We start from the raw sequence: 70,571 nt of genomic DNA on the forward strand, positions 1-70,571 counted from the left end.
AAATGTGTCCACTTGTATGTCAAAAAGTAAACAAATATCGCCATTTCAAACGTAACATTCCTCTCACCTTAAAGCAAAAGATGACAAAATACGTCCTCCCTGTTCTTAGGATAATATATTAACAGTTAGGCTACTTCGAATTTGTTTGCATAACGCAATATCAAATTAGCCACAGTGTTGTTGTTAATGTAGCTATTGTCGTTTTAAGCATAATACATCAGCAGTGTTACAACTCTTGTATTCATAGTAAACTGTACAAATAAAATTCAGGATTTTTAGTCCCCTACCCGTAACACTAGGTGGGGGGAATGCCCAGTAAGAAAGCCGTCCGTTCGTCCGTCTGCCGGTCTGTCCGGAAATCTGGATCCTACTATTAGTCAAAAAGTGTTCAAGCTAGATTCATAAATCTTGATATGTGAATAGAGGGTAATATGTAGATTATGCGCGTACATGATCAATGCGGGTAGGTCAAAAGTTAAGGTCACTATTGAAGGTTAAGTAAAAAATTATTCCTGCTCCATAACATTTATATGACTAGATCGATTATTTTGGTGCATTACAGAAATTTTCTTCATGATGAGACAATGTGTCATCACATTACCTATTCTTGTCAGTCAAATGTCAATGTTACTATTGAAAGTGTTCCACCGGTAGGGGATTTCTGTATTGCCACTGCAATTCTTTGTCACTTGTTTATAATTCTATAGACATACAACATGGCGACGGGTGGAAAACTTGGAAGGTCACAAATCGATGCATCTGACACTTTACATGATTTCTCATGTACTCCGTGTTCAGAAGACGGCAAAAATACGGAAGCATTGTTTCAGTGTACTGATTGCCAGATCTTCTATTGTCAAAGATGTGTGTCGGGCCACAACAAATTCACCAGAAACCATAACGTTCTTGAGAAATCGTCGAAACTATTTGGACAAAGTCAAATACAACAAAGGTCATCTTCTACAAGTGAGCTACCGACGGATTTGTGCGAGGAACATCACGGAGAAATAATCAAGATGTTCTGTGGACAACATGACGTAGTTTGCTGCACTGTCTGTATTGCTGTGAAACATAGGTAATTGTTTGCTTTATATACAAAATATTTTCGCGCTTATAAAATACATTTTAAAATTTCACGTTCTCTTTTGAATAGTTATTCTCTGAAAAGTCTATGGCAATGTTTTAGGCATTTAAATGACACGTCAGGAGTTTTAAATATACTTTAAAATGTCACATAGCAGTAATTTGGTGAAAGAAATGCTTCCGTGGTGTAGTCAAAACAGATCCTAATTATGTCTCCCACACCACTGTGGTGGGAGACATATTGATTTACTCCTGTCTGTGTGTCAATCAGTCAGTCTATCCCAAATCTTGTGCGCACTCTAAGTCGAACATTTATCATCCGATCTTCACCAAACATAATGTGTTTGCCAATGAGTCATCGGCCAAGTTCGATAACTAGCCAGATCGGCCCATGCACTTCGGAAATATGGCCCTTGAATTACCGAAAATACTGATGCCAGTGATACAGGTCTTACTGCGTGTCTCCGTCACAAATCTTGTCCGCGCTCTAAGTCAAACAGTCCTCATCCGATCTTCACCAAAATTGAACACAATGTGTTTGCCAATAAGTCCTCGGCCAGCTTTGATAACTAGTCAAATCGGCCTAGGCACTTCGGAATTATGGCCCTTGAATTACCGATAGGCCGCTTACGCCAAAACCTAACGATGGGCCGCTTACTCCAAAACATACTCCAAAACTCTCAAAGGTATATTTTCTGTAAATAAACAGTATAAAGACAGACTTACTATTCAGACGATTAGGCAGTTGTTGGGGACATGCGCTTTTCTCAAAAGCAGCTCTATTTTTTTATCATTAGCATAAAAGGGCATGAATTAGGCAAACTTGAGGTCATCAAACAATCTACCGATTTTTGAAAATTATAATACTTGTAAGGCAACATAGCAATCATTCGGTGAAAAATATGCTTCCGTTGTGTAGTCAAAACAGTTCCTTACTTTTTATCATAAGCATAATAGAGCATGAATAGAGGTCGTCATACAATCTACCGATTGTTTAAAAGAATGCTACTTTTAAGGTCATATAGCAGTAATTCGGTGAAAAATATGATTGTGCGGATTTGCATTTAAACAGGGGGCTAAATGGGCATTATTTTACTCGTGGAATGTATTCTACATTAAATAACTTTAAACACACTTTTCTTGCTTATATTCACATCTTTTTAAGTTTACTTGAAAACGAAAATAGGTTGTTCATTATGTGGACATTGTTCTGAAATGCGGCAATATGAAGGTAACTGACTTCAACTGACTTGCATGTCACTGCATACTATTCACTTAATGGTAACTACGCCAGTAGACGTATATTTGGATCTGTCCAATACGACCTCACCCGAGCAAAAGAGACAAAAACGTCGCTAAAATAGAAAAGTGGAAACTCCACAGTTTTGCTGATTTGTACCATTTAACATAGCAGTTTTACGTTATACGGTTTTGTCTTATTGTTCTTAAGCCCCAAAATTTAAGTTATAAAATTAAGAAAGCATTTCAATTTAAATCACTGAGTAATAAGTCATTGAGTGATAAACACGTGAAGACCATAGCAAGCAAGAAGTGACACGAAACGTTTAAATGATGTAATCAAAATGTTTGCAATTGTATCATCAGGAAAAAGAAGAAGCATTTTTACATGTGTGGTCAGTGGTCTCTTAACTGAAATATTTATGTATTTTCGCAAGGAAACACAGCCTGAAGTTAACCATAGCTATTAAGAATGTAAAAGTTTGGATACAAGTAATCGAAAAACAAATAACGGTTCTGAGTTCGCATACAAAATGTATGTAACAGTTTGGATATCATCCAAGTTCACATGATCGGTATCAAGGTTGATAAAAAGCAAATACATCTACAGTTAACTACTTTACTAATTTCTGGAATATGAAGTGGCCTTGTTTATGGATGGCATAACATCAATGCCGTTGTGGAGATTACTTCTTTGAGCATAACCAGTATTACTGAACAGAGTTTGTTCACAGAATTTTAAAAAAGGCGTATGAAATATCTTTAAAAACATAGTACATGATGTTCCACTGATTTTTGTTTTGAGAAGACATATTGTAAAGATTCAAACACACGGCGACCATTGTAGTTACCTTAAAGTGCTATTGAACAACCCTTTTTGTGTTCGTTTTCTTCAAGCAAATGTAAAGATGTTTTACGGAAAATATGTCTATGACGGAATGAACATATAGACACTGTTTCAAACTGAATCTGAAGTGGTTGAATTTTATATGAAACAAAAAAAAATATATTATGTAAGTTTCTTGAAAACGAAAAGCACTTCTGCGCGAGCGTTACAGTAAATAAGCGTTTAGGGGTCGACCATGAGATAATAAGGAGAGAAAGGGTACACAACCAAATACTTCAAATTCAGATAAAATAAATTTCCAGGGATTACATCCAGAAATATTGACAGCAATCCTACATATTCCTCACTGAAGTCAGTTTAAAAGCAAATTTGACTATAATCAAGCTGTAACGGTTTGAATCCCGTCAGATAATGACTTCCCGGGTCATTGTTTGATGCCGAATAATAATTACCGTCCGTATAATTGTGACCCTGCTCATTAAATATTGAACCCGTTTTTATCACGTTTTGTTGAAAAATGATCATCTGCATAATCACCAACAGCTCATTCCCATTATCCATCTTACTTAAAGCTGAATACACAATGACTCGTCCGTCTATCTGACTGTTCTCTTGAACTCCACCTTCTAGATGAAAGAGTGATTGCACAATGACTGCACTCTTGAGCCTTTGAATGATGTGATATTTATTAAAAAAAGTTGTATTGACCGGGGCTCAAGAGCCAACAATTTTTTTTTATGTCAAAAAAACGTAAAGGTTTCCCACAATATGTGATGTAGTATGTTTCGGAATATGATCTAATTTCCTTAATACCTTTTACCACAAATCATGGATCGAGTAGAATCGTTACAAAGCGGATAAAAACTTCAGAAATACAATAAATATATAATATCAAAACATGACGAAGTACTGCATATACATGTTCTGCAACCAGAAAACCGTATAAAAGACTGACTATTATCTGAAAAAGAGAAATAATGGAGAACTCCTTTTTAAAATATATGTGTACTAAAAACTTAATAAAATACAGTCCAGCGGACACCTCCGATTAGCCCTTTTAACGGTCATTTTAATTCGCCAAGACAAATTTCCTTCTAGAATTATTGTGTTAAATGGTAACTTGCTTTGTGCGGTCAGCAGCCATTTTATTTCATTCCCAAATGGTTCTTCTGACTCCGTCTAATCATAAATGGTCTTTTTCCTACCCATCTTTGGTACTCCTGAAATAAATCAGTTAAGTGATCATCTACCTTAAAGCCCTGCTCCGCGGCTATTCAAATTCTATTGTATATATGCAACCCATGATTACAATAGGTAACAGTTAACGGCCACGCGCCACACTTTAGCACGCAAAACCACAGGTATTGTATATAGAATTTTATATAAAATAGACTCTATTTGACAAGCGTCACTGTTCATAGTCAGGATTTTCATGCTTTTTCAGTGAAAATTTAAGGTTAAAAGGTAGGACTGGAGCAGGTCCTTAAGCGGTAAAATTGGCTTTATTATCTGAATGGCTGCTTAACACAGGTTTGTCTTTAGCCCAGTAGCTTTTGGAATGAATAATGGAAAGGAAAACGTGCTCCAGACACCCTTTGATGGAAGTTAATTACATTTCCTTATGAAAAGTGATGCGGCTAGTCAAATCCATGGTCCACTAGGGTTAAGGTCACCATATTCCACAGTGTTTCGTAACTTTGGATTGGGTCTGTTGCCTATAATCTATTTAATATTTCAGCTGCTACACCATACATGCCTAATACAATGTAAAGAAGCACTGTGCTAAATTCACTTAATAATGATAAACGACGAATTTTCTCCATATAATGTGCAATGGCTTTGGTTGCTCTGTTGACAATATTTTTAATTTGACAGTATAAAAATTGTGAAGATATTTCCCGTAGATGTTGATTATACATATTTCGCGAAAGATTTTTCCAGTTGCTCAGTGCTGCATCTTTTTTTGAAAATAAGTTACATTTTGCACTGTGATTGGCCCGATAGTATTTCTTTGTAATAATCCTGGCTGTCATATCAAAGTTTTATCCATAAGTTGAACATTGCATCAAATTTCGGTGAAAATGACTTCTGGTTAAAGAATTATTCTTGACTGCTTAAATACTGCGACCAGTAACATGAACATAAATAAGTATTGTAGACATGCAATATCATGTAATAAAAAAGAAATTGCCCAAATGTATCATTAATATTCATATCATTTAAATGCGACGTCTTTGTTGACGTGTATCAGATTATCACATAATTTTGCAAATAAAATAACTACATTAAAAACAGGTTTCTATTTGTCTGCATTCTTCGTGCTATTTTACTTGTATTTGATCTGATATTTTCATAAATTTGGCTTGTTTACAGCGCCCGTATTTATCAACATTTTAAGTCTAAAAGTTACAAATCTCAAACAATTCACATCGCCGTAACTTTCGTTGTAATTAATGGACATTGCTGAAACTTTGCACAACTCTTTGTTGTAACATATGGCATAATCATGCTAAGATTCATAAAACTCCATACACAATGATTATGCAGGCCTTCAAATATAGTAAAAAATGTAATTTTAGCATTTAAAAGAAAAAGTGTCAAACATAAAATGATGGTATATTCGGGCCTAGCTATATGTTAAGTGTTGTTAAAAGATGAAAGGATAGGAAAAGGCTTCTATCATATACCGCTTATTTCAGGTCCTGTCAGGGTGTAGAATATATTCCAAACATTGCCAAAGGACTTTTGAAGAAAAAGGATAAAGACAAAACTAAAACATCTTTGGAGAAAGTTAAAGATGATTTGCAGAATCTGAAATCAAAAATGCAAAATGAACTGAAGATGCTGAATATGCAGCGAGATGATATACTGGATGACATACAGACTTTTAAGAAACGTCTTATAGCCAAAATTGAGGAATTGGAGAGAAAATCAATAAAAGAGGTACAAGACAAGCACAAAGAGATTGCAGACGAAATAACTTCCGGCAGCAAACTAGTCGATGACATGCTGAAAGATATTGAACAGCAACTCGACAAGCTTAAACATGTGAAAAGAAACAATGAAGCCCAGCTGTTTGTAGACATTAAGGTGGGTGAAGAGAAGAGTTCAGCAGGAAGTAATTGCGCCAGACAATCTGCTGCCAGAAAGATGAAAACTTTGGTATTTGAGGTGAACAGAAGCATAGAAACTTGTCTGAGTGAGGTACTCTCTATTGGTAAACTAACTCTTCGGACTGCAGATGACGATGTTGGTAATGAGTATATTTCATTATATTTATCTTAATTTGTTTCATTCATCGATTGTATTTTCCTACCGATTAGATTGTATGTAAATAAAATACCGGTAGTAAAAAAAAATTATTTATATCAAACCATATATTTAGGCGGTGATACAATAAAATTTATACTATGAATGGTAAGATGAATGACAGACATTTTCCATGAACTCACAACAACTTTTAGGAAAATTTGTATCGTAAAACAAGGAAAACCCACAAGGACATGTACAACTATGTTAATTTATATAAAATGTAACATTTGTTAGAAATTCCACAGCGTAGCATTTGATTATGTGTACTTTCTGTTAGATAGTAGCAAGATGTGACGTAGTCCCTATCGATACCAAATCATTTTAATTCATATTCTATGAAAATTGCATACAATTCAGATAGCGTATGAGATGAAAAGGTAAAACAGTTTATATGAAATAATTCTTTTTTAATTTTCAAACGTGATCAGTATTATTATCTACGTCACTACACATATTATTTTACTGCCAACAAAACTGCTATCAAATATCATTGTGAAAATGTCCCTAAACACTACTTTGTTGATAATATCGCACACAAAGTATATTCCATATTCCTACATTTCAGATCCTAAGCAAAGTTTATCATATAGAGGAACGAAACATAGTGACAGTTTGCCTATTAGTGGACAGACGAGACTTCAGGATAGAGATGAGCCATATAAATGTGGAAAATGTGGGAATACTTTCCGGGACGATGTTGCGCTCATCAGCCATTACATGCTTCCGTGCCAAAAATAGCCATGATATTTTAACAGACATTCACAATAACGTTTAAATGTTTAGACTATTTCTATCACTTGTCATTTGCTATTTCGGAGATTAGTAGATTGAACTTTGACGATAACAGTGTAAAAAGTTTCTGTTAATCGCTGCAGACCTGCATTTGGGAATATTGCCACAACAGTGATCCTTATATTGTTTTTAAAAATCTGAGTCCTATAGCTTTCCATGTGTTAAATTGTGCTGGTAATTAACGAAGAATACTGAACAAAAATATAGTCCACGTTTTATACAAACATTACTTCACGAATATTAACATCTCCGATGGTTTAATTCAAAGGAAAGTTGAAAAAATGATACATCAGGTATTTTATCAGCTGCATGCAAATACGACACCGCATTAATTTATTGTGTGTCATGTGAGTACATCTCACATTATTGATAAATGGATATGAGCCATGTGACAAGAAGAAATGTATGTATTTTATTATTTTGCTGGCGTTTTGACTGGTGCGCATGACAACAAGCACATAAACTCTGTAAACCTATCTAGCAGATTGTAACGGATAAAGGACGCGCTGAGACCGCCATTGTACAAAATACATTTTGTACTTCATTGACATTTGTTATTCAAATCATTGGGGATCATTACGAAAAGTAAATTGATAGGTTTTCAATGACACTAATCTAGATAGAAGCCTTTTAAAGTTTGCTTGACGTCAATTCTAAAAGTATATGAGTGCACTTTACTGAACATATCCATTCCCGGCAGATGCTTTATTCTTGACCTAAAATATAATTTTCAGATTTAAATAAAAATAATGTGTTGAAAAGGTAAATTGTTATGGTTTATACATAAGGAAATGTAATGCGTTCTTGCACTCGAGAGTGTTGCAATTGCAACCTGAACTTCGCCTTGATGTTTTTGACTGACAGGAAAATTGATATCTGACTCGATGATTAATAATGCAACTTTTAAACTAGATGATATTTAAAACTAACAGCCTAACAGTAATAAGCAGTTTTATCTTTCAGGTTTAAATAGTTTTTACCATAGTTCCAGTCTGAATATATGTTTTCAGTATGGAGAAATCCTTGCGTTCTTCGTTCTTTTCCTTTCAAGTACTTCGGTTCCTGCTTAGAATTTAGGCTTATGCAGCAGTGGAAACATTTTTGATATGTGTATGTATGTACGCTCATAGTCGCCACCGGTAATCAATATAGACGACTCTTCCAAAAGACTGCTAGTAATGTTAGTTGGAGGATAGTGCAAGATAAAGAAGACGCTCTAATTCCAGAAGCTTCCCTTTCGCGTGCCTGGCGTAAAGCACCCATACACGAGACTCTTATTCCAATGTCAGTTTTTAGCTCAACTATTCGGAGAATAGGGGGGGGGGGGGGGGGCTATACTACTCGCCCCGGCGTCGGCGTCGGTGTTGGCGTGACCCTTCTTGATTAAAGTTTTTCGACAACCTTTGTTTTTCTGTCATATCTTTGTTACTTTGCTTATATCTTACTGTAACTTCACATAAACATTGTCCAGTATACAAACAACGTACGTATAGGGGCTGAGCCCATTATACCCAAGGTCAAGGTCACCAAGGTGTTGTACTTAGGTTATTTTTTAGGTTAAAGTTTTTCGGCAACCTTTGTTTTTCTGTCATATCTTTGTTACTATTGTTTATATCTTACTGTAACTTCACATAAACATTGTCTAGTATACAAACAATTCATGTGTAGGGGCTGAGCCCATTATACTCAAGGTCCAGGTCACCAAGCTGTTATACTTAGGTTATTTTTAAGGTTAAAGTGTTTCGGCAACCTTTGTTTTTTCATAACTTTGTTACTTTTGCTTATACCTTACTGTAACTTCAAATAAACATTGTCTAGTATGCAAACAAAGTATATGTTTGGGTTGAGCCCTTTATACCCAAGGTCAAGGTCACCAAGGTGTTGCACTAAGGTTATTTTTAAGGTTAAACTTTTTCGGCAACCTTCGTTTTCCTGTCATATCTTTGTTACTATTGCTTATATCTTATTGTAACTTCACATAAACATTGTCCATTATGCGAACAAAGTATGTACAGGAACTGGGCCCATCTTAGCTAAGGTCAAGGTCACCAAGGTCTTATACTTAGGTTATTTTTGAGGTTAAAGTTTTTCGGCAACCTTTGTTTTTTTTTGTCATAACTTTGTTACTTTTGCTTATATCTTACTGTAAGTTCTCATAAACATTGTCCAGCTTACAAACATACTATATGCAGGGGCTGGACCCATTATACCCAAGGTCAAGGTCACCAAGGAGTTATACTTGGACTTTTTTTCATGTTAAATTATTTTTGAAAGCTTTATTAATAGACATATCTCTGGTACTTTAAAAGATAATGACTTGAAATTAAAAACATTTGTTTATAATCATCATCTGCATGTGTGGTTACATACCCCATAACTCTAATTGTATTTTTGACAGAATTATGCCCCTTTTGTACTTATATTTTTTGGCAATCTTTGCTTTCTGGATATTACTTTAATGCAATATAAGATAACGACTTGGAACTTAAAATGTACCTTTATCTCCATCATCTGCATTTGTGGTAACAATCCCCATAACTCTGATTTGTATTTTTGGCCAAATTATATCCCTTTTACACTTAGTCTTAATATTTTTTAACAAACTTCATTTTTTGGACATAACTTTGGTATTATATAAGACAATGACTTGAAACTCAAAATATATCTTTACCATCATCATCTGCATTTGTTGTAACAATCCTAATAACTCTAATTTGTGCATTTGATGGAATTATACCACTTGGTGTATCTTCCTTTTATAGAAGAGGTCTCTTATTCAGACATACATTCATTTTACTGTCAAATCCCCGAATAGGGAGCGCGCTGTCTTACGGACAGCTCTTGTTTTAGTTGGAGTAGCGGGGGAGTCAGACTCTGACTCACGTCTCTAGGTAACCACTGGGCCACTGCATCTGCTCAGTTTTGTGATATATTTCTTTATAATACTATAATGCTTTTGCTATTGAAAGCCCATCCCCTTGTTATGAATATGCTAGATAGCTAGACACTTGTCGAAAACGCCATGTTACATTAACTTAAAAACCATTCAACAACAATAAATGGTTTATCTGCCCGAACGTGTAGGCAATCAGATTAAAAGGACTTCGTTTTAAAAAGTGTGAAAAATTAAAACTAGTTAGTATTGCTTATTACGTGTCTACAAATTAAGATACAATTTATTTTATTTGTTTTTTACTTTGATGCACTTATGTTGAGAGTTCATTGTTTCAGAAAGCTAATAACTGGCAGATATCTGGCGTTACTAAACCTTTTGCCCAATTTGTGACCAATTGTCGTCACCTTCATACCTACACATATACTTCAAGACCTTACAAAATGCCCACTATGTGAGAAGACAGGAACCATGGAGCATTGGATGTTAGGGCTATCGGCTTGTTCAAATACCACGCTATTACTGTAAGCAGAACGACATAAAGCTTTAAGAAACCTCCGTGTTACAGCTGAGCTGAATGTGTGAAAATCATTTCTGAAATGATTACCCAACAGGCATTATATATATCAAGACATTGGACCGATTATGTTTGCAATGTCGGCCCATCATCAGAAATAGATATCGGCCCACCGTCAGATCTGCAAAGTTGGTGTAATATCGGACTAACATACTTTCCGACATCAATCCGATATTTGACCGATATCAAAAAGACATTGGGCCAATATCATTTTCCAATATTGGCTCATCATCAGATTTCTATACTTACCCAGCATCAGATTTCAATTTCTGACCGCCATCAGATGTCTGGTGATCAGCCGACTAAAAATCCCTTCAATATCATTCATAGGGAAAGGTGAAGTGAGGCAGTTCTTGTACACTGCACTTTCTCAGTCATCCTAGAGCTTCTTGCTCATACAGTGACACTGAAAATGTGTGAAGTTTCAACCTAATACCTCCAGTAGTATTGGACTCAAAACTTTCACCAAAGCGTTACGGGGACAACATTTCAGATGCGCGGGGAGTAGAATAGTCCTCCTTATACTTGAATAGTCAAACAAAAATGCATTTAATAGTACCCTTAGCATTGGATGTTAGGGCTATCGGCTTGTTAAAGTACCACTCTATTACTGGAAGCAGAGCGATATAAAGCTTTAAGAAACCTCCGTGTTACAGCTGAGCTGAATGTGTGAAAATCATGTCTGGAATGATAAATTAATCAGCCTGTCCTAAGTTAAAAGAGTCTAACCACTTGTTGATAGGCGGCTCCTTTCTGACTGGGAATTTTAATAGGTTTATATGATTCAACATGTGTCATAGCTTTAATAAATAGGAAAGTAACAGACAAGTTTGTTGTATGAAAATTAAGTTCAGAGATACTAACAAAATGTTAGATATCTAAATGAAACAATGGTTAAACCTCTAAATTTGCATGATGTATTTTCATATTTTTCATGAAGAATTAATGTTATTTAAAGCCTTAGCACGTTGTCATTTCGACGCCAGCTGTTTACATTGATGTGAGACTATAGTAGTTGTTTTTGGTACCGGCTATTCTTTGCTATAAGCAATGCCTAAGACAAGGTAGGTAAAACAATCGAGCTGTGATAATAGGTATGCTGTTCGAAAATAAGTAGAGCACTTAACATTTGAATGTCTTAACTATGTATTGTACTCTTTTTTTTATTATCAGCGATTTTGCTCGCAAACTTGATGAAATTAGTTGGTGGTACTCTGACATGGAACACTAGTCCGACCTTTTCCACAGTCTTCAACAAGATTTTGCTTTGATATCATGCATATCAAGCGCACTATTTGTTTCAGTTTTCAGTATTCTTCAAAACAATACTGACAAATAGAAATGTAAATGGAATTATGAAATGAAACAGTTACTTTCGGTTTTGTCTAGGCACAGGCAGTCTCCATGATAATTAATGACCATTTAGACATATTATAGCTTAATCAATTTGGAGTGTAGATCTGACTTTTTAGAACTGTCAACCACCACGCTTTAAGTATGTCAAAACGTTAAAATCCAAAATTCCTCCTCTACCATCTTGGACATTGCTTATAGTAAAGAATAGCAAGTACCGACGCATTAAAAAAAAAGAAAGAAAAAAAAAACGCGGATATATAGCAGATTTCGCTAAGAGTCCGCCGATATGGTTATGCAACGTGTATAATAATTCCATAACTCGCCAAATGATTTTAAATGACTACCATTTTCCCCATTTCTTTCTCAGTCATGTTACTGTTTACCGTATTTAATAACACATGGATTTGTAGCCTTTTGCGCCACGCACTGTACATATATATAGATAGCTGTACGTTTTAAAAAGTTACTCCCCTTTGATCTAAATTTCAGTTAGATATTGCATGTATTCGCATAGTTCCTCCCCTTCGTTAATTTTTCCACCGTTTGTTTACAAGTAATCCTTGTGACCTCAGTAACCTGTACATAGCGTTTTGACACAGGAGTCTGAAATTCTATCAATAAGACCATAGAAGTCTATCTTTACAAAAAAATACCCCCTATATATATAAAATAAACACCAGGAATGAAACGTCAAAAACCCAGGGTCCCCTGAAAATACGCACGGAACACAGGGTGATCGCAATTTAGCGAGCTTAGTTAAGAAATAACACTAAAATACACCTACCACACCCGACAGTATTCAAATCTGATACACTTTACAAGAGTAATCAGACATTTTCTGAGGTTTTCCGAGATTTTCAGCTGTCGCCGAAGCCATTCGCTGACGTCACAACAACAACAACAATTACAGCGCCGAGATAAAGATAAAATACTTATTTTATCCTTTAAAATTTGTACATCGAGTAAATAAGTATTAGAATATTTATATGTTTACATCAGTCTATAATATCCCCTAGATATCTTTTGCAATAAAAAGATAATTTACAAAATTTGATTGGGAAAACCCGTAAAGGGAGGTTACTCTTGGGATAATCCATTTTTCGATGCAGCGGAATATCTAAATTTCAGTAGAAAAATTTGATTCTTGGTGTACAATGACTTTTTTATATGAATATAAAAATATGAAAATGTGTGTGATGTAATTTGAAGGTAAGGCAGTACGGGAATTGCTACTTTCTAATTTTATCCCGGCGCTGTAATTGTTGTTATTGTTGTGACGTCAGCGAATGGCTTCGGCGACAGCTGAAAATCTTGGAAAATCTCAGAAAATGTCTGATTACTCTCGTGAAGTGTATCAGATTTGAATACTGTCGAGTGTGGTAGGTGTATTTTAGTGTTATTTCTTCACCACGCTCGCTAAATTGCGATCACCCTGTGTTCCGTGCGTATTTTCAGGGGACCCTGGGTTTTTGACGTTTCATTCCTGGTGTTTATTTTATATATATAGGGGGTATTTTTTGTAAAGATAGACTTCTATGGTCTTATTGATAGAATTTCAGACTCCTGTGGTTTTGAACAGTGCAAGGTAAGACGGAAACGTTTACTTCTGTTAAATTATAAGCCTATTCCAACATTTTTAGTCGAAGGAATTTGGTGAATTATTTTCACGATCCACCTTTTCATCGTTCTGTAGGTATAGATTTAGATTTAGTTTATTTATTTGTGATGAAAGCTTAAGGTAACTTGACATGAACAACCAAGATGGCGTAACGAACAACCGCACTGTCAGCGTGTACTGAATGTAATGGCGGACGTGTAAATACAGCGAGGTAGCCAAACTGAAACATTTTTTTTTTTGTGGGGGGTGGGGGGGAGGGGTTAACGCCGTTTTTCAACAGTATTTCAGTCATGTAACGGCGGGCAGTTCATAGGATTTTTCGGAGGGGGGTGCGAGTTGACAAGGGGGGTAGGTGTGGGAGGGGGTAACCCGCAGGTGGGGGTATGGGGGGCTTCCCCCAGAAAATTTTTAAATTAAGAAGTCATTTCGTGCGATTTGGCGTGTATTTGAAAGCTTACTGATGGGTAGATATGTGACTCATTTTGCGCTTTTTTTCTGTAAATAGTACATAATGTCTTTTAAGTTCAGATCAGTAAGTTAAGATAATGATAATAATACAAAAGTAATATCAAGAAAGACACACTATTTTTTGAAAAAAAATATTTGACAGATGTGATGTGCATAGAATAAGGTCATTGTTGTTTATGAAACAGAGTTTACATCGTACCATCTATTATAAATTAATGTAAACTTGCCCTGTTATTTTTATATATTTCATTCCACTATTGTGAAAAGGTATATTTAGCTATACATAATCATTTTTGCATAAAAGTAATCCTCTGGGTTTTCTAAAAAATCATATAATAAGATACAAAGAATAATTACATGTATATGTACACAGCTGAGAATATTTGGAAAGTAATGCCTAGTTTACATTTGGCCTGCGATGTGTCTTCGGAGCCCGTAGACTGCCTGTATCCTCCTTTCCGTGCAGGAGGCGGCAGAACAATTTTTGTTCACGGGCTCCGCAGCCTCTACGATTTTGCTTAGTGAAAAGTGATAAAAATTAGAAAATTCGAAAGCCCGTAACTCGTAGACGTGTTGCAGATGGCATTGCAAATCCCTGCACGGGCATCTTTAGGAGGCCTTGCGCTGATCGTGCCGCCAACGCGCGATTTTTCGTGGATATGTTGCCCAAACGAAATCGTACGGAGATTGTAGACTCGTGGGACTTTGCACGGCCCTCGCACAGCCGCAAGGTTGTCGCTTGCTGCCCGTGCGGTACCCATGAAAACGCACGGATACTAAGCAATCATCGTTCGGCAACCCTACAGCGGCCACATCATCCACATTTTGCAGATGGTTATATATAAATGGCCATCTCCGACATGTTTTCATTATTTGTCGGAGAAATGATAGTTTTCCTAAGACTCAGAGCGGCATACCTGCGGTTGCAGTTGAGGCAGGTCAGGAGAAGAGCAGATGATTACAAGCCTGGTCGTTCTTGATGAGCAGCAGGCCCGACAGAGGCACAGGAAGAGGACGGTATGCGTGAAACCCTTGCTGCTGAGACGGGCCACCCTCGGACACTTGGACACCCTGATGCAGGAGTTGATGCAGGAATCCTATGGGGACTTCTAAGCTTACCTCATAATCGAGCCTACCATGTTTCGGGAGATGGTAGACAGACTGACCCCCAGAATTTCTAAGCACGTAGACTGCCGTCCAGGCTTTTACCTTGTATCTTCTCCGCGCAGCCTCTTCATGCACGGAAGCAGTACGGGCTTCGTACGATTTCCATACATAGAACCAGTACAAAAATGGCACGATGCTTGTATATAATGAGAACACATACGCCGTAGCCCATAGCCATCTACGATGCCCAAAAATCCGCAAGGAAATATCGCGCACCACCCGGTTTAAAGTGAATTAGGTATCAGGTATAGAAAGAAAAGAAATAACGCACAACAAAATAAATTTTCTGTTTTAGCAGCTGTACTAGCATGACACTGTATTTTTCTTACAATATATCTACAATTAAAAAATATACTGAAAGGAAAAGGCACAGCTGTAAAATTTGATTTCATATGCAGTTCATGTAAAAATTACAAAATAACTTATGTTAGATTTATTTCTCATCAGGTTAGTTGATAGATACATCCAACCTTCTGTAAAATCGCCAGATTCAACATTGAAACGTTGCCGGTGCTCAATCCATTAATTTTTGAGATATAGACGATAATCAACAGACTTTTTACAAAGGTTACAGCGTCAATATTAGTAAATATATGTAAATTGGCGAGCGTAGCGAGCCGAAAAAAATCAAAAACTGGGCTTTCAAGGGTATTTTGGTGTAATGAAAAATGCAAGCTTTGCAGAAAAAGGGGGGTGCGATCGCACCCGTCGCACCCCCCCCCCCTGGTTACGCCCTTGCAGTTAACCTAACCAGTGTTCCTGGATTCTGTACCAGTACAAACCTGTTCTCCGCAAGTAACTGCCAACTTCCCCACATGAATCAGAGGTGGAGGACTAATGATTTCAGACACAATGTCGTTTATCAAATAGTCATGGAGAACATACGCCCCGCCCGAGGATCGAACTCGTGACCCCAAGATCCGTAGACCAACGCTCTTACCTACTGAGCTAAGCGGGCGGGCATCAAACTGAAACATAGTGTTTACGCTTTATTAAAGTGTTTTACTGTTATGTTTAAACCGTAAAATGGTTAAGTTTTATTATGTTTTATGATTTCATCGTGTAAATATATTGCCTGATCGTGTTTTCACCTAAATCTAATTTCAACACAGGAAAGGTTGTTCTTGGTTTTGACGTAAAGAGAGGGATTATGACCTATCACAAAAGTATCCCAGAATCACTTTTGACGTCAAATTATTTGGACTAGTAAAAATGCAATTAATTTATAAAATTATAAAATCAAATGTTGTGAAACTCACTATGAAAACTAGTCAATTTTTATGCGCATTTTGCGGAAAAGTTATGTATCCAAACTGAAAATAATTTATATCATCATATGTTTGGATATGTCCTTCAGGTGCTCCACCTATGAACAAAAGAACTTATCCTCTGAGTTTTATGCTATCTGGTCTGGAATTTCATCAGTACAGTGCTTTAGGGTATAGCGGATTTTAGGGTATAGAGGATAGATTATTAAATTTTATAATTAGACTTGTGTAAGAGATTCACCTGGAGGGGATTACTTTTATTTACACTGTCCCGTGTTTTTGAAACATGGTGGGGGTAAGAGTGAGGTTGGGTGCGCACCATATGCTGGTTTAAGCTCCCCAGTGGTGTTTCTGCCACTGACCGTTCCAAGGCGGTGCCACACTGTGTTCCTTTGTTTGTTCATTTTGTCCTTGTGTGTTCCTTTGTTTGTTCGTTTTGTCCTTGTGTGTTGGGTGTGTGTGTATGTGTGTGTGGTGCACGCGTCTGCGTGCTGAGGGTTTCGTTTTGAGGAGGCTGCGTTTTTGGTACGTGGCATTGCCTGTTTGATATTTGTCTTTGTTTTGTTTTTTTTGAATTGTATAAATTTTCATATCATTCTTTTACTGGCATGCAAACAGACATTCTGACATACATTTTAAATATTTGCTTGTTGTGTTATTTTTCATATGTCATCAAATGTAAAATAAAGCTATCCCCTATAGACTAAATCAGTGTATATGTAAAAAACGACAGTGAATGAAAAGTATTGAATCGAAATTTAAAAAGCTGTATGTTTTTGAAAGGAGAATACATAATTATTCTGATTTATAGTAAAGAAATCTTGGAAAGTTTGTTAAGATGTGGATTTTAAACTAATAATAGAAAAAAATGACCAAAACTATCCTGTACACCCTAAATCAGCTCATAATGTAAACAATGGCTTGGAGAAAAAAAACACATGAATTTCTATGACATGCTGAATGTTTTAAGAAGAACAGATGTTTTCTGCCTGATATACTGAAAAAAAATCCTACTATTTTCATTTCTTTGAATTGGAATGGAGAAAAACTTAGTTAGCTATCCGCTATACCCTAAAGCACTGTAAATTATAAATTTCAATATTTTGTTGCAAATAAAGTCAGTAACAAGGGGCTATGCATTTCCAAAAATATGTTTATTGTAAAACTCATCCAGTCCTATGAACGGAAAATAAACCCAAACATAGCTGATTATGGGTATATTACATTATGTTTTATGACCCTTTCATGTTCAAATGAAGAAATCCTCATCTAAACTGGCTCTATATTTTTTGGGAGGCACCAGAAAATCAAGAAAATGTACTTTATCAATTACATTAAAGGTACATTAATTTAGAATGGCCTAAGATCCACGCTTTCCATGAGATTTCCATGCAATTCAGTAAAGTTTGGGCATTGACGGTTATTCAAACAGTAGCAAACACATTTGAACTAGGACACAGATCTATTAAAAAGATTGTAAACGTTTTATAAAATTTAAATACAAACGATGTAGAATTACTAAGAAATGAACACATCACTCAAAACTCTTAATATGTGAGGATATAAAGTCTCAGAAATAAGGACAAAGTAAACTTACATGTACTTTGAATTTTTTAACAAGCCTCATACTGCAAACAGGTTTTAACTTTTTAGGGTGTAAAATATAGACATTTATAATTTACTGATAAAATTCCAGAGCAAATAGCAAAAAACTCAGTGGATAAGTTCTTTTGTTCATAGGTGGAGCACCTGAAGGACATATTCAAAGATATGAGGATATAATTTTTGAGTCGGCTAAAGGCTGAAAGCCTTTTGACGAGTCCTTGCTATCCAACGATTCTCTAAATGGACCGAATAACATGTGGAGGAATGTAGTTCCATTAGATTTCTCAAATTTCAAACAGTTCACTGCATGAATGAAGTTAAGTTGTGTCAATTCCCTTTGCTACGACCAATATACGATTTATGACTTGTAATTGTGCAAATCTCGAATGTAACTCATTAAGCATAAATGTGCATTTTAAGAATTGCGCAGGCTTACAAAGCTTGGGTAACATCCAGCGAAAGACAAAAAATAGTTCCAGCAGGGCTCCAGATAAGATGCGTATTAGCGTAAATTACGTATAGAAATAATGCAAATACGTATGTCTAATAATTTCTAAGCGTATAAAAACGTATATAAAATTACAGAAACGCACACAATGCTTTTTTAAAAACAAAATCTGAATCGTCTGAATGCGTTAGGTAACATAGCCGATCAGCCTTAATTCTCCCACATTGAACGTAAACACGCATCGTATGATTTCTATAAACATTGCGTGGGTTGAATTTTGCAGTCAGTAAACGGATAAATTATCGGTAGAAGAAGCTGTTACTGGTTTGTTTAGTTACTACTGATATTAAAAATGATTTTAATTCTTATTTTTCGAGAAATAAACAAATCGGCGAATTGTTAAATTGAAATCGAAAGTAGATCGTCTATGTTTGGCGAAACGAAATAACTTTTTTATGAAAAGATTTAAATAAGAGGTAATTTAACCGTAAACTTCAATGTCAGATACTGCCAATTGCTGCTAAATGTCTTCGTATCATCACAATTTGTAAAATATATTGTTCAAACTGGAGAAAAGTGTAATCGTATCCGGATATAATATTTTGGGTAAATATCGAGCTGTGTTATGAAATTTTAAGAAAAAAAACTAAAAACAAACTGAAACTGGTAGACTATACTGTCAGTACATCAATCATTAGCCGACTCAGGCCATTCAGGCCTTTGATTTTCAGTTTGGATACATAACTTTTCCGCAAAATGCTCACAAAAATTGACTAGTTTTCATGGTGAGTTTCACAACATTTGATTTTATAATTTTATAAATTAATTGCATTTTTACAAGTGTTTATGTGTGTGTTAAATGATTAAAACGATCTTTAGACCTCTGTAGCAGCATATCGTTTATAGGAGTAAATAATGTGACCAACCCTAATTTCGTGACGCCATCTTGGTTTTCCCTGTCAAGTTACCTTTAAAGTTTATTCATAACTTTATCACGACATCAGAAGTTTTAAATGACAATTGAGAGCTGCCCTGTCAGTTCCACTTGGGTAAAACAAGAAAGTTTTACAATGAACTAATAGTGATTTAGAAGTAAATATCACATTATTTCAGAAGTAAAATTTTTAACTGCACATGCCCCTGGTGATGCTATAAACTACAAAACTTTGAAATTTCATCGAAATATTTTATGTATTATGAATTAGAGCAATGCATCCAGATCTATAGATCTATTATCGACCCTTTTAGCTTTGATATTATGTGCTTTGTAAATTTGCCATCTGACTTTCTGTCAAATACTACCATTTTAAAGAAAATTGTTCATTGGTCATCTTCAGTACTTTTGGTAGCTCTACCAGCTGGCTTACGGAAGGTCGGTGGCTCTACCCATAGGCTAGGTATTTTAGCTGAAATATGGGTTTCACCTTAAACAAATTCCTTCAGAAAAGTTCTTGGTATTTTATCATCTATAATTTCTAGTGTACCACAGAAAAATAGTCCTCAACCCAATTCTTGACTAAAATTAAAAAAAAATCATCTGTTGTTGACCAGTCAGTTCGCAAACTTCAAAATTAGAAAAAGGCAATTTTGTTGATTTTATATAGATAATAAACAGGATTGTTATATTGAAGCCACTATATATCACCAAAAACATATAATCATAACATTTGAGTAAATTCAATTTAACTAACACTTGTCAGAAGTTTATCATAATGCTTAATCATACAAATAACAAGGTTAAAAGTATCCCGACCACCTTGTTTTTATGATATTCATTTGGCTTTAAACATTGGTAAATAAAAATTCCTTTAGCTAGTATTAATCACATTTAAGAAATGATTTATCGCAAAATATTTTAACACTATTTATGCACGATTGGCGGTTATACGTCGGGCGAAATAATATCACGAGGGCGCAGCCCGGGTGAAATTATTTGTATGACGTATTACCGCCCGAGTGTATAGTGTTAATACACAATTTTCCTACAAAAAGTATGTCTGCTTATTATTTAAAGCTTTGCATAAAGAAGTAGGTGTGCTAAATAAAAAGCAATAGAGATAAGGGTTATATGATATTCTTTGCAAAATATTTAACTAACTAACATTCTACACCGCAAAATTGTTTGACTCGTCCATAGCATGTGAAATAAAATACTTAATATCTGTATTCAACACCTTATTGTTAACTTTTACGAATTTCACTGTTCATTCTCCTTTTTGACATAAATTGTTAAAATACAACCAACGACAGAAGAAATATTGCAGGAACTTTTTACACTTAAATGTAACATTACTCATTTAAATCTTCTTCAAATGTCCCCACATTGCTACAGCTCGTCCCTCCACAGTCGCCACAGCCAGCAGAGCATAACAGTCCATGTTACCGACATGTACAACGTTTCGTATTGCAGTTTGCTTTTCTTTAAAAGTCGTTCAGGTCCTGCAGGTAAAACCGTTTAGATTGGTGAAAATTTATTGTCATTTTTTAACCAACCCCATTCTAGTGGGTTAATACTTTTGCCCATCCAAGCCTTAACTTGCGTGTATACTCTAAAACTATGGTACTTCGCAGCTGCTTTCGTAGGGGGCAGTGTCTGCACCTTTACTACAGTTGTACTGGTAGCTACCTTGTGCACAAATTTCTTGTATCTTAGCTTGTCTAATCCTTCTTTTTCTGTACCATTATATAAACTAGCCAAAACATTTTCACCAGCAGCCTCAATAGCAGAGTGTGACGATTCACGAAATACTTCAGCTTGCTGTTTTAATTCAACATTATTGATAAGTTTTTTTTTCAAGACAACGTCTTTCCCAATACCATGTACTCTTGAACTCTTGAAGTTGTATAACAACCCGTGAAAGCATGTACGAATAGTATATAGCGACATTTATCGAGTCAAAAAAACTGCTTTTGTTTTCAATATATCCCATATTTTTTCTGTTTCAATGTGTTATTTGTGTCGGATTTACAATATATCTTCTGACTATCTTGAACTGCATGGTAGCAGAGAATAACGAGAATATCAGTGTCCTCAGCAACAGCAACAACGGGCTTTTCAGCAGCTAAATCTACTGCAGGCAGAACTACCAGAAGGTCCGCATCATCAGTAGCATTACATATCTCGCAGTTCTTTTGTTTAAGGTAATTGCCAAGTAAGTCAATGATTTCTTGCTTGTCCTCATAATTAGACAGGAAGGTTTCTTTTTTCAATCTTGAATGGCGTTCTACTATCAAAATTTATCTTCGTACCAATAACTCTCTTTGTCCGCCGTGCATGTGTAACATCTTTTATCGAAGGACCATTGCTGTACCCGTCGAAAATGATATAAGCTTGACAATATTTGTTCTCTACAAGAATCACATATCTAGAACATATTTGGTCAAAAGACTCCCCATAATTCCAAGGTATTCTATGCAAAAGAGACCCGCCATTTAAAACAAATTGTGGATTATCCTCTTGAATGATTTCAACGCCATAAGGACCACTTTCCCATATTGCATTTGCTAATGAAGGCTTCTGTGCTTCAGTATTTTCTAAGGAGCTGTCTGAGACGGCTACTAAACGTTGAAAAAGTAATTGAGGATCAATATGGAGTTCTTCGCCACCAACTTTCAAACTGCTTTTTGTACCAAGTGTAACTGCTTGGTTTGTACGTTTGAAACTATATTCAAGCACTTTGTGGTTTTCCATTTCATCCACAATTGCTTGAACGATCACTTCCGCTTTGTCTACCACGTTAGACTCGGCAACAGCACCAGTTTCAATATTTCTTAAACTGGACTCATCAGAGAACGGATTTCGCTCGCGGAAATCGCTGAGGAAATCAGATATAGTGAGACGGTCTGTGTTATCCCTCGCAATTCTAGATTCTGAAGACTCTTTATGTTGTTCACTGCCTTATATTTCTGTCCTGTGAACTCCTGAATAGCATTGGTCAGCACACGCCGGCATTGATAGGAGCCACTGAGCCCTCTGAGCCTCCGACATTCCACGAACACGGGTGATTACTCCAACATATATGACACTTCGCATCAGACCCTGTTCTATGATTGAATCAGTAGAAAGACCAGCCCAGTATCTCTCATAAAGACTGAGTCACAACTGTGGCCTCTAAAGTGTTCACAAGCTTTTACTCCGATTTGACCTGGTGACCTAGTTTTTGACTCCACATTACCCAGATTCAGCCTTGACCTAGAAATCATCAAGACAAATATTCTGACTAAGGTTCATAAAAACGAAATGAAATTGAACATGAGCATTGCTATCTTATAGCTACCTGCACAGTAAACTAGCTAGATACACTGTAGGCACATTGTAAATCAATGACTTTTCAGCAGGAGTTTTATTACTTTCGGTTTTATTTTTCCGACGACAGCGTTAAGTATGTTGTCTTGACAGCTTTAGGCATCATGTTTATTTATTTACTTTCGTCTGAATAATTTTGTTAATTGTTCAGTGCATTTTATTATTGCCTTGTTTTAATAGAGTGAATAGTTGCGACCATCACAATATTGAAATAGTGCATGGTAAATAATGGTAGCCAGAACTAGCCCAAATCACGTGGTTATGTATCGATTTACTATGTCATTATTATTTACATTGCAGTGGTTTGTTTTCCTCTCTTGTACTACCATGTTGCCCACGTAATCCAGAACTAAAAAAAAAACAAAAAACATTCCAAAGGATTACTGACTAGCTCCAGTAAGACTAGATTCAGAATGCACAACCTACGTCACTATAGTTCGAACATTAAGGTCAAACTTCCGTTTTCCCAGCGTTTACCTTTCCTGTATCGAAGCAGCTTTGATTGAGTATTAATCACTTTTAGTGAAATTTCTAGTTCTTTTTCTGTAAAATGAATTGACTATATTATTTTCAAAACTTCATATATGTAGTTTAGAACGTGTGCTCTGCGTCAATTCATAATGGCGATGCATCATTAGACGTACCTTTTGCTGGTTAGAAACCTGTACACTGCTGGTAAGAAGACATTGGGCAAGGTCACTTAGATATTGAACATTGGCAAGAATCGAACCTTATGGCTCGTCATACCAGCATTTCACCACTGCACAGACGCGCCCTCTGGTGAATGCTCATGATCTTCACTAGGAGCATTGAGCATGAATATCTTTTTTTTATTATTTTTTTTTTTGTTATTATGCCAGATTAAGAACCCGCAAAATTTACTCCTTTTTTTCTTTTAATATGATATCCACATTCATTTCATACATGGTATCACTATTTGCCATTTAACAATTATTTATCGATGACCTTACCACGTGTTTATCTTATCAGCCTTAAAAAACTTTACAGTCCGTGTCTGATAACTTCGGAGTGACTATTTGGACGAGTCCAAGTCAGGAGGGTAATCAATAATGATCATTAATCTAAGTAAACACTTATATTATACTACTAACTGAACCGCTAACTTTGAAGTAGAAGATTAGTACCGGTCGTAGAGCGTTAGCCTTACATGTGCGATTCTTTCATATTTCCATTGTCGCGTTGGTTCGAATCCCACCGTGATTTATACTTTTTTTTAATTCTTGCTTTTTATCTACGTTTTAATTACATTTTTTTTTTCAAAGACAACTGAAAATATTCAAAATGCAGTAATACAGCACTACGGTATACAATAACGAAATGAAATATGAAAAAATGATGATGCTTGAAATAACCTTCAGAATATTTTGTAGTATGCAGTAAGCATCATTCTTATACTGAACAGTGTTTCTCTTTGCAAAAAAAATACGAGGATGCCTCGGACATGTTGACTACACTAATACTGGCAATATACCAGAGAGGAATTTAACCTGCACGAAATTTCCGAGCGTTTTCGTGACTATGCATTCATAATACGATGTGTTTACACAGAGCTGATACTTGATCCCCTTTAAACAGAAATTGATTCAATAATATTTCTATGTAAATAGATAAAAATATATTCCAGGAGAAATGAATGATTATGGTGGTTACCTTGAAAGAGAAATAAAAAAAAAACAAGAAAAAAAAAACAACACTCTCCTCGATTCGAACCTACGGCACGCAATATTCGATATTTCAAAGACTAATGCTTAACCACTGAGTTACCGGGACTGACAGACGTGTTGCAATAAAAATATACCCAATATTATTGTTTATGTAAGCTGCTTTATCTATTTTGTTAGTTCTATAAGTCCAGAAAACATAAACAAACGTGACATCACTCCGAAGTTATCATACACGGACTGTACCTCTTATAAAATAAACAAATCCCAATATGTAATCCCCTCTCTGTTATGCGGTGTCAATGCATTTTTTTCTGTTGTCACTATATGAAATATAGTTGGAATATTGAAACTACAGTATTCATCCTATGTTGTTCCAACAAAGAATTGTAAGTTCAGAATTTTATATTGCCATCTTCAGTTTTAGATTTTCACCTTTAAAACAATATAGATACAACATAGAGCAAATTTAAATGAAACAAGACGCGATTCGCATAAACACCTACTTCCCTAACTTGTGTCTCGTTCGGGAAGCCAGATCATCGTTACTACCTGGTCTGTAGCATTCTTGTAATTATGCCCGCCCCCCCCCCCCCCCCCCCCCCCCCCCCCCCCCCCCACTTCGAAGAAGGTGGGGTATATTGTTTTGCAGATGTCGGTCTGTCGGCCGGTCGGAATGTAGACCAATCCGTTTCCGGATGATAACTCAAGAACGCTTGGGCCTAGGATCATGAAAGTTGATAGGGGGGTTGGTCATCTCCAGCACATGACCCCTATTGATTTTGAGGTTTGTATGTCAAAGGTCAAGGTCACAGTGACCCTGAACAGTTAAACGGTTTCCGGATGATAACTCAAGAACGCATAGGCCTAGGATCACAAAAGTTGATAAGGAAGTTGGTCATGACCAGCAGATGATCCTTATTGATTTTGAGGTCTGTATATCAAAGGTCAAGGTCACATTGACCAGGAACAGTAAAATGGTTTCCGGGCAGTAACTCAAGATCGCTTAGGCCTAGTGTCAGGAAAATTGATAGTTAGGTTGGTCATGATCAGTAGATGACCCCTTTTGATTTTGAGGTCATTAGGTCAAAGGTCAAGGTCACATTGGCTAGGAACAGTTAAAACGGTTTCTAATCTTCTTGTCTAAAACCACAGAGCCTGGGGCTTTGATATTTAGTATGAAGCATCATCTAGTGGTCCTCTTTCAAGATGATTCAAATTATTGCCCTGTGGTCTAATATGGCCCCGCCCCGGGGGTCACATGGTTTATATAGACTTATATAAGGAAAGATTTTGAAAAACCTCTTGTCCAAAACAATAGGGCCTAGGGATTTGATATTTTGTATGTGACATCATCTAGTGGGCTTCTACTAAGATTGTTCAAATTATCCCCCTAGGGTCAAATATGGCCCCGCCTCGGGGGTCACATGGTTTACATAGACTTATATAGGGAAAAACTATGAAAGTCTTCTTTTTCAAACCACAAAGACTAGGGCTTTGAAATTTGACCTTGATTTTGACCGAGTGGCCTACTTTCACATTTCTTAAGCTACAGCCATCAAATTTGGACCACATGCTTAGTTTTGTGTACCAAAAACATTTTGACCTTGAAATTGACCTAGTGACCTACTTTCACATTTTTGAAGGTACAGGCTTCAAATTTGGACCACATGCATATTTTTGTGTTCTGAATTGAAACTTGACATTGATTTTTACCTACTACCTACTTCCACATTTCTCAAGCTACAGCCTCCAATTTGAAGCACATGCATATTTCTGTCTACCGAAATGAACTTTGACCTTGCTATTGATCTAGTGACCTACTTTCACATTTCTCAAGCCACAGCTTTCAAATATGGACCACATACACATTATTTTGTACCGAAATGAAATTTGAACTTGATTTTGGCTTTGAGCTAGTCTTGAAATTTGGAACTTTCAAAAATGGCTCAGTGGATGGCACCAAGATCACTTTGTAATCTCTTGTTAGGATTAAGGTCAAGGTCAGATTAAACCAGAATGGTAGAACTTTTGTTTACAGTGAGCATATAATTTCTGTTCCTTGTGCGCATTTCGTGTTCGACGAGCTCTTGTTACCATGGTCTTGTTTACATTGCACCTACTTGGCACCTTTTATGGCTTCCAATAGCTAAATATAAAGCTTTGAAACAAGTTTTGTTACGAACAAAATTACGAGTCTTCAGTAAACTTGATATATAGTATTCTTATATTGTTTACTCGCAATTCGTTTAAATAGTTCAGCTTAACTCCTTTTAATGGTTGCCAGAGCAAAACATTGAAAACAAAATACATTTATATAACTTCCTTCCTCGAACCACTAGGTAAATCTAAACCAAATTTGTTTTGAAGTATCTTTATATATCTCTGTTTATCAATATACAAAACTTCCTTATCATTCTCTAGATAAAGATCCGCAAGAATGAACACAAACGAGCAGAGAGCAGAGATTTTTCCAGGAATGGTGAAATATGGAGGATGGTCAGGGTCTGTTGGCTCAGTCAAGTGGAAAATGGGTGCCATCGTGATTGACAAAGATGACAAGCATGGATGGAAGATCAAAATGCAGCTTGACTGCTCGGGGAAACCTATACTAAGCTATCCAGTGTGTATTTATAGATGACATTTTTTCCCTTTTAAGCAAAATAATGCATGAAATATGACGTTATGTAAAATGTAATTTGCTTTTCCTTGATAGGTAAAACAATGCAGGTGTCGATACAAAATACTAAAGCTGTAAAATGAAAACTTTTTATGAAACGGTTTTTTGAACCAGTTTTAAATCGTACTCCATAACCTCATTAACTTCATTAATTTTGGTAATATGGTTTAATGCATAAACGATTTTTTTATCTTACTAGACAGAATCTAGACAATTTTCTGCCAACTTTATAGACTGCTGTTTATTTTCATTTGTTTGTTAATTATCTTTAATACCTGTGGATTTTCAATTTGTTAAAATCTGCAACTTCTTCGACGAGTCTAAACCCCATAAGAGAATAATTTTTAAAAGAAGGTTATCTTGCATGCTAGGGTCAAAATATTTTTTTACAGAATTATATTAAACCTTAACTTTACCTTACCTTACCTTAGCAATGCCCAGGTGAGTTTTTGTGATCGCTTGGTGTCCGGCGTCTGTCTGTCGTCTGTTGTTCTGTCAACATTTACATGTAGCTTGTGTGTACGTTAGAGGCTGTATTTTTCAACTGATATTCATGAAATTTGGTATGAATGATTGCCTTGATAAAATCTAGGTCAAGTTTAAAAATTGGTTACCTGGGGATAGGGCTGTGGATCGTCAGACAAGTGGCGATCCGATCCGATCCGCGAGTCGGGGCTGACGATTCACAGGTCGAACCACGGATCAAAAGCAACAACTTATAAGGATACAAAAATGCAAGCCTGTTATTTTTGTACTGTTTTCTTTATGGAACCTAAGTTTTGCAGTTCTCATAGTGCTCAGTTTAATAGTTTTGACCTATGTTTAAAGTTTTGCTCATTAATTAAAGTCAGGTTTCGCGGGTGGACTTCTGTAATGTTCGGCCATTCTTGCAGATGAACGATATGACGTCGGGCATTAATAATCACAATATTTAGTAACAGTTCCGCATTTTTTGATAAGAAAATTTTATTTGTTGGACAGAAATTTTGTATCTAACTTTTTATTGAATTTAGTTACTTAAATGATAAATGTTTATTTGTTACCTGGCCTTCTTTATGCCCTTTTGTTAAATAAATTAAAGGAAAAAGATAAGACGAGGTGGGTTCGACTATCCGGTTTAATGTTCATATTAAACTAAATGATTTTCAGTGCTTGTATATTTAGAAAGTAACTCTTGCGGTAAAGTTCTATCAAAATCAGCTTGATCATATACATAATCTCGTACAGTTTCTCATTTATAATCCAACTGAATATGTACTGTAATAGGATCTCACTGATACCCCTGATCTCTCAACTCTCCCAGATCTCAAGCTCTGAAAATAAGTACAAATGCACTCAATACTTTTGCAAAGAGATCATTAACATACAAGTACAAAACATACATTTAAACTATACAATAATCATAACTATACAATCATCATTATACATTACAACTTCAATACATTATAATAATCATCAAGCAATGTAGCACAAATGGGTGCTGGTATTTCCTGTCTAGTGGCCGGCTCAATGGTTATTTAATTAACATAAAATAAGTAGAACCCATAAAATAACAAAAAGATAACAATATCACATAGTTTACATGTTAAAATACATACCAATTGTGGATTGGGCTCTTTGCTGAATTCACAGACACACACACACACCAAAAATGTACTTTCTCAGTGAGCTGGTTACTGACACTGCCACCATGTGTTACTATAAGGCTGCAAAACAAGGTGTACAATAGAATAGAAACAGTGGTGTCTTAGAATTACTGTAACAAGTTAATAATATGCCGCCATCTTAGAATTCATCAATCATGTCAACAGTGCATGTACATGAATTAAGTATTAAAAACACAATGCAATTAAACACAGCTCATTTGCAACTTGTCTAAGAAATAAATTGCAAGGCAACAAAAACATTTCCTTACCTCAAAAGAATCCAAATCTCCTCCATGAACATAAACTATATTATAATGGAACAATTCCACCTGTCCCCTTGAAAACATGTCGGACAACTGAATAAAAAGCGGGGTCATGTGACTAAAATTCATATAACAGCGGGAACTTATTGCAATGCTTGACTGGTTGCTACTAAGAATTGGTCAAAGGGAAGCAACTTCTGAATAACTTAAGATCCAGAATAATCCACCTTGTTACATATTCACTGTTTTGACAGATAATTTTAGTTCGAAAATAAGACCGATGCTAACTCTACCTAAGACATTTGTTTACATGCGGTTTAGAATCTGACAACACGCAATCGAATTAGATGTGCAAGAAAATTCATTTAAGACGTTATATGTGGCTTTAATTTAGTTTTCTTGATAGAATTTTACAAATTGCATGTATCAATGAAAAAGATCGCGATCCAACGATCTTGACAATGACGAATATCCGTACTCGAACTTTTGGTCAAACTCGTGGATATCCGAGTACTCGGATACTCGTTACAGCCCGGCTAGGGACAAAAACTAGGTCACTAGGTCAAAACAAAGGAAACCCTTGTGTATGCGAAGGAGGCTGTATTTTTTCAATTGATCTTCAAAAATTTTGGTCAGAATGATGACCTTGATGAATCCAAGGCCATATTTGAAAATGGGTCATCTGGAGTAAAGAATTTGGTCACTAGGTCAAATCAAACAAAAGCTTTTTGTTTCTGATAGAGGCTGTTGTATTTTTCAGTTGATTTCCATGAAACTTAGTCAGAATGTTTACCTTGATAAAATCTAGGCCAGATTCGAAAATGTGTCATTTAGGGTCAAAAATTAGGTCAGTAGGTAAAATTAAAGAATAACTCTGTGTATACGAGAGGCCTTATTTTTCAATTGATTTTCATGAATTTTAGTCTGAATGATAAACTTGATGAAATCTAGGACAAGTTCGAAAATGGTTCATCTTGGGTCAAAAAGTAGGTCACTAAGTCAAATCAAATAAAAACCTTGGGTATGCGATAGTCTGTATTATTCAAATGATCTTTGTGAAATTTTGTCGTAATGATTGCCTGGATGAGATCTAGTTTAAGTTTGAATAGGAGTCATCTGGGGTCAAAAAACAAGGTCAAACTAAAGAAAATCCTTGTGTATGCAACAGAGGCTGTATTTTTCAACTGTTCTTCATGAAGTTTTGTCAGAATGATTGTTTTGATGAAATCTAGGCCAAGTTCGAAAATGGGTCGTCTGGGGTAAAACAACTAAGTCACTAGGTCAAATCAAAGAGAAACCTTGTGTATGTGAAAGATGCTGTATTTTTCAATTGATCTTCATTAAGATTTGTCAGAATGATTGCCCTGATGAAATAAAGGTTGAGTTTCAATATGGATAATCTTTCATTAAAATGTAGGTCACTAGGACAAATCAGACCTTGTGTATGCGGTAGAGACTGTATTTGTCAATTGATCTTCATGAAACTTATTCAGTATGATTGTCTTCATGAAATCTAGGTAAAGTTTGAATATGGGTCATCTCGGGTCAAAAGTAGGTCACTGGGTCATATCAAAGAAAATAATTGTTTAAACTCAAGAGACCACATTTTTGGTCCAGTCCTAATGAAAATTGTCCTGAGTATTTGTTTCCATGAAATCACTAGGTCAAACATATTTATTCTGTTATGGTGTGTTTCTCAGGTTAAGCGACCTTTTTGGCACTCTTGTTCCAATTTTCAGAATTTTTTTCTTTTTTTAATCAGGCAAATTAAAAAGATAGGATCCTTTGCTTGATTTTTTTTTTGCTTTTTCCTTCATAATGGGAGTCTATGAGAAAATCACAATTTTGATGACAATTTCGCAATTTTTTCTACATTGTAGATTTTAACGAAACGTCTCACAATTATGAACTAAGGTATCATCTATTATATTGTGATATAAAATGTATAAGCGTGTGTGCTTGTTTTTTAAGATATTTGTCCCATTTCAAGCAGAATTTCTTTTGACATTATTGGACATATTTAAAGTGTCAGAATTTTTAATGTAATATTCTATCTCTAAAAAGAGTTCAGGCTTTAATCTAGCAGTACGTTATCTACAGAAATGAAGTAACACACTTACTTCCGGTGTATCGAACGTGCAGAACCAGGCATGGGGTTTCGACTGATTTACAGTTCAATAGAATTAACTCGATTGGCTTCCGATGACTTAACAGAAAAGCGCTTTAAATTTTGCAGATTGGTTTACAAGAAAATGATATTTACTCATTATTTAGTCAGGGTGAAGAAATAAATTTAACATACACATTTAGTATTTTCAAGAACTTTCTATCTCACCCAGAAAGTAGATTGATAGTATTTTTCTGCAATAGATGAGAATATTAAGAAATGTTTCGCACGATCGACTCGTTAACTTACAAACTCAAAATATGTTTGAAAACTGAATGTATATCTTTACAGCTCACGGCGGACACCTTGAAGAAACACGTTTGTAAAGATACTATACTTATTGACGTGAGGAGAGCAAGAGGTGACAAGGATTTAATATCTTTTTACCTAAAGGCGAATGATAAACGTGCAGCAAAACGCATTGAAGCTTTGTGTATGAAAGTACTAAAACAGAACAAAGTTGGTAAGTTCTATGTCTTTTTATACCACCACCAAACTTTGTTTTAGCGTTTGGTGGAATGGGCGCTTAGAAACCACTGTGTCCCGTCCCGTATTCATCCGGTATAGATTTTGAAAGTATTTTACAGTATGTTTGTAGGATCATAAGTCTTAGACAAGTTCACGTATCGGGTCCAATAACTTTGACATGTTTTGAAATAATTATCTCCTCTTTTCATTTAAGAAAACTTCCTAAAATTTACATATCTTTCTATATGTCTAAAACCTTCTAGTATTTATGCATTTATTGAAAGTCCATTGAAACAATCGAGATCATATTGCAAGTTTAAAAATTAGTTTAAAAAATTAAAATTTAAAAATCAAGTTCCTATACTCTGCCGTTTATTTTGACAAAATTAATCTTACCTTTTTGAATAATTAAATGTTGCAAATTTGATGTTTTCTTTGAACATCTCTGCGATCAAAGAAGACATTGCTTTAGAACTTCAAACCATGTTGTTAATATCATTAATCAATTTGAATTAAATTCAAATTATGGCCAATATCCAACTTTTGGTATTTTGGTTAAGAATTTGCATTGGACTAAGTCAGTAACAACTAAATATATTGGATTAAAACTTCACGAAAAGCTACCCGGTCAACAGACTTACTGATATGAAAAAGTTAGATAACTCTTGGTTAAATTGACCTTTTTTGACTAAGAACATTTCGTTAAAGTTTTGCATGCAACTAATTTTAAAGGTGTATTTCTGTACCAACTATATGTTTTAAATTGAAACTTCACACAATGTTTCACAGTCATCACGCTTACTGAAATAACCTTTTGAGATATATTTTCACTGATTGCATTGTTTTCGGTGCTTCCGAGGGATCTACTATCCAGATTACATTTACTTCACAACAGCGGGTTTTAAGTACTGTGAGGCGGCTGTAAAAGTCGCCCCGACTTCATCTCAGTGTTGTTATATTTTCTGGTCCTTTGGTATCATTGATTTCAACTCATTGAATACTGCTTAAGCCGGTGCTAGGGGGCGTGGCAGTGTTGCATTTTCTATTACTGCCCATGAACAGACCCAATCAAACCGAATCTGCAATTTTCACTGATTTTCACTGCATTGTTCTCGGTGCTTCCGAGGGATCTACTTTTCCAGATTATAGCTGTTAAATTATTAAAACTTACGGCTCTGTTTTAACTTAGATACTTTGGTTGAAGTTTTGTGTGCTGGTTGTTATTATTGTTGCAATAAAATGTAACTTGTATATTAAATGTAATGAAATAACTCACAGACATGTAAATGTTCCAAACATTTCTTCAAGTTGACCCGCGATATTCTCCATTGACTACGACAGAAAAGATCTGAAGGACAACTGTCGCTTTCGTGAACTCTCCTTGGCCGACATTAAGTAATAACATAATATAGAACAGTATTACATTGTATAACATTTTGAAAACAAGCACTACATGTACAATTTAGAAATGAGACCTCCGTGGCGGAGTGGTTAAGGTCACTGACTTCGAATCACTTGCCCTTCACTGGTGTCGGTTGAAAACCCCACTTGGGGTATAGAATTCTTCATATCAGCAAGCCATCCAACTCCTATCTTGACTTACATAGAAGGTTCAATAGCATATTTAACCTAAAATTAGGATAGCTTATTAACCAATTTGGTTGCATCAATATCAATGCATGAAACTAAACAAAGTTATGTACGAAAAAACAACTGCTATTTCTGATTGTTATGGTTGGTTTTTAAGAAGAACTTATATGTATCAATTTTATTTTACACCGTTTCTTAAATAAACAGCGGGTGTTAAGTGCTGTGTGGCGGCCCTAAAACGTCGCCCCGACTTCATCTCAGGTGTTGTTATATTTTCTGGGCCTTCGGGATCATTGATTTCAACTCATTTAGATTTGAAGATTGAATACTGCTTAAACCGGCGCTAGGGGGCGTGGGCAGTGTTGCATTTTCCATTACTGCTCATGAACAGACTCAATCAAACCGAGTCTGCAATTTTCAATGTTTGCATTGTTTTCGGTGCTTCCGAGGGATCTACTTTCCAGATTTTATTTACTTCGCAACAGCTGGTGTTAAGTGCTGTGTGGCGGCCGTAAAACGTCGCCCCGACTTCATCTCAGTGTTGTTATATTTTCTGGTCCTTTGGTATCATTGATTTCAACTCATTGAATACTGCTTAAGCCGGTGCTAGGGGGCGTGGCAGTGTTGCATTTTCTATTACCTTCGGGATCATTGATTTCAACTCATTTAGATTTGAAGATTGAATACTGCTTAAGCCGGCGCTAGGGGGCGTGGGCAGTGTTGCATTTTCCATTACTGCTCATGAACAGACTCAATCAAACCGAGTCTGCAATTTTCATTGTTTGCATTGTTTTCGGTGCTTCCGAGGGATCTACTTTCCAGATTTTATTGCAATATTAATGTTGCAGGTAGCATTTCACCCATAACTGGATGGTCACAAACTGGCGCATCTGATGCTGTGCACGAGCTTTCATGCACACCATGCTCCAACGATGGCAAAAACTCGGAAGCCAAGTTTCATTGTAAAGACTGTCAGATGTTTGACAACCACGTAGTTGTGAGCAAGACGTCCGAATCATTTGGACAAAGACAAAGACAACAAAGAGCTTTTGTATCACGTGAGTTACTGGTGGATTTGTGTGAGGAGCATCACGGGGAAGTAATCAAAATGTTCTGTGGTCAGCATGATGTCGTTTGTTGTACAGTCTGCATTGCTTTGAAACATAGGTATATATTTACATGCGTTATAACTTACTTTGTGATAATAGTATATGTACATTTAGATGCTTTCATAACAAGTTCTAACACTTTTGTGATGAGATATATTGATTGTATCCTGACTGTCAGTCTTTCCTTTCAGTCGTATATCTGCCCGTCTGTCACAAAAGTGTTTCCGGTGGCGTTTTAACATTGTAACCCAGTAGATATCCAGAATGATTGTCCTACAATCTAGGTTGGGTGCAAAACTAAATTATCTCATATCAGGAACTAGGTTATCAACATCTTCATCACACAGTAGAGGCCATATTTTCTACGCAAGTTTAGGTCAAGTTTGAAACTTCGTCATTTAGTAGGATCCAAAACTTGGTCATTAGGTGCAATAATATGAAAAACTTTAAAACACCCCCGATGCCAATCCACCACCCGTTATCAGAAAATTATTCTTGATAAATTCAAAGTACAAGTTCGAAAATTGATAACAGATAAAACGTAACTATGACACATCATAGAAAAACCATGTAAAATAGTCCTGAAACCGCATATTTAGGAAACTTTGTCTAAATGTATGTTTCAATGAAATCATTTGAAACATGTTATTTACAGTAAACAACTAGGTCACCAGTTCTTCTTGTTTTCTTGTATTCATCCTTAAAAATCCATGCTTTAATCTTAAGCCTCCTTTCGGCAAGGGTTTGTGCCTTTGCGACCAGTGCAGGCCAAGGTCAGCCTGCACATCCGTGTTGGCTGATCATGGTCTGAATTGTTTGCTTCTCTGACTGTAAATTTTCAGTAAATACATCTTCAGATAATAAATAGCACTACCAACATCAATCTGTTTCTTTGCTCACCAGAGCACAAAGTGCTCAAGGTGAACAGTTGTGACTGGTCATTTTACGGCGTCCATCGTCCGTCGTGCGTCGTGTGTCAACATTGACCTGTGAACACCCTAGAGGCCACATTTGTGACCTATCGTTATGAAACTTGGTCAGAATGTTAGTCTTGATGATCTTTAGGTCAGGTTCGAAACTGGGTTATGTTGGGTCAAAAACTAGGTCAGTAGGTCAGATCAATTGAAAAGCTTGTGAACACTATAGTGACTACATTTGTGACCCAATTTTTATGAAACTTGGTCAGAATGTTAGTCTTGATGATCTCTTGGTTTAATTTGAAATTGGATTATGTTGGGTCAAAAACCAGGTCAGTATGTCAAATCAAAGTAAAAGCATGTGAACACTCTAAAGACCACACTTTTGACCAAATCTTTTTGTAACATGGTCAGAATATTAGCCTTGATGATCTCTAGGTCAAATTTGAAACTGGGTTATGTGGGATAAAAAACTAGGTCAGTAGGTTAGAGCAAAGGAAAAGCTTGTTAACACTGTAGAGACCACATTTGTAACCTAATCTTTATGAAACTTGGTCAGAACATTTGTCTTGGTGATCTTTAGGTCAAGTTTGAAACTAGGTTATTTAGGGTTAAAAACTAGGTCAGTAAATCAGATCAAAGGAATAGCATGTGAACACTCTAGAGGCCACATTTTTTGTGACCCAATCTTCATGAAACTTGATCAGAATGTTTAACTAAGTATTGATGATTTCTAGGTCAGGTTTGAAATTGGGTCATGCTGGGTCAAAAACTAGGTCAGTAGGTTAGATCAATGGAAAAGCTTGTAAACACTCTAGAGACCACATTTTTGACCCAGTCTTTATGAAACTTGGTCAGAATGTTAGTTTTGATGATCTCTGGGTCAGTATCCAAATTGGGTCATGTTGAATTAAAAACTAGGTCACCTGGTCAGATCAAAGGACAAGCTTGTGAACACTTTAGAGGCTACAGTTGTGACCCAATATTTATGAAACTTAGTTAGATAGTTTGGCTTGATGATTTCTATGTCAAGTTTGAATCTTTGTCATGTTTGGTCAAAAAATAGGTCACTAGGCCAGATGAAAGGAAAATCTTCAACACTATAGAGACCAAAATTTAAGTTTGAAACTCATGAGAATTAGTCAGAATGTTTCTTATTTTTATAATCTATAGGTCAAGTTCGAATCTTGGTCATGTGGGGTCAAATACTATGTCACCGGTCAAATCAAAGGAAAAGCTTGTGAACACTCTAGAGGCTACAGTTGTAACCAAATCTTTATGAAATTTAGTCAGAATGTTTTCCTGATGATTTTAAGTTCAAGTTCAACTTTTGGTCATGTGGGGTCAATAACTAAGTCAGATCAATTCTGGTGAGCGATATATAGGGCCATCATGGCCCTCTTGTTTAATTTAAAGGTTAATTCATGGATCTGATCAGTCTAAAATGAAATGGCAAGTACATTATCATATCGCATTTATTTCAGATCCTGCGAGGGCGTAGAATACCTTCCAAATATTGCTGTAGAACTTCTGAAGAGACTAGACAAAGACAAAACTATAACACATATGGAGAAAACTAAATTTGATTTGCAGCGCCTTAAGTCCGCTGTGCAAAATGAAATGAAAGAGCTAAATAACCAACGTGATGATATACTCCAAAACATACGTAGGTGTAAAACACGCCTAATTAAAAGAATTCACGAATTGGAACAGAAGGCAATGACAGATGTACAGGAAAAGCATAAAGATATAGCTGCTGGGCTAACTGCCAACAGCAAAAAAATCGACAACATGTTAAAAGATATTGAAAAGCGGTTAGACAGACTGAAACATTCAAAATTGTACCCTGAAGCTCAGACGTTTGTTGACATTACGTATGGTCGGAAGACGGTTTCAGTTGGATATGCTTGTATCCAGCAATCAACTGCCAGGAAGGCGAAAACTATTGACTTTCAAATGAACAGAAATCTCGAGTCTTATTTACATGAGGTACAATCTCTTGCAACTCCGAAGGTGACAAGAAATGTGAAAGCCATTGACGGTAAAATAGCTTAAATCGTGTCCGCTCTGTATCTTTGAATTCAGTGTAAGATTTGCATAAAACTAACATGACTTAGTAAACTCAAAACGACGCGCACACAGCTAAGTTCACTGGGTCAAAGGTCAGTGTTACACTTGTAGGTCAAATATCTTAACTTCGATCGTATTAACTCAATATTATTTCTGAGGATTGTCATTACACTAGAACAATTTATTCATTTAATAAACACGACTTGCACAGCACAAAACCTGGGCCAAAGAATCAAAGGTCAAGGTCAGACTTGGAGGTGAAAGATCAATTAGCTTAACTACGTGGCCCCACTATATTAAATGAATTTCGTAAAGTTAACATCAGTTTTGAGAAGAATTCAGGTCATTTGCTCTAAGGTCAAGGTCACGCTAAAAGGTCAAGGAACAACAGGCTTAAAATGTGTTTGCTTTTTGTATTCATAATCGCTGTGAGGATCTTCGTAAAGCTAGCCCTTGTTGTTAACTTCATCAAGTTACACAACATGCCTTGTGCTCAACCTAAACCACATAGTTCATGGTCAACGTCAAACTAGAAGGTGAAAGGCCATGATCACAGTTTACTTCCACTGCCTGTATCGTAGTTGTCTTCAGTTGTAGCTTCATGTCAAAATGGTATTCTGTGAAGTTGATATATGTACATATGAATTTCTTCTGATTAACATCACATTCATTATTAACGCCGCTCGTCCGTTCACATTTCGTCGAATTACATTTTCCTTGAAAAAAATTTGAAATTATTCATATTATTCAAAAGGCTTGGCTGTCTGAAGATGTTGTAATATTTCTATGTCTTTATTGGTAATGCATTTTCCACTTATTTCAAGAATGTCTTGTCTGGAGCAAATTCCAAGAATAATTAGTCAGATGTCAAGGTCAAAGCATAAAAAGTGCATCCCCTATTGCATCTGGCTTTCAGCATACCGCTGTATGGTTGCTGCCTTCAACTTTTGAGATACAGATGATCATTTGTTTGATTACAGTATAAGCAAAATTTAGAAAACAGCATTTGTTCATCATTGGTCTTGGAAGGCAGTGTTCTTGGAACGTCGGTATTTAATTTTTTTTGTACTTAGGTATGAAATGTAACATGCTAGTAATGTACAAGTCAGATACCAAGTGCTAATGTTTTATTTCTAAATGGACATCTTAACTACTTCAGGTGTCACACAGCCTATGTTAAGGTCGGCCAGTCAAACACCTGCATTAGATTTTAAATGCATAACATCAGGTTTTGAATTATCAACATGTCAGACTTCAGAGATTGTCAGTAACAGTCAAATTCCAGAATGTGTATCAGCCAGTCACTTACCAACAACGCTTAAATCAGCCAGTGAGACTCCAGCATTCTGCACAGTCAACCAAACTCCAGCATTCCGATCAGCCGGTGAGACACCATCATACAGAACAGGCAATCAAACTCCGGTATTCGGATCATTAATTCGGACACCATCTTTCAGAACTGGCAATCAAACACCGGTATTCGGATCGTTAATTCGGACACCATCAACTCCATCTCTCAAACCGGCCTTGCAAACAGCAGGTTAGATTTTAGTCATTTTTGTTGGAAGATAAAGTGTTTATGCTTCGAATTTAGTATCAGTATCTGAATTTTAATTTGTTGGGTTTGTATGTTGTCCGTACTGTTCCGTTCGTATTTCTTGTCAATTTTATATGCAGTACTTATTAAAGTTAGGTAAAATAGTTCATTTTGGCTGCTGATAGGGGTTGCATTAGCTAAAACAGACAAATCATACAATGCTGACATTCCCTAATCCGCAGGTTCAATGTCGACATTGTATCACACAAGTGTTTTTAATGTAAATTTATATAGTATGTTAGAAACATGGCTGCTTTTTATTTTCCTGTTATGTATACATTTGGAACATTAAAGCTGGTCTGAAACTGAAACGGGGGGCCTCCGTGGCCGAGTGGTTAAGGTCGCTGACTTCAAATCACTTGCCCCTCATCGATGTGGGTTCGAGCCTCACTCGGGGCGTTGAATTCTTCATGTGAGGAAGCCATCCAGCTGGCTTACGGAAGGTCGGTGGTTCTACCCAGGTGCCCGCTCGTGATGAAATAATGCACGGAGGGGCACCTGGGGTCTTCCTCCACCATTAAAGCTGGAAAGTCGCCATATGACCTATCATGTGTCGGTGCGACGTTAAATCCAAATAAATAAATAAGAAACTGAAACTGATTAAATTGATTAAACGCCTATTTTTCTACAATGACATATTCAATGGCGTTGTACATTTAATTTAGTAAGCCTCAAAATTTTAAAAACTAACACATGCTGTTATTACATTTGAAACAATTATAAAACGGTTTAAAACAATCATAAAACAATTTAAAACAATGCCATAAAGTCTCTAAAAAGAAAGTATACTAACCAGAAACTATTAACAAATTTTCAAATACTTTCATATATAACTTTATGATCCGTCGACGTTTACTTTAATCAAATCCTTTGTTTATGTTCTACTGAAATGATAAATTGTGCCAACGTTTTATGTTAAAGAGAGGCCAGAAAGCCAGCAGTCAGCTGTACTAACAAAGAAGCGTAAACACAACCGCTACATTCTCGCCGCAGATCATGCTGACAGCGAACAAGAGATGAATGAAGGATTCGAATCAAAAACAGGTATAATCTGAAAAGTTTCATGTAAGTAATAATCTAAACACTTTGTTGTATACAACATCTGTTGTGACAACCATACTTGCACGTTTATGTGTTCGATAAACAATGATGACGATTTAAACAATAAAAAGGCAGTTGTATTTATTAAGTCAACAGCATTCGACTCATTTGAACATGAAAAAAACTCGTATGCAAAAATGGCATCTAGATGTAATACCTGATGATAAATAGACTGTTCTCCAGTAAAACGACAAGCTTTATTTCATAGGTTGATGTGAAACAAAAGTCCGTAATGACAATCGGTATTTTCCGTTCATGTCCGTGATGACAATCGGCAATTTTCGTTCAATTACTTAGTCTACGTATTCGTTTTCGGCTTTCTCCGGTTGTTATGAAGAAGCAGTTTCTGTTGTAATGACCGAAGGATGCCGAAGTATCAAATGATTAACGTAATCTCACGGAAAACTGCCGATTGTCATTACAGGTACATAACCGTAATAACACGAATTTAGATTTCAGGTTCCTTGGGCAGAACAACCTCAAAAGAACCAGGCAAAAGAAGACTTTGTACTGGCTGCGGGGAAAGACTAAAAGTCGTTGATATTATAAATCCGTGCAGTGTTTTGTGTCAAAAATGTTCTGCCGAATTTGACCCATTGAGTAACATTTAACTGAGGCAAACTGATTCCTTCTTCCAGTGAGCTTGGGCTAAACCGGTTTATTGAAATTATACAGTAACTAGGTGTAATAAAATTTCTGGTCATTTTGAGTTAACATAAAGGGTGTATGCAATTTTAAGAAATCAGTCACAATCAATGAATTGTTGCAAACATTAGTATGTAGAAAGTGTTACAAGCTGATCTTAAATTATAATTCTATAACTTCATGACACTTTCACTTCATATCAACAATACAAATGCCATTCGATCATATTTTTGTAATCTGTCTGGATTATTTTTTCGGAACAGTGGTGTAGTCTTTATGTATATTTCTGACTATTTTCCCTTTTTTTTTTTGACTAGAAAAAATGTTAAGCTGCAAACTCCTTTAGTTTTTAGTAAAAAAAGTTTATCTCATTTATCCCATTTACACGAGTACATTGTGTTTTGTTATTAACTCGATAATTCCAAATACACAGTGTGCATCGTATGCTGTTATTTACCCAAAACGCATAATTGCACTTATACATCATGTATTGTTATTTCCTCGAAAATTTCAGTTCCTGTATAAATTGTTTATTGTGTACATTTTGTACTGTTATTGATTGGATTATCCCAGCAACGTGTGTATATTTTGTATTCAATTGTCCCATTTGTATGTGTGTAACTTGGGCATTTCTGACAAACCTTTTTGGCGTTTATAAACTGTCTATAAAGATCTGTTTTGTAGAAACGACTAAACCGAGGGTAGGTTCACAGTTCCTTTAATAATACTTGCTAAGCTAATACATTGTAGAACACTTAAGAGGCCATAACGTACATCGTAGAATCAAAGTTAAACGTGTAGAATGATAATCACGTCCTGAAATACATATATGTAAGCCTCATAAATATACATGTATAATAATAAACACAATATAGCATATTCATTTAAACATCTTATTACATGCTTTAATCAATAGATCTAGTGGCCATTAATAAATTGCACTATAAATAGAACATATAAACAGAAAATAGAACAATACAATACTGTACACAATACAAAGCAAATAATACACATTATACATGAAACTTACCATTTATGGAATGAACGTCATGTCTACACTTTAACTCATTCTCTCTGACTGGTGCTGGTTACTTAGAAAAACAGCCAAGCAGCGGTTACCACATAATACCCAGGTTACTGCAAACAATGGTGAAACAGTGTAAAGGATATGAATGCCCTGTGACAGTCATGAAAGTTACAGTTAATTAAAGAATAATGCTGCCATCTTGAACTTTAGCATTCTTACTCAAAATTCCAGATTTCTAAAGTAAAGCAAATGCATGTTTTACAAAGTCAAATACATAATAATTTACTGCAAGCACAGACCAAGCAATTGCAAAACAAATGCAAATGATACTAACCATAATTTATTCCAATAAGAACCTTAAAACTTAATTTAAAACAATGAGCACAAAACTTTGCAAGCACTTTCCATGATTTCAACAAGCCTTCTGTGCAAAATAATTGAAAACGCCACCTATAGCGGGAATTATTCCAAGTAAGGTAACTCTAATGGATAAAAACAGAAATATTTGGTCAAAGGGAAGGAACTCTTATCAAAACATGGTCAGACACCACTAAATCATACAATATGAACAAGTAAGGTTAAAGATACCAAATTTTCAACCGGTTACATGTGTACAATGTGTATTGATATTTATTCGATTATCCCTATTACGTGAATATTTTTTATTATTATCATCTGCTTTCTGAGTCATGTTTTAATTTAAAACCTCTATTGTTAACAATAGTACATTAATTGAAATATACCTGTCAATCAGTGTGTAATTTACCGCCATCTAATACCTTCGTGATCAAAAAAGTCAACTGCTGTGTCATTTACGGCTATCTAATACCGTCCAGATCAACAAGATCCACCAATGTGCCACTTACCGTTTATCTAATGTCGTCGTCCAGATCAGCAGGACCAATTGCTGTATCATTTGCCGCAATCTAATGCAGTCCAGATCAATAGGATCAATTGCTTATCATTTGCCACTATCTTACACCATCCAGATCAACAGTATCAAGTCCTGTGTCATATGGCGCTGTCTGATTCAGTCCAGATCAACAAGGCCGTATCAACCAGACCAACTTCTGTATTATTTGCCACTCTCTAACACCGTCCAGATCAACAAGGTGAACTACTTATCATTTGCCGCTCTCTTATACCGTCCCGATCAACAATGTCAACTACTGTATCATTTGCCGCTCTCTAATATCGTCCCGATCAACAATGTCAACTACTGTATCATTTGCCGCTCTCTAATATCGTCCCGATCAACAATGTCAACTGCTGTATCATTTGCCGCTCTCTAATATCGTCCCGATCAACAATATCAACTGCTGTATCATTTGCCGCTCTCTAATTCCGTCCCGATCAACAATATCAACTGCTGTATCATTTGCCGCTCTCTAATACCGTCCCGATCAACAATATCAGCTGCTGTATCTTTTGCCGCTCTCTAATACCGTCCCGATCAACAATATCAGCTGCTGTATCATTTGCCGCTCTCTAATACCGTCCCGATCAACAATATCAGCTGCTGTATCATTTGCCGCTCTCTAATACCGTCCCGATCAACAATATCAGCTGCTGTATCATTTGCCGCTCTCTAATACCGTCCCGATCAACAATATCAGCTGCTGTATCATTTGCCGCTCTCTAATACCGTCCCGATCAACAGTATCAGCTGCTGTATCATTTGCCGCTCTCTAATACCGTCCCGATCAACAATATCAACTGCTGTATCATTTGCCGCTCTCTAATACCGTCCCGATCAACAGTATCAACTACTGTATCTTTTGCCGCTCTCTAATACCGTCCCGATCAACAGTATCAACTACTGTATCATTTGCCGCTCTCTTATACCGTCCCGATCAACAATGTCAACTACTGTATCATTTGCCGCTCTCTAATATCGTCCCGATCAACAATGTCAACTACTGTATCATTTGCCGCTCTCTAATATCGTCCCGATCAACAATATCAACTGCTGTATCATTTGCCGCTCTCTAATACCGTCCCGATCAACAATATCAACTGCTGTATCTTTTGCCGCTCTCTAATACCGTCCCGATCAACAATATCAACTGCTGTATCTTTTGCCGCTCTCTAATACCGTCCCGATCAACAATATCAACTGCTGTATCTTTTGCCGCTCTCTAATACCGTCCCGATCAACAATATCAACTGCTGTATCTTTTGCCGCTCTCTAATACCGTCCCGATCAACAATATCAACTGCTGTATCTTTTGCCGCTCTCTAATACCGTCCCGATCAACAATATCAACTGCTGTATCTTTTGCCGCTCTCTAATACCGTCCCGATCAACAATATCAACTGCTGTATCATTTGCCGCTCTCTAATACCGTCCCGATCAACAATATCAACTGCTGTATCTTTTGCCGCTCTCTAATACCGTCCCGATCAACAATATCAACTGCAGTATCTTTTGCCGCTCTCTAATACCGTCCCGATCAACAATATCAACTGCTGTATCATTTGCCGCTCTCTAATACTGTCCCGATCAACAGTATCAACTGATGTATCATTTGCCGCTCTCTAATACCGTCCCGATCAACAGTATCAACTGCTGTATCATTTGCTGCTCTCTAATATCGTCCCGATCAACAATGTCAACTACTGTATCATTTGCCGCTCTCTAATATCGTCCCGATCAACAATATCAACTACTGTATCATTTGCCGCTCTCTAATATCGTCCCGATTTACAATATCAACTGCTGTATCATTTGCCGCTCTCTAATACCGTCCCGATCAACAATATCAACTGCTGTATCATTTGCCGCTCTCTAATACCGTCCCGATCAACAATATCAACTGCTGTATCATTTGCCGCTCTCTAATACCGTCCCGATCAACAATGTCAACTACTGTATCATTTGCCGCTCTCTAATATCGTCCCGATCAACAATGTCAACTACTGTATCATTTGCCGCTCTCTAATATCGTCCCGATCAACAATGTCAACTACTGTATCATTTGCCGCTCTCTAATATCGTCCCGATCAACAATGTCAACTACTGTATCATTTGCCGCTCTCTAATATCGTCCCGATCAACAATGTCAACTACTGTATCATTTGCCGCTCTCTAATATCGTCCCGATCAACAATATCAATGCCGCTCTCTAATACCGTCCCAATCAATAATATCAACTGCTGTATCATTTGCCGCTCTCTAATACCGTCCCGATCAACAATATCAATGCCGCTCTCTAATACCGTCCCGATCAATAATATCAACTGCTGTATCATTTGCCGCTCTCTAATGTCGTCCCGATCAACAATATCAACTGCTGTGTTTTTTGCCGCTATCTAATACCCTCCTGGTCAACATTTTCAACTTTTGTATCATTTACCACACTCTAAAACCGTTCAGATCAATACGGTTTGAAAGGATAGACAGATTTATTTGGATACCATATACATTACATGTAATATACATTACATACACAAGATAATAAAACTTACGATCACGAAAGAGTTAATCAAAATTATATACAAAATGTAACAAGCAATAATCGTGTAATGTCACAGATCACTTTTAGATACTTTATTACCAACTTTGATTAACAATAATTTAGAAAAATCAAACACAAATCACAGTAAAGTATGTAAAGTTTAGATATGCTCAACCAGGATAACCTTTAGACTTACAAAGTCTGTTGAGATCAAGTATTCTTTAATAATATTAATAATTTCTTCATACTGACATTAAATTATTTCTCAGAAAAACGTTTTCTCTCTAGGCCCATCTCAACAGAGACAGAGGCAAGAGATATTGTAAATTCTTTTAGAAAGTGGTATCAGAGAGGATTGATTTTATGGCCAGGTGCTTTACATTCAATGACTCTAACGACTGATGCCAGTCTAGATAACCTTTAAAATGACTTACTTCCATTGAAGTCCCAGATTGCAGTGTGGATTTGTTTGTTTGTTTTGGGTTGAAGCCGTTTCTCAACAGTATTTCAGTCATGCAAACGCAGGCAGTTAACCTTACCAGCGTTCCTGGATTCTTTACCAGTACAAAGGATCCCCGCAAGTAACAACCAACTTCCCCACATGAATCAGAGGTGGAAGACAAATGATTTCAGACACAATGTCTTTTATTAAATCGACGCGGAGAACATACGCCCGCCCGGGGATTGAACTTACGACCCCGCGGTCCGTATACCAACGTTCCTGGTTTCTTTACCAGTACAAAGGATCTTCGCAAGTAACAACCAACTTCCCCACATGGATCAGAGGTGGAGGACAAATGATTTCAGACACAATGTCTTTTATTAAATCGACACGGAGAACATACGCCCGCCCGGGGATTGAACTCGCGACCCCGCGGTCCGTATACCAACGCTCTCCCTACTGAGCTAAGCGGGCGGGCATAGATTGCAGTGTGAAAGTACGCGTATCAAAATGAAGGTAGTTGACCTGTTACGACGCTCGGTTATTTCCGTGAGATTACGTATTCTTGTTACGCAATTCGGCATTCTTCGGACATAAAACGAACTTAACGCGCACTTCGCTTTCCATAAAAAGAGAAGAATACTGAAATCGCAAAGATAGAATACATATGTTGCCGATTGTCTTTCAGGGTCAACCTTAAACAAAAATATAATCCGTTATAGTCTTAACTCTCTTACACTGCCTGCGATTTCAATTAATATTTATAGTTTCAAGCAAGTGTTATAAGGTCATGTTTATTTGACAAAACACTCAAATCCATACGAAGGCTCATTAGGAATCAATCGGTATGAATTGTAAACATCATCTTCGAACGAACCGCCCATCTCACAGTCAATATCATGAATCATACAATCCAATTCTGTATCGAAGCCTTCGCCGCAATTTGAACATATAAATTCCTTCTTTGCACAGTGTATTTTCATGTGTTCCTGCATGTACTCCGGTTTAACGATATCACCGCATGATGGACATGGTTGTTGGTCTGCAGTCTTTTTGGACCGGTCTGTACGTGATGCTGTTTGTACTGGACCTGAAATTAAATGACATTTAACATTATTAATCTCAAAATAAAAAAGATTGTTCTTTACTAGATACCTCGGAATTCTAACGTATTTTCTTTTTCTTTTTTTTTTTTTTTTTGGATCGTAAAATATGAATTTCTATGGAAAGCTGGGGCTGTCTTCTGTGCCGTATTTTTGTATTTTTAGTGTATGACATGTATGACAAACATTTCCATCCTCATTATATGCTTTCTTCAATAAATGTAGAGCTGTCATTTTATTAAACTATTAGATTAGAATAGCATAGTTTATTACTTTCCGGTAAAATGTAAAACGTGATGGTTTATACTTTGTGTAAAACCGCCTCGGTAGCCTAGTGGTACAGCGTCCGCTTCGAGTGCGGGAGGACGTGGGTTCGATCTCCGGTCGTGTCATACCTAAGACGTAAAGACTGGTACTTGTAGCTTCCTCGCTTGGCCCGGCGATATATGACCATTTTGTGTCGGTTCGCCGTAAAAGCCAACTCGCTCACTCGCTAGGCGCTCAGCATTAAGAGGATAGTGCTAGGACTGGCCAACCCGGTGTCAGTATAATGTGACTGGGTGGGGTATCATGTCACATGTCTACGGCGTGATATTCCAGTGAGGCAGCACTATAAAGTTGGGAAATATGCTCACTGCTACATGTAGACACCGTCGTTTATATGACTGAAAAATTGTTGGAAAAGACATTAAACCCGAACACACACACTTTGTGTTAAACGTTCTAACAATCATATCTCGGTCATATTATTTTTCGAATAACAGTTTGACAAAAATACATTGATGTCTAACGGAGAACTGATAAATACGAAGTTTTGAGCCGTTATATATAAAGAAGAGATTTGCAAATGCATTTATTACCAGCTGCATCTGTCTGAGTCTTAGCTGTCGGTGTTCCCAAAGAATGTGTTTCATGTAGATATTTTTCAATATCTTTGTTCAGTTCAAATGCTAATTTTTCCGGCTTTCTGGCTAATGTGGTTTGAACGCAGGCATTTCCATCTGAAACTTTCATTTCTCCGTACTTGATGTTAACAAATGTTTCTGCGTCGTTGTTGGTTCTAGATTGTCTCAGTTTGTCAAGTCGTTTTTCAACACATTTCAGGATATCATCGATTTTCTTCCTGTCGGCGTTTATGTCGTCAGCTATCTTGTTATAATGATCCTGAACTTCTTTAATTGACTTCTTTTCCAACTCCCTAATTCTTTTTGTGAGACTTTTCTTAAACTTTTGAATGTCGTCGAGTATACCATCACGCTGCTTACTTAACTCCTTTGAATCATTATGAGCTTTTAACTTTAGCTTTTGTAAATCATATTTCACTTTCTCCAATGATGTAATAGTTTGGTCTTTGTTCAGTCTCTTAAGATATCCTTTGGCGATATTTGGAATATATTCGACACCAACACAGGATCTGAATACAAAATGTGATGTTATAACAGTTAACCAGCCATTTATCTAATGATATCACGCCTCTAATTATACCCACTTCAGGTACATGGCCATTAGGTGTACCTTTCGTCACAACAGGTGTATATATTCGCATACGACATTTCAACAAATCTTTCCTTGTCTATTGAAGAAGCCATTCCGTTTAGTTTCTATAGAAATGTTTTCAACAAATCTTTCCTTGTCTGTTGTAGAAGCCATTCCGTTGAGTTTCTATAGAAATGTTTTCAACAAATCTTTCGTTGTCTGTTGAAGAAGCCATTCCGTTTAGTTTCTATAGAAATGTTTTCAACAAATCTTTCTTTGTCTATTGAAGAAGCCATTCCGTTGAGTTTCTATAGAAATGTTTTCAACAAATCTTTCTTTGTCTATTGTAGAAGCCATTCCGTTGAGTTTCAATAGAAATGTTTTCAACAAATCTTTCTTTGTCTATTGTAGAAGCCATTCCGTTGAGTTTCTATAGAAATGTTTTCAACAAATCTTTCTTTGTCTATTGTAGAAGCCATTCCGTTGAGTTTCTATAGAAATGTTTTCAACAAATCTTTTCTTGTCTATTGTAGAAGCCATTCCGTTGAATTTGTAACGGAATGGCTTCTACAATAGACAAAGAAAGATTTGTTGAAAAAAAATCTGTAAAAAGAGATCCTTTGGAAGCAATGAATGCAACCAAGTCAAGAAGAAAAATAGCAGACTCGGTTCAATTGAGTCTGTTCATTTGAGGTAATGACATGTGCAACACCTCTCACGCCCCCTAGCACTGGCTTAAGCGGAATTCTATTACACATAATTATGTTGAATGGACTCCATGATCCCAAAGGACCAGAAAATATAACAACATTGTCGTATGCGAATATATACACCTGTTTTGACGGGAAGGTACATTTAGTGGCCATGTACCTAAGTTGGGTATAATTAGTGGCGTGATACCTACTTTTGGAACGCAATATCTAGAGGGCGGGATGCTCCACAAGCTGAAGAGCAGAATTTATACTCAGACGTATGTAAACTTCTTCTAATATACATCTCCGTGGGTAAGTTCCCGTCCTCTCCCTGGCCAATAACGTATAACTGACTGTGGCTTAATTCAATGATGTTACAATACACCATTACTGTTTACACTAGCGCGTAGTGTCTTTACGGTCTATGAAAAAGAGGATTCTGCTATTTAGGTATACGGTGCACCAACGCCGTATCCATATATAGGATAAATGGCGCAGACTAAACATTTTGGTTTCACACCTCATTTAGATCGGAATAAAAACATGAGGTATTAAAGAGGAGGCAAATATCTTAAGGTAGCTAACCAAGGATGACAGCAGTTATTTAAAAAAAAAAAACATATATAAACAATTTTCTTTTGATTTCATGTTTTTGACTAGATTTACCCATTTTATAGTTTCATACAAGTGAAGAATCTATTTGATATTTTTTCACTGTGAAAATACCAGAGATATTTCACCCTAATTCACTAAAAAAATCTGATAAAGAGTGATTGTCGATATCTCAATGACATTAAAAACCAAGTATAACACTACTGAAATCTTGGTTTGATTATTTAATTTTGATAATCTTTACAAATGGTGTTTAAGATCTTTTGAAATATAATTCATGTAATTAAAATACCTATTATGCAGCAGAAATGAACGTAAGTGTGTCATTTTGAATTGGTCTTCAAATACTTGTATACCGTATGCCTTTGTACCATTGTCATACAAGGATTTAATGTTAATGTAGTTATTAATTTTATTTGTATACAACCATGCGACAATTATAATATAAATCTATGATATTTCAATACCTTGAGCCGCACCATGAGAAAACCAAAATAGTGCGTTTGCGACCAGCATGGATCCAGACCAACCTGCGCATCCGCGCAGTCTGGTCAGGATCCATGCTGTTTGCTAACGATTTCTCTAATTGCAATAGCAGCATGGATCCTGACAAGACTGCGCGGATGCGCAGGCTGGTCTAGATCCATGCTGGTCGCAAACGCACTATATTGGTTTTCTCATGACGCGGCTCAAATAACTTAATAATTGTTATGCGAGACAGTGTTATACATATCAACAAAATGTCCTATTCAAGGGCATTTAGGCTTTGTCGATTTTCTCAAATTACATTTTATCAATGTTTGACATTGCATTGTACATGGAATTTTGCCTTTTTTGACTGCAAACGTGTGATTTTTATATTTCCCATGTTGAGGATTATTATAAAATTAGCAGTCGATGGATACTTTATTTCCTTCAATGTACATGAAAAGCTGCATCCATCAAATGTTAAATGTCCAAACTGATGATGTTTTCTATTAAGAAATACAGGAAAGTAAATCAATAAGATCTTGCGTTAGGATCTGTCCTGTCCTCAGACAGCTTCTTATATTAAAGCATCATGGAAGGGAATGTTCAGTATTTTCATGTAAAACCAAGAATAAGAAGAAGATGCTGGTAAGATCCAGAATAACCCATACTTTAAAATAGTGTTAATATCCTGTTTTGGAACCTTCTGGAAAACTATAGTCTATTTATAACTTATTGACATACATGATATCTCAAAACTAGGTCAGGCTTTACAGTAAACAATGAGTGATTCATCAATGCAAAATAAAGTAAAGCATAAGGGGGAATGACATGCATACAACGAATGTTTAACAAACCCGAAACAAATCTAAACTATTAAAACAAAGGAGCATGTAGAGAAGTCAGTTATCATTCTCGAATTAGGTCTGCATGGTGTTAACAGACCTATATCTCGCTCGCTACGCTCGCTTGGTTACAAATACCTTCACCCCCAAAAGCTGGAAAGTCGCCATATAATTTATAATTCTGTCAGCATGACTTTAAACTCGACAAAAAGTATTCCATGTTTCAGACGGGGCCTCCGTGGCCGAGTGGTTAAGGTCGCTGACTTCGAATCATTTGCCTCTCATCGATGTGTGTTCGAGCCTCACTCGGGGCGTTCAATTCTTCATGTGAGGAAGCCATCCAGCTGGCTTACGGAAGGTCGGTGGTTCTACCCAGGTGCCCGCTCGTGATGAAATAACGCACGGAGGGGCGCCAATGGTCTTCCTCCACCATCAAAGCTGAATAGTCGCCATATCACCTATAATTGTGTCGGTGCGACGTTAAACGCCACAAAATAGATAAAAAATGTTTCAGACGGTGTTTGATGAAGGAAACACATAATTTGATTTTAAACTTTACTTTCAACAGGAAAAAAGCTAAAAAGACAACATTAATTATGTGAAAGAGGTATCAAAAATACTGTTCATCTATAGATCATAATAATTATCTCAGTTGGATAATTACCTATGTTTTACAGTAACGCAAATAGTACAACACACTACTTCATGTTTCACACAAAACATCCTGATTAATTCGCCGTCGTGTTCATCACAGAAATCCGTCGGCAGATCAAGAGGAGTAAATGGTCTCGGTGTTCTTTGACCTTTTCCGAAATTGTTTGAAGACCTGTCAACTACATTGTGGTTTTCGGTGAATTTGTTGTGACCTGAAACACATCTGTGACAAAAAAAAATATAACAGTCCGTACACTGAAACAAAGCCTCCGTATTTTTCCCTTCCTTCGCACAAGGATTACATGAAAAGTCGTGCACCTCGTCTGATGCGCTGGTTTGAGAAAAACTAAAGTCCCTGGATGTCGCCATTTTCCGAATGTCACCGTATCTAATTAGCAACGTGTAAACACCCTTGGTAAAACGAGGCTTGGGAAACGGAATGATAAAACGCAATAAGAAAGACCGCAAAATATAGGTTAAATGCGGTTATACCATTCATTATATTATCAATGAATGAATGAATACAAAATAACAGCCGATTTAAAAGGTGCATAGGAAGGACGTGTATATTTGGGCTGCGAAATTGATTTTTGAGGGAGTAGGAAATGAGTATGAACACCCTGAAGAAATGAAGCCCTCGGGTGAACTTCTGGTGGACTATTTTGCCTTTAAAAGATATAACCCTAATGAGAATCGGTCTTTTATGACGCCAAGCGATTGATAAAGCTATGGCAGTACCAATACATGATGCTTTTAACAGTCTTACCTTAAAACTAACAAATATGACAAATCGACATTTAAATGGCTTTATATTTACCCAAATATTGGATCTTTCACCATAGTGATAAATAACATTTAGAGATTTTAATTGATTTTAGTCAATGATTATCGAATAAAACTGAGGCGTGGGTGATTTCCCGTTTGTTGTTGTACTTTGTAATCTTTATATGACGAATCTATTAACTCGTTTAGTGTGAATGAATTACTCGTTTTTACTTCCTTTTGCTGACGATACTATACAAAATAAGGGTTTCAAAAAATGTTGAATAATTTGCATTTGTATTGTTGCATATGGAGCATTAGTGTACAGAATGGTAAAAAACTTAGTTTGTAAAACGGATAATAGACATTTCTAACGAAAACGTAAATCGGAAACGGATTACTGAATCCGTAAATGTTATTTGCAAATAACGGTCTAAGGGAGATACTATTGCATTACTATTGGATGAAATTGTCTCCCATAGACCACAAATTAGCCTAAAATTTTACGGATTCAGTATTCCGTTTCGTAATTACGTTTACGTTAGAAAGGTCTAATATGCCGTAAAAAATACTCACTTGTATTATGATAACCATTGTCTGAGTTACGTATTTCGGTATGACTTAGTCAACCAATGGCAGTTTTATCAAGCACAGAAGTCACTAGCTCAGGAAGCTATGAAAGCACCTTTGTCATTAAATTCACTATTTGAGACGGTATCCTTGGAGACAAAAGATAACGTAAGCAATTTGATTTCATTATTACATCGACTTAGAAGTATGGACGTGAAATTTGGAGTTTTAATAGGGCACCCGACATAGAAAGAATACATTTAAAATTTCTAAAACAGATCTTGAAAGTTCGCCGTCAGACAGCCAGTGCTACAATTTATTGAGAACTCGGCAAGGTCTACTGAATATTCTTCGTAAAGATAGACTGATTAAAATACTGGTTCACAACTATGAAAACCCCTGATTCTTTCATTTAAAAGTTATCTGATTAATTAATGTGATGACAACGGAAAATTTGTTTGTCCGGACCAAGTCAAAAGTCCGGTTTTCAGAGGATTTTGCACAGATTTCTGAGAGTATTTATATATGTATATCCTTATTTATTTCATCTGACTGTATCATGTTTAATGTCTTGGGTTTTTTCTATTTCCAAATCTGCATTGTATGTCTCTGTTATATAGTAAAATTGAATTATATCTAACAGAAAAAAAAACATCACTTAAAATGATACTTTATAATAAAAAGAATGTTTTGCTTATCTTGGCGATACAAATAGTCTAGCTCCTATAAATCATGGAACATGCATCATGTGAATATCGATATTTAATAATTAATTCCAATACCAATAATAACTAATAATAATAAGCATCTTTTTCTTATTCAAAAAAAATGTAATTTTATGAAAAGATCACCAGTACACCAATAGATCAATTAACTTCTCCCTATTAGATTAAAATTAATTAATGTGTTGCACCTTATAAGCACAGGTAAATGTTTTTCACACCTACTTAGGTAACATTTGTAATTGTTAGTTGGTAAACAAAAAACTGTCACCCGCTTGAGATTATGAACAGAACAGAACAGAACAAAAGTTTATTCAGTAATTTGTACATATAGTACCTCATTACATAATATACATTGACATATAAGATATGATCATGTTTTTTCGTTTTTCAAAGTTTATTGTCCGTTCTATACATGTTTACATACATAAAACAATCAATTTACATGGAACATACATGCATAGCCAATCTATTAAAGATTTGTAACGGACAATTATTAAAACATTTTACATAGTTCAATAAATAGCACACAAATACAGTTCAAACTCGATAACCCGAACTCGCTTAATTTGAACTTCCGCTTAAGTCGAACATATCTTTCAGTCCCAATCTAAATTTATTCCAATCTGACTTTGTTTAAATTGAAAATGTTCAAGTCGAACTTCGACTATTTAAAATCGAAGTGTTTACATTGGTCCAACCGACTTCGAGTTATAGAGTTCCAGCTGCGATATGAAACTACTTGATATATACCGATGATATCAGATAAAATTCAAAATACCCTTGTTAATCTTAGTTTAAAAATTGCCTTAAAATCATGTGACAAAGTTGTTGAAATTTAAAATTAAAAAATGGAGAACGGATCGTAACGGGCCGTAACGGGCAGATCCTTTTACCCCAAGACACCCCCAGCGCACCCAAAAACAGCAACCACCATGTCACCCAGCATCAAAATAATCACATAATTTGATACTGTGAGTGGGTAACTATATAACATGATAACTCGAAGGGAACAACCCAAAACACTGTAAATAAAGGTGTTGCAGTTATTTCCCCCTCAATTGGTGCGATTAAAGTAGTTGTCATTTGACAGACAAACAAACCTAAAAATGTACACTGGGAGGTCCCGGGGCAAAAAGACCCCCGGATCATAACGGTCTTAAGAATAAAGATGATGATGTTATGAAGAAACACAAAAAACATTACAATAACAACATCAGTGATTGCTATTCAATGTTAATATGGTAACCTAAACTGTCTGAAGAATGAACTATGTATAATTTACTATGACAAAAAATAACGAGTTGTTAGTACTGCTGATATTAATGTTTCCATGCAGGTATAATTGTCACTGCTTTTATGTAATGTGGGATGAGCACAATTAAAAATTTCGATTGACCGTAAACACTGGAAACAATCGTATCAACACTACAAATAGAACTGCTTTTGAGAAAAGGGAATGTCTCCCACAACTGCCTAAACTTCTAAATTGCAAGTCAGTCTTTATATACTGTTTACTCAGTACAATTCAAGAGCTCGAACTCCAAAATGCCTTGACCGCTTTGACTCATTATCGAACTTGTCCGAGGTCTTATGATCAAACACATTTTGTACAAATTTGGCGAAGATCGTATTAGAAACATTCGACATGGAGTGCGGACAACAGCAACAAGGCCGATTTTTCGGTAATTCAAGGGCCGTGACTCCAGAATGCCTGAACCGATTTGGCTAGTTATCCAACTTGGCCCTTTATGGTCAAACACATTTTGTTCAAGTTTTGTGAAGATCGGATGATAAATGTTCGACTTAGAGTGCAGACATAAGCAAAAAGGCCGATTTTTCGGTACATCAAGGGCCGTTACTCCAAAATGCCTGGACCGATTTGGCTAATTATTAAACTTGGCCGAGGTCTATGGTCAAACACATTTTGTTTAATTTAAGTGAAGATTGGATGAGAAATGTTTGACTTAGAATGCAGACAAGAGTAAAAAGGCCGTTTTTTTTTGGTAACTCAAGGGCCGTAACTCTAATATGCCTGGACGATTTGGTTAGTTATCGAACTTGGCCGAGGTCTTATGGTCAAACACATTTTTTCAAGTTTGGTGAAGATCGGATGAGAAATGTTTGACTTAGAGTGCGGACAAGCTTTGTGACACACACACACACACACACACACACACACACACACACACACACACACACACACACACACAGACTGGAGTAAATCAATACGTCTCCCACACCACTGTATGGTGGGAGATATAATGAACATGTTGCCCCTTATTACCTAAGTAACATGAGCCCGCCCGCTTAGCTCAGTAGGTAAGAGCGTTGGTCTACGGATCTCGGGGTCGCGAGTTCGATCCTCGAGCGAGGCATATGTTCTCCGTGACTATTTGATAAACGACAGTGTGTCTGAAATCATTAGTCCTCCACCTCTGATTCATGTGGGGAAGTTGGCAGTTACTTGCGGAGAACAGGTTTGTACTGGTACAGAATCCAGGAACGCTGGTTAGGTTAACTGCCCGCCGTTACATGACTGAAATACTGTTGAAAAACGGCGTTAAACCGAAAACAAACAAACAAACAAAACCTAAGTAACATATTATTCCTTTTATCGCTTGCAAGTCTAATATATCTACATAAACCTAATTGAACAGATTTTTTAGTACATTGCAATAGTTCGACAAATTTATGCATATTTGGTCTTTCATAGTAGTACTTTGTATACATTTGCTACGATATTCGTTATAAAAGTTACATTTCAAAATAAAATGAAACTCGTCCTCAATATCGTGGACATTACAGAGTTGACAAATTCTTTGGTTTCTCTGAAATCTATCTCTACCCTATCTTCCAGTTTCTATGCGCAAACTATGTGCAGATACCCTAATACGGGTTAAATATTGTCTAGTTTTTTACAAACAATTTTTTCTAGATAACTTTCCATACCAAATACATGTTGAATATACATATACAAAGTATTTAATACATTGTTGTTTACAATATCAGAAATCCACTTTTGCTTAAAACAATCTATAGCCCTTTCTTTAAATGTTAGTAAAAACACATTTGACTGATAAGTAAGTGGGTTATTCCATACATCTGAAAAACCATATTCTTCAAGCAAACATTTTACTTTGGAAACCCATTTTTTAACACCTTTCTTACATTCATTTAAAGCATTATCATACACTACTTTTAGTAAAATATTGTTTGTATGCAATAATTTAAACCAGTACTTGATTATTTGAACATATCTATTTATGTATAAAGGGTATCTTCCTAATTCGCCATAAACAGCCGCATTTATATAAACTATTAACACTATTTTGGAAATCTTCTTGGGAATGTCCCACTATAACCATATCATCCGCAAACAATAGTAATATGACACAAATTTCATATAAAGATAATCCAGAATTTATATCGTTCTGTAAATACAGTTCCAAATCTTCTAAAAATAGAGCAAACAGAGCTGGAGAGTTATTTTGACCTTGACGTAAGCCCACGGATATGTTGAAAAAATCAGATAAACTATTACAATGTCTTTCACAAGATTTGACAACATGGTACATGGCTTTAAAAATCCTCAACCGTTTGCCATCTATGCCTAATTTAAAAAGTTTATACAACACCCCATTACGGTAAACTGAATCAAATGCCTTTTTCAGGTCAATAAATGCACATGGTAATCTTAATTTTTGTGACAAAACATGTTCAACTATACTATGTAAAACAAAAGTCGCGTCTACTGTACTATAGCCTTTGCGGAAACCAAACTGGGCATCTGACAAAATATTGTACTTATCAAACCATCTCTCCACTCTATGCGTCAATATACTAGTAAATAATTTACCAAAATTACTTAGTAGGGTTATGCCCCTGTAATTGTCTGGAGCTCTGACATCTCCTTTTTTTGTATATCGGTACATTATAACCATATGACCATGATTCGGGAAAATGTCCCAAATCGAAAACTATATTAAACATATCTGTTAAATGGCCAACTAATATGTCAACAGAAACAATAAAATATTTGTTCAGAAAATTATCACTAGGACATGACGCCTTATTTCTATTTTGGCGTTTAACAGCATCTCTTACTTCAACAGAGGTAATAGGAATGTTTAACTCATAAAAAATAGGGTCATTTACATTACAGTCATCTTTTGAATTAAAATCTTCTGCTTCTTTGACTACTGTTGTTCTTATATCATCAAACATTTTAGAAAAATACTCATGAAATTCATTTACATTTAAATCAGCACCCGACACTGAAGTTTTCTTTTTGAAGTGTTTCCAAAAGTCCTTAGGCTTACTTTTCTTTAGTTCAGCCAACTCCTTAGATTTTTGAATTTTGTGTGCTCGTTTCTTTAATTTAATAATACATTTGTATTCCTTTTTTGCATTACATAAACTATTTCTATCTTCCTGTGATTTATTTTGATTAAAAACATGCAGAGCCTGTTTGTATTTACGTTTAGCCGTGATATAGTCGGCATCAAACCAAGAGTTATTGAAAAATTGTTTTCGTTTAAAATTATTACAACGTTTAAAAAGTGGATCTGCTACTTCACAAATAACTTTTGAAAAATTCAAAATATAATTGTCTACATCTACAGTGTCATGTACGACAGAGTCATATACATTTCTATTAAATGTTGGTAGATTCCCTATTAGGCTACGCCTAAATTCATTTTGTGATCCTCAGATCATTTTATATTACACATATTGTCTACATTACTAGTCACATCACTATTTTGCATGCAAGCTTTACAATTTAATGTAAACAATATTGGTGCATGATCATTATGTTTTTAAAATCAATTCAAAGTTATAATACATGTAAGTTCGGTTTTCAGATGATTTTTTTATGTATAATATTCCTTTGTGGCCATGAAAACCGTCCGTTATTCAGAATTCAGAGTTTCGGTGTTCAGAGTGCTTTTTTAATTGAACTTATAAGAGAAAAACTTGGGACTTTGAAAATCGTCCGATTTTCAGAGGATTCCGGTTTTCGGAGTTTTTACTGTATTAAAAAGGCAAAGATGCTTGATTCTGTTTTGAACTATCTCGACAGAATCGAAGCAATGTGCGCTTTAAAAAGACACGTTTCTACATTATATTACGAGTAGTCGGGACATTCTAAAAATTTCAGTAATCGGAATTTGGTATCGAACTTCCGGCTTTATGACACCATTTCATGTAGAATAACAAATGAAATGCGTTTACCTCTCACAGACTGTCTTTGGATCACAAACATGGATTCCGAATGTTTCAAAACGTTAAGCTATGCCTATGGAGTCGATTCCTCGTGCATGCAGCCATAATTTGTTGATTGAACAATATACCGACTGTACATATAACTCCTAGTTCTGGTTTAGAATTTATCAGGAGCATAGACTGTAATCATTGACTTTTGAAATACACAATAAAGTCAGACAGATTTACTTTTCATAACTTGGGCATTATAGAAATATGAATATATCCAGAGCTTAATCTTGAATGTTCCCTTTTCGCATCTTCAGGGTATTAAGGAAGAATAAATAATGTTGTCTAGTTTCAGTTTTATGTGAAAAGTCGCCAAAGGATGACACTATATTGCATCACTTTAACTGTATGGTATAATTTTATGTTATACATTCACTATTTAAAAATGGCCAAAGTATGCATTCTATATCAAAAACATGAGTTATATCAAAATGCTACTGCAGCGTAACTTGTGGAAATACACATCATATTTCGCCATCATGTTATTCTTTGCAATGTTTTGATCACTGTATTGCATGTATACTGATGCTTTTCTGTAACCCTTTTAAGGTTTTTGGTGCACATTAACATCCCTTTTCCATTAAATATCTATATGAGCCGCGCCATGAGAAAACCAACATAGTGGGTTTGCGACCAGCATGGATCCAGACCAGCCTGCGCATCACGCAGTCTGGTCAGGATCCATGCTGTTCGCTAACGGTTTCTCTAATTGCTATAGCACACTGGTTATTCGGGTACCTACTCGTGTGAGCGATACCGCCCTCGTGTGATTTATGTACATGTAGGTTGTTTAGGGTATATAAAAACAATGCAAACGTAAGACACATATTTAAGAATGTTGAACATTTTAAAGACAGATTCGTCCGAGGCAATGCATTAGTTCGCACTGGTGAAAATATCAGTCCTCAATAATATTGATATGACTATAAAATTTGAAGAAATGTAGCGAAATTCAAGTATTTTGACGTTTTGAGACGTATTTTTCTTTGTTCAAAGTTGAGATAACTGAATTTGTCACTCACCTTGGTGGAACTATACATACTCAACTACAAAACGTTTGGATCATGTACCTGCAAGTTCTTTTTGTTGATAAAATTTCAATTATATGCATCCTGTTGCTGTTTTTGATGGTACCTCTGACGATGGATGAAAATAAACAAAGATACCTACCCGTTTGCACATGGGTACCGTCCTCGTTATGTCAATGAACATTTATAAAACTCCCCGCAGCGACTGCTTCCGCATAGGGTACACTAGATAAATGCAACTGAAGGTAATTGCGTTGAGGATCTGGAAATAAGAATTATAATTTTAACTTTAAAGATGTAAATAATGGGAGTGGACCGTGTTAGCAGTATTTCACCAATATTAAATCTCCCCTCACACCCACCCTCTATTCTACGCATTCTATCGTCTTGCCTTCTTGAAGTTCTTCTTTTTCTCCTTCAGTCTCATTATGAAAACGACCAAATTTGTCACACACCGAGCAAAAGTGCTTATGTTAAGACCTTTTTTTTCTTCCTGAAAGGGAAGTGGACCCTCTCTCTGGGCATGTATTCGTTTAGGGAGATGCTTCGGCTTCATAAATCTGCCTTTTATCGTATCTTGTAATATTCGCCTCTGTCATAGGCGCACCCTCCATTAAGGTAGTGCTTATTAGGTGACTTGTTTACCAGTGCATACAATATACACTACTGTATAAGTGTCTTACAGGCGACTAACTGAAGAAACAGAAACAGATATGGGAGTCTGGGTATCAGATTCTATCTCTTTTTATTGTTTGTTCACACCCTCCTCACAGCGGTTGTAAACGTTAAATGTACGTCTAGGAGGAAATCTGTGAGATTCAAGATTTCAAGATTTTATTTATAACTAGGCCCATACGGCACTAGCATTATAATAACAACAAATTTAACAAAAACACTAATACATAAAATAAAACAGTAGTTTTACGGTCATAATAGATCTGATACAAATATGTTGTAAGCTAAAAACTAGAAGATGGTGTACATTTAGAATTAACCAGGTTGAAAACATTGTTTTAACTGGCCAGCAAATAACTGCCAGTGTCAAAAACGTATCCCTACCTAAAAATTTGAAGTATTTTCTGTACAAACAATGCTAACTTAAAAAGAAGAAGACTATCATTACTTTGAAATAAACGTTGAAATGACATTACATTTAACAGTTGAAAGTCATTTGGTAAATATTTTACTCTGTCCAAATCAATGTAGAGACATTCTAAAATAAGAATATAGCGGAATACACTGGTGAAAGTACTGACTGATTCAACTAGAATGCAGCAGATCCAAGTTGTTCTAAAGATTATTTTACATATGAAATCCAAGAACAATAATTTACATTTTGCTGATGGTGTCTATACATGAACCTGTAAAGTATACAGTTTATCTTTTCTTGTTTACCATTTAATAAATTGTACACCAGTAGTTCAATATTCTATTTCTAATTACAATATCTATTGGTAATACCCCAAGCTCACCAAAAACCATGACATAAGGTATTGACTTTTTAACCTTCAGTAATATTTTTAAAAATTTAAGCTGAAAACTTTTAACAATGCTAACATCACCACATCCCCATACCTCTGATCCATACAATAATATTGGTTGAACCACAGACTTAAATAAATGTAACTGTGAATCAATACTAAGCTGCAACTTCCTATATTTTTTTTTCAACAGAGCATACATAGCATTTCTAGCTTGGTCAACCAAATATATTTTAGTTTTATTGAAGTTACCATTGTAGTTGAATTTAATTCCTAGACGAAGGTCCAAATTTGAAGCCTGTATGTTGAGAAGTCATCTACTACTTCAAGTGCCGCATTATTATGATAAAAAGTAGACTTATTTTGTACTTTTCCACGTTAAAAAAGAACAACCTTAGTTTTATTTGAATTAACTGTAAGTTTCCAAATACAATATTCTGACATACATTTAATGCAGATTGTAAATCATTTTTAGATTCTGCAAATAACACTGCATAAAGTAACAAAAATAGCTTGAAAGAACATTTCTGAAATATCATCACTTAGCAGTTCCTATACATTGTTTGATAATTCCACTAGTCCTGAACAATAATTAGACATATATGAGATTAAATCATTCTATAAAATAGAAAATAATATTGCTGATAAATTTTCACCTTGTCATTTACAGGCGGGCGGTTTGCTAAACGATATACTTGAATGAAATTTAATGGCACAATATAAGAGCAGATTGGTTTTTTATACTTTAACTTACTGCCTTTAGATTCATGATCACCATTTGCAATACAGAATTAGCAACAGACTATAAGACAGGTAAGATGATATTTTGCTAAAGTTTAAGTATCAGACGAGCTGTAATAACTTTGAAATAATGTACAAATGGTTACCAAGAACAAGCAAAATTTCCCGTCGCTTTCTTTTTTTTTCTTTTCATTTCCCACCATTTTAGCTCTGCTTTTAACAGTTGGATGATAAGCAAATTGCTCGGGGCTTGAATTGTTCGACAAACCAGCAAACCTACTAAACTTCATGCCCTCTTTACCTTCCTTAATAGAACATCACTTTTTCCAACACCTATTTTTCATGAAAGTTCTATCATAAGTTAAAGTAACGATAAAAATAAAGAGGGAGCTGAATAGTTCTTAGTAAAATGCCGGTCAGTTGTGGTCTGCTACGCTAAAATGGCGCGTATATGCTCCTGTCCGCACAATAAACCCCCTACTTTCGGTTTCGATCTGCAAAACTTGTATGTAAACATATTCCATGCATTATGTATTCCAGCAGTAAAAAGGTGTGATTAATGCACTTGTTCTACATGAATTTTCGCACAAAAAAATGGTGAAACAAGGATCTGTTTACTACTGACTTCTTTCGACTACTCAAACGAAGCACATTTTCAACCGAATTACTGGCTTTATTCCTCAAAACGAAGCTCAACATGGGTCGATCGCAATAAAATATTTGACAAAAATCATATCATTTCTGAACAAATTTAATTTTGTTTTTGTTGCAAACATTTTGTACCCCATAACAACTTAAATAACAAGACAAAACGTACGGAAGTCGGAATATTCAATTGAAAATACATCTTAGAAGAATGTGTCTATGTAGATGGATCTTGAAAGCGAACTCGAAGAAATTATGTGAGAAGTTTTTCTTCGGATAGGCTGCTTCCAGTAGCTGGAGGGTATAAAAGACCAAAGTTTTATCTTCATCCTAGCTGGTCATTGCATATTATCGCTAAATTTTAGAAAATGGATCTGCGTCAATGTAATGTTCATTTCAATAACGAGGACGGTATCCGCTGGATTGCCAGAAACAACGAGGATGGTACCAAGGTACATCGTCAGAGGTATCTTATTTTCTAGACACCGTCTTCGAAAAAATCGATCTAATTTTACTGTGCTTCAAGTTTTTGTGAAATGAAAGCAATGACTAATACACAGAATGACTGCTTTTCATTTTCCTAACAAAAAATTCCTAATATAATCCGAAATAATACCAATAATCGTGAAAATATATACCATCGCCTTAAAATATCTTCATTTCCGCGACAAAAATAAACGTATTTTGTTTACAGTTATTCAGATCATATGAGATAGATATTTGACATGGATATAGTTAAGGTATGATCTTACACATTTAATACTAAAACTTTTCAAATTTTCAGTAAAATATGGAATAATTACCTGTTATAGGTGTGAATTTCCTGTTCACCAACATGTACATTAATCACACGAGGGCGGTATCGCTCACACGAGTAGGTACCCGAATAACCAGTGTGTATAGGCTCTGAAAGCGAACAGCATGTTGGTTTTCTCATGGCACGGCTCATATATCTTTACATGAACATTATTAAGTTTAACAATGATATTTTTTTTTCTGAGAATATCCTTTGTTTTAAATGATTTACTTTACTGTTTTATAATGGCTGTTACCGTGTTACCGTGGAGTGTTGTCAATTGTATTCGCTTTGCTTGACTAACAAAATGTACATTTTGTAAAGTTCGTGTCAACTGAAATAGCAAAAATGAAAAAAAACAATAAAATAAAAAGAACATGGGAAGTTAGACACGTATAGATTTTTATTCATATTAAACTCTGATATGTTAACATATCTCAGATATAGAATTTTCCTCTGGCTACCTTGCCTTAATGATTCGTGTACCAATGATTCGTAAATGATTTTAATTATGAGACAGACAATTTCAGGGATCAGGCAAATCAATAAATGTTTCAAACTAACAATTTCCATTTAACTTAAACTCCTATAGGCTGGAGACTCTATACTTGACTGGTCTTTTTGTTGAAGTTCCCGTCAGACAATGTCTTTGAATCAACAACATACGAGTCCTATCGCATAGGTGCTCGGCATCTGTCCTCTCAACTCTATATGAATGCCCTGACTCCTGGATGATCCATCTATCTTCCATAACCGTCGAACCCCTTGCGGGGACATAGACGTTTTGCGCGTCAAAATCATAAAGAGAAAGAATATATTGATAAAAATTTAGAGTGGAAGAAACTAAAAAAAAAATAACTTTGGTGAAATAAAAGGTTAAAACTTGAGTTAGCAGGATAACTAGGGCGAGACATGTTCAAGGCTGCAAACTGCGGCACTGAACTGCTCTAGGGTAGGGAGGTGGGCGGCACTGGGGGGAAGTTGGTTCCAATGGTACACCGTTCTCGTAATATAAGAAAACTTGTAATAGTCAGAGTGGTTGCAGTAATTAACCTATAACTTAGGGAATGGCCATAGCGGACACATCGGGTCATTGGGGTAAGGTAATCTACGATTGGGATAGCAACCAGATCATGATGAATCTTATAGAAGAGTGATAACCTAGAATCTATACGCCTTAAATCCAGTCGACGAAGGTTTAGGGAGTGTAGCATATCTGTTACACTAGAAGTCCGGCCGTAGTCATTCTTGATCCAACGGGCGGCTCTCCTCCGGACGCTTTCAGTTTGGTCTATCTGGGTTTGGGTGTGGGGCGACCATACCTCGCAGGCATATTCAAGCTGTGGTCGGACTAGAGTCTGGTAAGCAATGGTCTTAAAGACCCAACCTAGGTATAAAAGGGAGGTAATGGCTGATGGGTGGTTTCCCTTGATTTTTTAACACTTTTCAGTTCAGGGAAAGATTTTTAAAATATATGAAGTAAAATGGTGTTTTTAATCAGTGAAAAATATCCTGCATGAAGCCAGATGACTTTTTTATCAGTCTAGATGAAAAACATCAGATTCTGTGAAGAAAAAAGTTCTTATATTTTCAAAAGAATTTATGACAGCAATTCAAATTTGAATTTAGGGGGGGAGCTTATTATACAAATAACCATGTGACCACATTGTTTGTAAACATTAGCAGTGTGGTCACATGGCAGTCCATGCAATGTAAATATTCTTCATGCTATATGAAAATCATGCTATATGACTTACTTGAGAAAAGTGTTGTATTGTCAGAATTATCCAAATAACATCCAGTAAATTGAATAACACAGAGCTGGTTGTATGTTTAAATGTGCGCGTATATCCAGACATACACATTGAAAAAATCCATTAGTGGTTACAGTGTCAGTAACGCTATATAATGATAATATCCGCAAATTAAGTAAATGCAAGTTTTGATTTTTTATTTATAATATATACAGTATGTGAAAATTAATTTAATGGGTTGGGGTTACCAACAGTGTCCAGTATATGGTTGTCCAGGTGGATTAGGATACCGTTCACGTACTAAATTCAATACACAATCGGGCATTATTTCTCGTTGTACCTGAACAGTGCTTTCTTCATTTTTCCTGAGCATTCTCGCTTTTTTTCCTAAGATACTTTCTTTTACGCCAGGCGTTTCTTCTTTCAAGCATTGACCAAAATTTTTTATATCTGATTTTTCTTGAAACATGATTAGTAGGTTTTGGCCTTGACCCCTTTCCCATCCAGGACTGCTCATTTGCAGTTACACATGGAGAACAAAGGCAGTATTCATATGCACTATCATCTGTTGAATCAGAATCACTACTTTCATTAGATATTGAATTTCCAGTAGCAGCTGATCCATCAGCTACAACATTTCTGTTGCCAGTTTCCTGTGACACATTGTGAACAGTATCACTGACCTCATTTCCCCCTCTTGTGTTGGTGGCACTATGATAAAATCCCAATTATTGTGGTTGAAAAGAGCTTCAATTGTAAGTTTTTGCTCTTCTGTGACCAGTAATGGCAAAACAAACTTATCCATCTAGATTTAATTAACACAATATACAAACAAAACAGCTTTCCTAAAATTATGCAGTTCCCTCCTAAAATGATTTCAGACTAAGGTCATCTAAATATAGTCCAAGCAAATATGTAAGGGTAAGTAACATATGCAGCCACCTATTGTTATACTTTGATAATATTTTAAACTGACTTAATGGAATTAAATTTAATGAAATACTGAATTTCTTTCATTAATTGTTTCAGAAAATATGCACTAATTTAATATATGAATTATTAGAAACAAGATAATACCAAACTTGCTAGTCCTGTCACACCTCTGTATTGTATTGTAGTGTGCCAATTAAAACAGAAATGTGATATTTTGTTTTATCAATGATTTGATAGCAGTATCATGGCAATACACTTTCTAATTGAGCTACATGTGGTATATATGATTATAGGTCAGTTTTTTCTAAAAAAAAAAAAAATAATTATGGAGGAACAAGGTGAAAAGAGAAAATAATATAAGGACAATCCAAGTGCTGTAAAAAAAACGTAATCAAGAAAGAAGAAAGAAATATGTTGAAGGAAAAATTGGATTTATATGTGAAAACAAAGAAGAGAAGCAGGACATTTTAGATCTTGTTAGGGCCATTAAATCACATTTAGGTGAGGGAAATCCTAACAATGTGACATCAAACCAGTTACTGATGGCAGTTATGAGTTCATACAAAGCTCGATACATTGAGACAAGCCAAATTGAACCAGATAATCAAGAGGAACAACAGGGTCATAGTTATTATGATAATCCATTTCGAAGCATTAGTGAAGACATGATGAATTATGGAGATGAACAGTTCTTTCTTACATCATCAAGCAATATAGAAAACCTAACTAAACGTGTACTTGATCACTCAAAACTTTGTAAAGAACAATTCACATTATCAGTAACTAAATACTTTGGTCATGTGGGTGTGCTAAAATTGATTTGCAAAAACAAACACATTTTGACATGGAGTAGTAGTCAGTATTTGGGAGAAAAGTATTTGGCTAATCTTAGAATGTTGCATGGGTATCATGTGTCAGGAATATTACCTAATCAATTCAATAGATTATCCACTGCTGCAGGTATAGGTTGTCTTGGAGATAATTACATTCAAGAAGTGTTTTCTAAATACAGCAATGTAGTCAGTGAAATGACTGAAGAATCATGTGATCTTGCAATACAGTCAGAAATACAATCAAATCCCGGAGAAGGATATACATGTATTGACATTTTGACTGATGCCAGGCATGGCACCCGGAAGAATTCATACCACACAGATGCTGTGTGTATAGGAGCAAATACACATAAAGTACTTAAAACTGTACATGTAACCAAAAAGGACTCACCATCTTCTCAAAAACATGAACTGATCCGAACCAAAAAACTGTATGAACATTTTGATAACTATATGTACGAAGATAAAAATATTCAAGTAAGACTACATTGCCATGACAAAAATCCAAGTGTTAACAAATTTATCAAAACAGAACGCATTGGAACAACATCAACGAACGACATTTGGCATGGAACAAAAAATCTCACAAAAGAAGTAAAAAATGTCTGTTCAGGACCGAAGTATAAAGAAGGGTCCACTTGGCACCACCAGTTATCAGACAAAGCAGCCAGCATTAAAACGCATGTCTATTGGGCCATGAAAAATTGTGATGGTAAAGAAGACAAGCTACGATCTAGCATACTAAACATTGTTGAGCATTATAAAGGCAACCATGAGAAGTGTCATGAAACTTCAAGGTGCAAGACAGATGTAAATTATGAAAGCAGCAAAATTATTATCACAGACCAAAAAGCTGAAAAGTTATTGACACATGTTCTTACAAGCATTCAGATCTATAAAACAGCAAGTGATTATGTACATTGCATGGATACATTTTACGTAGAAAGTTTTAATAATGCATTATTGCAATATCAGGATAAGCGAATAAACTTTTCTGAAATAGCATACAGGTTCAGAACTAACATTGCAACACTTGACTGGAATGAACATGTAAATAGAAAAGTGACATCAGAGAAAGACATAAGTAGCCCTTTTGCTTCAAGGAGACAAATTAAAACAAAAGTTCTGAAACGGAAAACATACAACTGGTGGACTGAAATTTGGCTTAACTTTGTTGACTCTCAGAGAGAAGTGCAGTAATTAGTTATTTTTATTATTTACTGACTGTAGACATGCAAAAATAAAGGTAGGACATTTTTGTAAAAACCCATCGTCTGCTTTAGCTATTTATAGATCCTGTACAATTAGTCAGCATTTGCTTGCTGCCTATCACTGATAAAACCAGCTTCTCTCTGTACAGAAACATAGCTCATTTACATCCGATAGTCCGATCGGATGTTGGGTGTTTAATGGGCTGGGCTTTAACCTTAATGTTTCTTTGTAAGAACCCTAGGGTTTGATTAGCTTTTTTGGTTGACCTATTTATGTGATTGTCCCATGATAGGTCATTTGAGATATCCACGCCTAGGTATTTAGCGGAACTGACCGATTCAAGTTGGACTTCATTTAGGGAATACTGGGTAGGGATAGGATGTTTCCTTCTAGTGGCGTGGATCACTTGACACTTGGAGAGGTTGAACTCCATATCCCATTCCAACTCCCATTTTTCTAGAAGTTTTAGATCATTTTGGAGAGTGACAGATTGGTCTGCAGATGACAATGTTAGATATATTGCCGTGTCATCTGCAAACAGACGGACTTTGGAACTGGTGTTTTGTGGGAGGTGATTTATGTAAGCTAGGAAGAGCAGGGGACCAAATACATACCCCTGCGGGACACCTGCTCAGCGCCTATATGCTATCATATGTAGCATTCAACTACCATATAGGTACTTCGCCAATAATGCTGAACCTTCTACAAAGCTGGAACTCTCCTACTATCTCAGTAGATTACCAAACTCTGGGTCTCTGTCTCAGCTTCCCGATGCTCAGCCTATATATGCTATCGTCTATAGCATTCAATTACCTTTAAGGTTAAACTCCTATGCGCTGGTCCTATAGCTCGAAACCTTATCGAAATTCTGCTACTCTTCTTTAGTCTAAGAACTTCCGAAGTTTTCTTTTTAATAATTTATCCGCCCTGACAGGGTAACTGCAATAGTCTCCTTATCAAGGTACTAGGATAAATTATTAGTTGAATCCTCGATGTGTCTTCTTCAACCGCTGGATACCGAATGCCTTCTCCGTCATCCATCTACCTATTTATACCCCAGCAGACGTGCTATTTTTAGAACTTGTTTCTGATTGGTCCAAATTTAAACATAACGTTTTACAACGAGTACTTGCTCTATCAAATATCTGGTTTCCTTTAACTTTTGTATATGACATAATGTGTGATGTTGGGATCCAGCTATTCACATAACGAACCCAAATAAGTCACAAATGACCCTAATTCCATTATTTACAGCAATTCAACAATAATAATAGCAATGATTACATGAAAAGGGAGTCAAGCACTTTCTGTGCTTATGTATCACGTTATCAATATATCAAATATACAAATTATTCTGACACAGTTCACTTTTAAATGCCTACCGTACATGAAGTTTAATGGCATATGCCATTTAGAACATAAGTTAAACTTTCACCAAATGCCATTCATCAATTCATCTTAACTTATCCATTGATGAAAAAGAAACCCCAAAATAGTCTGTCTTTCAGAGAATAGTGAAGACCTTTTTTAGCGTCTAGTACATTTCAGAAAATAACCTAGCTGTTTTCTTTACTGGAACGATATTCATAATGTTAAGTTTGGGGGTCTCCGTGGCCGAGTGGTTAAGGTCGCTGACTTCAGATCACTTGCCCCTCATTAATGTGGGTTCGAGACTCTCTCGGGGCGTTGAATTCTTCGTGTGGGGAAGCCACCCAGCTTGCTTACGGAAGGTCGGTGGTTCTACCCGACGTATATTCTCGCTTATAAAACTTACAAACCGTGGTGTTTTGGAAGATAGAAAATGAGTCCATAAACATAATTATTCATACATCTAAACCGATAAGAAGTTTATTTAGAAGTAAAAAAAAATAGTCAAGAAAACTAATAGAAACTTTTATATATAAGAAGTGAAAAAATCTAGCTTTCGATGATATAATTTAAGGTAACAGTATTAAAGAATTCACTTTTATCATTCCTCGAGCGGGACAAAGTCATTCGTTTGTGATAATTTGACTCAAAACGTCTTAAACCAGTTGCCCTCCCTGTCTGTTTCATGTTGAAAGTCTTTCCTGCAACGGAAAAACTGGGTGCCCCTCAGGCAAGGGGCACCCCCAAACTAACGAGCGAGG

At 35.9% G+C, this 70,571-nt stretch overlaps 2 protein-coding genes and 1 long non-coding RNA gene across 3 annotated transcripts; 1 reads left to right on the top strand and 2 right to left on the bottom strand.

The window, feature by feature from the left end:
- The first annotated feature begins 27,089 nt into the window (after positions 1–27,089).
- Positions 27,090–41,454, top strand: LOC123538473 (uncharacterized). Its single transcript, XM_045322608.2, has 7 exons — positions 27,090–27,284; positions 31,709–31,880; positions 34,324–34,642; positions 36,986–37,542; positions 38,731–39,111; positions 40,090–40,212; positions 40,722–41,454. Exons 1-7 carry the CDS (start codon positions 27,102–27,104, stop codon positions 40,808–40,810), a joined length of 1,824 nt encoding a protein of 607 aa, XP_045178543.2. The 5' UTR covers positions 27,090–27,101; the 3' UTR covers positions 40,811–41,454.
- On the bottom strand, positions 28,460–29,483 carry LOC128550478 (uncharacterized). The gene is made up of 3 exons (XR_008368322.1): positions 29,257–29,483; positions 28,940–29,047; positions 28,460–28,654 (listed from the first exon to the last, which is right to left on the bottom strand). It is a non-coding gene; the product is annotated as an uncharacterized LOC128550478 (long non-coding RNA).
- Positions 41,455–45,419: 3,965 nt separating the features above from the next.
- LOC123539474 (E3 ubiquitin-protein ligase TRIM71-like) lies at positions 45,420–52,092 on the bottom strand. The gene is made up of 4 exons (XM_053529641.1): positions 51,702–52,092; positions 47,805–48,358; positions 45,818–46,931; positions 45,420–45,583 (listed from the first exon to the last, which is right to left on the bottom strand). Exons 1-3 carry the CDS (start codon positions 52,058–52,060, stop codon positions 46,636–46,638), a joined length of 1,209 nt encoding a protein of 402 aa, XP_053385616.1. The 5' UTR covers positions 52,061–52,092; the 3' UTR covers positions 45,420–45,583; positions 45,818–46,635.
- Positions 52,093–70,571: the final 18,479 nt, after the last annotated feature.

This window comes from Mercenaria mercenaria, chromosome 18, assembly GCF_021730395.1.
Source record: "Mercenaria mercenaria strain notata chromosome 18, MADL_Memer_1, whole genome shotgun sequence".
In the NCBI taxonomy this organism is placed as follows: domain Eukaryota; kingdom Metazoa; phylum Mollusca; class Bivalvia; order Venerida; family Veneridae; genus Mercenaria; species Mercenaria mercenaria.

Excerpts from the sequence above, each read along its gene's own strand:
- LOC123538473 (XM_045322608.2), top strand. The coding sequence starts at position 27,102 with ATGAACACAAACGAGCAGAGAGCAGAGATTTTTCCAGGAATGGTGAAA. Across the intron at positions 27,285-31,708 it reads AACCTATACTAAGCTATCCA|CTCACGGCGGACACCTTGAA; the intron begins GTGTGTATTTAT and ends ATATCTTTACAG. Across the intron at positions 39,112-40,089 it reads ACCGGCCTTGCAAACAGCAG|AGAGGCCAGAAAGCCAGCAG; the intron begins GTTAGATTTTAG and ends TTTATGTTAAAG.
- LOC123539474 (XM_053529641.1), bottom strand. The coding sequence starts at position 52,060 with ATGGCGACATCCAGGGACTTTAGTTTTTCTCAAACCAGCGCATCAGAC. Across the intron at positions 48,359-51,701 it reads TGCGTTACTGTAAAACATAG|ATCCTGTGTTGGTGTCGAAT; the intron begins GTAATTATCCAA and ends TTTTGTATTCAG. Across the intron at positions 46,932-47,804 it reads GACTCAGACAGATGCAGCTG|GTCCAGTACAAACAGCATCA; the intron begins GTAATAAATGCA and ends ATTTAATTTCAG.